The 59,820-nt window shown below is 41.4% G+C and overlaps 5 protein-coding genes and 1 pseudogene across 6 annotated transcripts in view; 4 read left to right on the top strand and 2 right to left on the bottom strand.

Annotated features, from left to right (window-relative positions):
* Window positions 1-1,230: 1,230 nt before the first annotated feature.
* LOC127753903 (probable mediator of RNA polymerase II transcription subunit 26c) lies at window positions 1,231-4,251 on the top strand. The gene is made up of 9 exons (XM_052279351.1): window positions 1,231-1,916; window positions 2,018-2,086; window positions 2,210-2,292; window positions 2,411-2,484; window positions 2,608-2,660; window positions 3,024-3,063; window positions 3,176-3,318; window positions 3,661-3,757; window positions 3,928-4,251. The coding sequence occupies exons 1-9, from the start codon at window positions 1,572-1,574 to the stop codon at window positions 4,041-4,043; spliced, it is 1,020 nt and encodes a 339-aa protein (XP_052135311.1). The 5' UTR covers window positions 1,231-1,571; the 3' UTR covers window positions 4,044-4,251.
* A 12,309-nt stretch (window positions 4,252-16,560) lies between these two features.
* Window positions 16,561-18,740, top strand: LOC127754634 (60 kDa jasmonate-induced protein-like). The gene is made up of 2 exons (XM_052280208.1): window positions 16,561-17,559; window positions 18,105-18,740. Exons 1-2 carry the CDS (start codon window positions 16,561-16,563, stop codon window positions 18,738-18,740), a joined length of 1,635 nt encoding a protein of 544 aa, XP_052136168.1.
* A 17,317-nt stretch (window positions 18,741-36,057) lies between these two features.
* LOC127754633 (60 kDa jasmonate-induced protein-like) lies at window positions 36,058-38,438 on the top strand. The gene is made up of 2 exons (XM_052280207.1): window positions 36,058-37,212; window positions 37,809-38,438. Exons 1-2 carry the CDS (start codon window positions 36,058-36,060, stop codon window positions 38,436-38,438), a joined length of 1,785 nt encoding a protein of 594 aa, XP_052136167.1.
* A 13,954-nt stretch (window positions 38,439-52,392) lies between these two features.
* Window positions 52,393-55,389, bottom strand: LOC127755308 (uncharacterized). Of its 2 annotated transcripts, none has more exons than XM_052280962.1 (2): window positions 54,963-55,389; window positions 52,393-52,574 (listed from the first exon to the last, which is right to left on the bottom strand). In XM_052280962.1, the coding sequence occupies exons 1-2, from the start codon at window positions 55,240-55,242 to the stop codon at window positions 52,408-52,410; spliced, it is 447 nt and encodes a 148-aa protein (XP_052136922.1). In that variant the 5' UTR covers window positions 55,243-55,389; the 3' UTR covers window positions 52,393-52,407. The 2 variants fall into 2 exon arrangements, with proteins under 2 accessions (XP_052136922.1, XP_052136923.1); XM_052280963.1 differs by having other exon boundaries at window positions 54,991-55,389.
* A 2,596-nt stretch (window positions 55,390-57,985) lies between these two features.
* On the top strand, window positions 57,986-58,627 carry LOC127754261 (enoyl-[acyl-carrier-protein] reductase, mitochondrial-like; annotated as a pseudogene).
* Window positions 58,628-58,741: 114 nt separating this feature from the next.
* LOC127754631 (uncharacterized) overlaps window positions 58,742-59,820 on the bottom strand; it is a gene marked incomplete at its 3' end in the record, with an annotated part of 1,904 nt that continues 825 nt past the window's right edge. Inside the window, exons 2-3 of the mRNA XM_052280204.1 lie at window positions 58,940-59,115; window positions 58,742-58,852 (exon numbers count right to left, since the gene is read on the bottom strand). Coding sequence (XP_052136164.1) covers window positions 58,742-58,852; window positions 58,940-59,115 — 287 coding nt within the window. The remainder of the gene's footprint in view (window positions 58,853-58,939; window positions 59,116-59,820) is intronic.

Genomic DNA, 59,820 nt, shown 5'->3' with positions numbered 1-59,820 from the left:
GAGGGTTTAAACTTTAAACCGATGCTTGATCTCATAGGATATTATTTCTCTAATTCCCTTTGCCGTAACATGAGAATATCATTCCATAGCACTCTGAGGACAGGATAATGTGATGACAGTATGACACTTCCTTTTATTGGCACCTGAATCAGAATGACGCACTGGCTGTTGCAGCGGCCGTCCATGCAAAAGAGACAGGAACTTGCAGTTCTCGATCTTAAACCAACATTCCTTGTAGATGCTATGGAGAAAGAACAATTCTTATTCTTATGCTAGAGAAAGAAAATAGTAAATGTTGTACCTTCGATTTTTGAAATAAAGCAATCTCTTTTACTTATAATCTTTTGTTTTACTTTTGATACGAAGGTAAGCATAATGTTCGTGTAGCCGTGGGGACAATAGTTTTACTAAAGTTTCACATTTTTTTTCTAAAAAAAGAGGAAACTATCTTAACCGCCTTGCTTGGGGTGTGAATGGAATAGTAAAAACTCAAGTGCCAGTGGGGATAGTTCGTGAGTTTTCCGATGAAAAAAATAGAAACCACCTCGTTGCACTTAAGCGTAACCTCGCGCGCTCTACTCGAACGGTTAGAGGGATTTCTGGCGAAAAAGGCAGAAACCATATCGTCCTTGTGAAGGTAATTGTAACTATGCTCGTACATTTCTATGGATGGTTTGAGAGTTTTCTAACAAAAAGTAATAAAAACCGTGTCACTTTACCCATAGCGTGAAAGTAAGCATAACACTTGTGTGATTGCTTGCGACATTTGGAGAGGTTTTAGGGAAAAAGTAAAACTGTCTTGTCTTATTTAGAGTGTTCAATTATGGCTTGCAACATATCTCACATCTCGATGGTTAGGAGTAGCTAACAATTATAACTTGCAAGAATATCTCGCATCTTGATAACTATATGTTAGTACATGATTAAAAGCCAGTATAAGAGAGGTGATATATTGTTTGAACCAAATTAAATAAATCAAGGAAAAATTGGAACCATGCCATTATAATTTTGCAAAATTTAAGATATGCCATCCTGACCCACATGTTACCGATGACATATCTCAAACTTTACAAAATTATAATGACATGGTTCTTAAATTACCCTTAAATCAAATGGCAAAGCCATAAGGTTAACATTTTTTTCCCAAACAATGCACATATCCATCGGCTACAACTTGCAAACACCATCAACCACCAAAAAGCATAAATCCCCCCACGCACGTTTTCCGAGGCTATTTTGGTCTCTTCCCAAAACGGAGCAACAAATCCATGGGAGGGAGGAGAAGAAGCCCAAAGATCGGCTTCAAACCGGAGCAACTTTTTCTCTCTCTCCTCCCCATTATCGGATCCTTCCCGTTAACGGTCTCCTCGTCTTCGCTCGCTTACCGGGTCTGGCTGGCCTACCCACCGGAATCTTGCGTCATCTGGCGGCCGCCGCCGTCCGACGACGACGGTGCGGAGGAGGTTGGGTTCTTGATCGGTGTCGGATTTTTGGTTGGTTGACGGGGTTTGTGAGGTGTGGCGGTGACTTGGAAAGATCCGATATATACTCCGGCGCCGCCGCGAGGGGAGATGGATCGGGACGACGAGCGGCTCGGCCGCGCGCTGGCGGCGTTTGGAGGCGGCGGCGGCGGCGGCGGCGGCGTGTGGGAGCTCGTGGACGCCGCGCTGGCCTGTGCCGCACGCGACCGCCCCGACGAGCTGCGCGCGCGGCGCGACGGTATCGTGGAGCGGCTCTACGCCGCCGCCGGCGGCGGCGGCGGCAACTGCGGCGCGGCGGCGGCGACTACGCCGTCGCCGCGTGGGGCGGCGGTGGCGGAGGGTGAGGACGACGACGACGAGGCGGCGGCGGCGGCGGCGGACGGCCTCGAGATCAAGATCCTGGCAATCAAGGACTTCTTGGAGGACGAAGACCAGGTCCTCAAACAATCCATTTTCTTCTCTTTTTTTTTTAATTCGCTCAAAGAAACCGCAGAAATCTGACACGAGCTGCACGTTTTTGGTTTGCTTCCTCGCAGTCGGAGGACGAGCTGCTGAGCTTGCTGCAGAGCCTGGCAGACATGGACATCACGTACAAGGCGCTCCAGGTGAAAACAAAAGCTTTTTTACCCCCATCTTCTTCTTTCACCTTCACTGCTGTTCTCTTCTGTTCCCCTTGCAACAAAAGGAGATGAGATGAAGTTAGAAGTTCATGCTTTGTGCTTGTCCAGGAGACTGACATCGGACGGCATGTGAATGGTCTGCGCAAACATCCCTCCGGTGAAGTCCGGCTACTTGTCAAGCAGCTCATCAGGTGAGTAAGAAGAAGATGATGAACATGGATAAACACTATAGCCAAGTAGTGTTGTTGGAATATGCGGTTTAATTGTCCCTTTTTTTGGGTGAATTTTGGTGTTGGTTGCAACTTGAAGGAAGTGGAAGGAGATAGTGGACGATTGGGTGCGGTTACACAATTCCAGCGGTGACGCCAGCAACTCGATCATCAGTATGTCGCTGTGCAAAATATTTGCATTTGTCTTCGGCTCATGTTTCTTTCTTTTTTTCTTCTTTTACAATTCATGTTTTTGATAATCCTGATGGGTTAAATCGGTTGCTTTGATGATGGCAGCCGATGGCAACTCCCCGGAGAAAATCCAAGGCAAGAACCAGCAAAGCTCTCAGGTAAACTGTTCTTGCTAACAAGTGGCTCTGAGCAACTGCACACCACAATCTTCTTTTAGTGATTCCCTTTCCCCATAGAAAGTTTCCTTTTAGTAACATGTCATTGTGCCCAGAATATTCCCTTCTCAATTATCCCCTGTTGGTTTACCAAACAAATACTACTACATTTCAGAGAAAAAGAAAGGGGATTGCACATGCTTTTCTCATGCTGATTAAACTAAGAGATAATGCAAAACCAGTAATTATTAGTTGTAGTGACAGCACAGTTTGTACTTTAATACATCCTATATATACTTTTAACTTCTATTTTTTGGTTCCTAATTGTGTGACAATGACACCTCCTCTGCTGATGCAACCTTTCAGGTTTCAGAGTTCAAGTATTCCCCCAGCCCAAGTAGGCATAGTGAGTGTGACAAATACGCTACCTTCCATGGATTTCTTCAGATTTCACTGTTTTGAGTACCCATAATTACTGATTTCTTGTGACATGTTCCTTTTCTTTCTCTGGATTACAGACAACTCAAGCTCAGAGAGGGTTAGCAATGGGATCGCGTCGATAGCAGCGACAAAACATAGAGCAAGCCCTGCGCCAGCGCATCATAATGCAAGGCAGATCAACAACACCCACCATTCTACTACTTCATCTTCTGCTCCAGCTGTAAGGATGCAACCAGACCTTTCTTTCCATTTCCCCCTAAGTCCCTATTGTTGTCGGGCAGAGGTTGTGCACTGCATTTCGTTTAAAGTAGAAGTAGCACTATCAGCATGGACCCCGGATGTAGGATCTTTTGACTGATTCGTCACTACTCATTGTACAATGGTGTCTAATCATGCAACATGACAATAAAGGCTCCATGTTCCACTTTCAGTGAACAAAAGAGTGACTGTTACCACAAAGTTGGAAGCTTTTTTGAAATGTTTTATTCGTGTGCAGTGGGTGAGTGTTGTTGTCATAGATAGATGTGAATGTCAGAATGATTTTGGTGGTTTTTTCATGCAGAGGATGGTGAAGGAACAGAAGGACAGTCATCTTGACCTTGAAAGGCTGGACTCTGCGAGGAAGAGACTCCAGGAGAATTACCAGGAAGCACAAAATGGTAAATTTACTAAAACTTTTTGTACACCTGCATTATAAGCACACTGCATAACAAGAATGTCAAATGGTTATATTTGAAAGCAATTTGTCAGGAATGGTCCTACAGGAACAGATTGAAAACAAATGTAAGTAGGTTAACATATTTTTATTTGCGGTTTCCATTTTTGGCAGCAAAAAAACAGAGGACGATTCAGGTGATGGACATCAATGAAATTCCGAAGCCGAAAAATAGAAATGCCTTCATCCGCAAGGGCAATGGGGGTGGGTTCCCAGCAAGGCACCGGTGACATTGCATTTTCTGGGAACCCAGATTTCAAATTTGTCTTTTACAAGTTGCACTAAGAAGAAAAGGAGAAAAAAAAGAGAGGTTTCTTTTCTTCATGTGCTATGTATTGGCTAGCCTCAACTTCAGTCTGATATGTTCCATGTACATGAGAGGGATGCTTATGGTTTTTGCAGGAGAAATAGAAGTTTAAAATGTTGCCATTGCTTGTACAGTTTATTTAAAATGTAGCCAAAGTTTAAATCTTGCAACTTAATTTTAGAGTTGATTTTAAGGATTTTTTTTCATCGTAGTTTATTTCTAAATATTGGTTTTTAAATCATTAAGAACAATAAAAGTTTTATGTATGAATATTTTTGCTTGCTTCGTTTATTATTTCACACCTTATCAGTTGTAGAGTAAATGACAAAGCCTTGTTTCTTAGGGCCTCTTTGGTTGGGCCTAGGTTTATTGTGTTAGGCTTTTAAGTTAACTTTTTGCTTTATATTTTTATAAGCCGATGGCTTTAAAGCATTAAGTATAATGGTAGAGTCATATCTTCACTTCAAATAAGCAAAAAAAAAAAAAAAAAAAAAAAACTTCTACAACATAGGTTTTAGCTTAATAGTGTAAGAGTGGCTTTTGGCTTTTAAAAAAGCCAAATTGAAAAACCGCTCGTTTGTTTAGATTTAGAATTTTTGGCTTATAAACCTAAACAAGGAGGGTCTTAATCATTTTTTTAGCTTTGGTTCTTTTGTCAATATTTTCCTTTCTTTCTCTTTTGCCCCGTGCCTCAAAATTTTCATCTATATATGCCTTGTAAAATCTTTTCGGGCCTGGGCCCTTGGGCCGGGCTTCATTCGAACAGGCCAATAAATTATTACCGGATCCATCGATACCAGATCATCATTATCCATCGGTGCTTCGCCATGGAATGCATGCACGGCGGCGTCCGATCACCACGTCGGCGGCGGCGGCTTCTCTGTGACGACGTCCTCCGCTTCCTTCCAACAACGGGCGGCGGTGGCGCCGCCTGTGGCCGCGCGTCCCCTTCCCTCCGCTTCGAGTCCTTGTGAGAGAGAGCCGCGGCCGGTTCGTCGCCTTCGTCAACCACGCCCTCGCCACCATCGACGCCGCGCATGCAGGTGGACGTGTGGATCCGGCATGGTATGCAGGCAGCAGCAGCCGGTGGCGAGATCTTTCACCTTGAAACTTCGTCGGAGGAATTTTAGCCTCAACGACGGCGGCGGCGCCGTTGCTATCCATGAACTCCCGAGCTCCACGAGATTGGAAGCCGCCATGACATTGTCACTGGACAAGGCCACCCTCCGGCTCCCCGGCGACAGCCACCTCCTCGATCGGCCGCCTCCTGTCGTCGCGGCGCTGCCCGCGCCTGCAGAAGCTGGCTGACAAAGCTGCAGCTCGAAGCCGGCCGGCGAGCTATCGGAGCTGACGCTGCAAGGGCCAGTACTTCATCCGTTTCACAATAAAAGACTTTCTAGCATTGACCACATTCATTTAGATGTTAATAAATCTAGACATATTTTTGTGTTTAGATTCATTAATATATATATATATATATGGGCAATGGTAGAAAGTTTTACATTGTAAAACAGAGATAGTACTTAATAATGCATTAATTAACCTACGAGGTAGGTAACTAGATGTTGGGATGGACGGTGGCTGAGCCAAGCTTGGGCTGCTGCGTCTTCTTCTCTGCAGGCTTCACTACTCGCGGCTGTTTTTGTAGTTGGGCAGCTTCTGAGGCTGCTTCGCCGCTGGCGAGATCCTAATTAAGCTAGCTACTACCTTATTATGCTAGTAGCTTCTGAGGCTACTTCGCCGCCGGCGAGATCCTAATTAAGCTAGCTGCTACCTTATGCAAATAAAGTCTCCATTGGACGGACTCAAAGTACTGTGTGTGTATGCGTCATGCCCAATTAGAGCAGCTAGCGACGGAGTTAGGTTTGGAGCATAGCACGGGCTCAACCTTCTTCTCTCCCTCTTTCCACCATAAATCCTCCCTCACATCTCCATGGAGTCAGGACCAGCGGCTGGGTAGGGGGCTCAAGCCCCCCCCCCAAAAAAAAACGCAACCTGGTTCGGACATATATATTTGAATTGTTGGATTAGATAGTAAAAATTAATATTCCGCACGCACCAAATATGCGGGACATACGAATAATGCTAAACTGATCATGCATGTATTTGTACGCATACGTGTTGAACGCAACAATGAATAGAATAGCTGTACAAGATAGAACATGACATGAGCCTCTGTTTCGCTAAAAATGTCTCACTCTTAATTTTTGTTGCTACCAATATGCATGTATATATATATATATCTCCAAAATATATATGCATGTATATCATTTACCGTTCCATCTGTGTGAACAACTCGCTCGTACGTGCAAATTAATCGATCTGTTCTGGCTTCCATTAACGTACGCACGTACGTATTATTAGTTGGGCGCGTATACTTAATTTGTTGCCTCTTGGAAATAGAAATCATACAGGCAAGATGTAACTGCCTCAAAGGAAGAGATGAAGATAAAATAATTGAATACCCCTTCTGCTACTACACAAATTATGTTGCTTGCAAATGCGGGAGACGAGATGAAGAGCGAAGTTTGATGAACACCACTTATTGATCTTGTTGAGCAAGGAAATTAACCTAGCTGTGATTGGCATCAGCCCTACTAGCTAGCTGCTGGTTCCCTCACGCAATCGGCAGAACAAAAATAGAGCCGACATCTCGCCTCCCTTGCGTGCGAGATCGGTTTGGGAGATATGGTACAGTTAAAAAGGCTGTTTTAAAATAGATAGGATCAATTATTATGACACTTTTGGAGGAAACGGTTTTTTTATTCAATATCTTTTGGTATGTCCCCAATATAGGATTTTTGGGAGTCTAATTTTCGACACCTCTTGGGAGATGATCTAAAATAGACCAGGATATCACATGCTAAACTGGCTACTTTGCAATATGAAACCGACGTGGATGTGTTAAAAGGTTTATAAACTCTATGTAGAACTGTATATTGTGAGGCTTTATGTGCTAATTATCAACATCATAAGTAAATCTTGTGTATGTATTTGGTTATTTTGGCCTACTTAAATAAAACATTATTAGGCAGTTTATACCACAAACATATGCCCCTGGCCTGTTACCCCCTCTTCCTCCTCTCGGTACGACGGAGCAAGCATAAGGTCCCCTTGTTCCATCCTCCTACGCGGTTATGACGGGCATATGCCGAGGTGGCAAACGATGGACCGGTTAGCATGATGTTGCCCTGTTTTGGGAGAAAAAAAATAATCCAATTGAAACTAATATAGACATTATTTGAAAGCAAGAATTTTATAAGATTTTCATAAAAATATATCGAATCCCACAAAAATAATTTTAAGAGTGAAAATTTCAGAGTGGACTCCTTATTGAAGTTCCATGTTACACCCCCTTCAGCCCATATTTTTTTTGCTTTTTTAATACATTTTTCACTTTGGACTCCTTTTTCCCTCATCCTTAAGATTACTTATTTTTTTCACGAACGCTCATCCTCAAGATTACTCTCCGTGTACCACCGTAAACTGCACCCTGGTCAAGCTCATCTCGATTATGCCGTTGCATTGATGTCCTTTGTATACCCAAAGCGGCAGGGTATTCAGGATAATGGGACTAAAGTGAATCAAGAAGATGTTTAAAAAGGGTGTCCAAAGTGAAAATATGTTAAACCAAAACGAAACTTGGGTTAAAAACTAAAAGTAATCTATTGCTTTCTTGATTAATATGCATGCATGAATGCTAGTTGCAAATACGATTTCATAAATTTTGAGTTTTTCATTTGCACTATAATAAGAAAACAAACAATGTATATGCAGAACCAATAATGAGTGGTCTGAAACATATCATGGAGCTACACAAATCCTGAATTGCTCATTCGCCTTCACTAGTCATCCGATTTGTGGATTAATTGTCTTGGGTTTAGACTCTGTTTTACTCCATTTATGTACAGTTTTGGCTATTATAGATATATATTTCAGAATTGAAAGTATACAACAAATTAAGGTTGTGTTTAGTTCGTGTGACAAATTTTTTTAAGTATACGGACACACATTTGAAGTATTAAACGTAGACTAATAACAAAATAAATTACAGACCTGTAAACTGCGAGACGAATTTGTTAAGCCTAATTAATCCTTCATTAGCAAATATTTACTGTAGCACCACATTATCAAATCATGGCGTAATTAGGCTCAAAAGATTTATCTCACAATTTACATGTAAACTGTGCAATCGGTTTTTTTTCATCCACACTTAATGCTTCATGCATGTGTTCAAATATTTAATGTGATGGAAAAGTTAGAATTTTGACGAAAAAAATTGAGTCTAAACACGGCCCTAAGTGTGATGGTTTATGCATGAAAGCTGGTTTCTGAATCAGATTACCTAGCTGGTTTCTGGGTGTGGCAGGTCGGTGGTAGGTGGAGTCGTCAGTACGGCTGCGGCTGTAGATGACGTCGTTGCAGAAGCTGATGGTGCCGCAGGGCGGCGGCGTCCGGCAGGCGCACGGCGAAGATCTCCGCCATGTGGCGAGTGGAGCAGTTGGTCGTACGCGGCCAGATCGTCGCCGGTCGGGGCGTCGCCGTACCCCGTCGCCGCCGCCATCAATGAATCCAGACGCAAACGGAAGGAATCCAAAAATCAAAACCAGCAAGCAAAGAGGAGGAAGCTTGATGGAATCTTGTGGCGTACGGACCACCTTCCTATTCCGAAGAAGGGGAACTAGAGTGACTACTCGACCGTGGATGTCTGGATGTCGGGCGAGTTCACAAGGGGTGTGGCCAGCCCATCTCAACCCAATTAAGGCCCAGCCTTCTTACACAAAGTACGGTGGTGTGAATCGAAAAGGAATAAGTTCACTTTGACTCCCTTAAATTAGGGGCCGAATGTAATTTGTATCCCTGCATCACAATACCAGATATCTTGATCCCCATAACTATTAAAACATGTGTAATTTTACTTCCTTGATGGTTTTGGAAGGCGGTCTCGTTGGCGTTGCGCCTACGTGACAGTGTTGACCTGATCATCTCACGTGGCATTTGACATGGCGCTTGAGCTAATATGGCATACTCTCTCCTTCCCTTCTTCCTTCTCCCTCCCCCCCTCTCTCCCTTATCTCTCTTTCTCTTTCTCTCCCCTTTCTATTCACCTTCATCCTTCCCAGGGGAGCGGGCGTTGGAGCGGCGGTGGCGGTGATGGGCGGGAGGACGTTGGAGTGGCAACAGTGGATCGCCTCCAGCTCAAATGTCACGTCAGATGCCACATGTGACGAGGACCAGGTCAACACCGCCATGTAGGCGCCACACCAGCGAAAACCGCCCTCCAAAACCACCGAGAGAGTAAAATTGCATTGGTTTTAATAGTTTGAGGGTCAAGTTATCTGGTATTGTGCGTCAGGGATATGAATCAAATTCGGCTACTAATTAAGGGAGTCAAAGTAAAATTATTCCAATAGAAAATACGTCCACTGTCCTTTTCTTTTGTTTGATTAGAAGAAGTGCCCATGCGTTATACACCGGATAAACCAAAATTACAACAAACATTAGGTAGTTAGAGTTTAATATTCGTCATGTTCATCCGTCAGGCAACTTCTTTAGAATAGGCTATTTCTTATCTGCTAGTTACAACTTCAGCTGAGGTTTTGCAAAAAGGAAAAAAAATCCCGCGTACTAAAATAGGTCCAGTGACATATATAATATTCATTTCCTACACATTTTCATTCACTTCCCGTTCCAATATCATAGAATTGTACACCATAATCTTGGCATGTGGAATGCAATCAGGAAGGAAAGAGGAGATGAAAAAGTCTTGAAGAGAGAGCATGTTCTTTTTTTTTTGAAAACTCATAAATTTATTTATTTTTAAGAGTATTACCGACAGAGCTGAAGGGAAATATCATCTCCAATACATCACCAAAAAAGATAAAATATACACAACGAAACCATCCATTCAGAAGATAAAGCCAATTGAACTAAGAAAAACTTCCTCCAAAATAATCCAAACAGCAGTAATAAACGAGATCGATAAGGACTGCGGCATTGCCACGACGACTACAGTCCTTGTCACGACGACTACGTGAGCATGTTCATCAAAAGGTTAAGCAAGATGCGCGGTAGTGTGAAAAAAGAGAGAGCGATTGTTCAATGATAGAGGGAGACGATGAGACATGCTAAAATCCTAGGTAAGTTGAGAGGAGAGGACGAGGGAAACAAAATCAGAATCAAACCCCAACACATACATACTACGAATGTTATTCCATTATCCAAAAATAAAGTACCCCATGTAACTGTATAGCTACCAAAGCAAGATTAAGCCTGGTATAGATCACACCATGGACTTACGTACGTACGTAGTACATAGAATTGATTAGGACCTACAGAAATTAGTACGATCAAACACGGACCAAACAGACGGCACGGAAACAAGGATACGTGATGAGAATATAAGTCGCTCATGACCCAGAAGCCCAAAGTTTACAAACTCATCGTCGTCTTTTACCCCTTTTCTTATCGGTTTATCTTATTTCTGCTGTAAGCCTAAGTTAGTATCTAAATTGACGGTCTGATAATCTACAACACAATACTAATCTGGTATGTCCATCTTATTTGCTTGGGCCTCACAAACATATTCTTTGTTACGCTAGTCCCTTTGTTTTTTTCTGTGCAATGTCTAAGAATAAGACCATATAATTAACGCTTGTATATTGATCTTACAACGAACAGGAGTTTTTCCATTGTAAATGAGTACGGAGCAATCAACGAATTCCGGCGAAATAGAAGATCTACGTGACCAAATTTTCCTGCTCATCAGACTTTCTCTGTTCTTCTTTGCAAAATATGTTATCATAAACTTTACTTTGCAATTTTTTTAATATATATATGCATATGGGCCGAGCAATACAAGGTAAATCCATCCATATATGTGGGACCAAACTTACAGCTGTTACTAAACACTGGAGAAGTGTTTCATCGTACAACTATCGTATAAAACATATCGTACGTATAGCAGCCCTCGTTTATCATCATGGACCATAAGAACAAGTTTAATAGTTACCCATATGTTAGCTATTGACGCATCATCTATAACAAATCTAATAGTTTAACACATTCAATAGTTTCATTTAACATCATTAGTACTTGGTTCATATATCACGCACAATTTTTTGGAGCTAGTGCTGCAACATCTAGATTCGTGGGTCCTATCTAGAATCGTAGTACTAGTTTACGGTTAGCTACCAAGAAATCTGAATATCCCTGACTCTCTAGACTTGGCGGTCGGCCAACGGAATAATTTACCTTGACGGCTATCAGGCTATACTTCGACCACCAAGGACATGCTGTTTTGTTTTCTTGCAGTGAATTTAAGGTTTTGGAGGAGGAAAGGTTTACTATTACACATGTTAATAGTAATGATGCATGTGTTTGAACCGAGAAAATGTGCGAGGGTCGACATGTGAAGTTTCTCTTTGGAATATGGTAAGAAATGATAAAGCAATGGTGTGGTTGTACACTGTTACAAAGAAATACTGTCCTGAAATAAGAATCTAAAGTACGTATCCACTATCAAAGCGACGATTTTATACCGTCCTCAAATAAAAGCTAATTTTAACGTGTCTTGTACAGTTGTACGTAGCAAATTCTCTCAAGGGTTGTTTTAGTTGATGGACATATTTTGTCACAGTTGTGATTGTAAATTGTATGGTTTGAAAATATATCATTACTATTTACTTATTTATAACCATATCATCCCACTATATCTAAAATTGATCCCCACTACTATGACCCACCACCTATAAGTTACTCCCTCCGTATTTTAATGTATGACGCAGTTGACTTTTTAATAAACGTTTGACCTTTCGTCTTATTCAAAAAATTTATGTAATTATCATTTATTTTATTGTGACTTGATTTATCATCAAATATTCTTTAAGCATGACATAAGTATTTTTGTATTTGCATAAAAAATTTGAATAAGACGAATGGTCAAACGTTGGTTAAAAAGTCAATGGTGTCATACATTAAAATACGGAGGGAGTACATCTTATTCCTCCACCCTTCCTTCTTTGTTCTGGATCCTCAAATGGTGAATAGTGGTGGCGTGGCCCACCCTTTCGTAGCTAAATTATAGTCAAAATTATCAAATATGAGTGACCATAAATTAGTGGATTCAATCTTTAAGTTTGAAAATGTAATAACTAAAATATGTAATTATTAATACAATTAAATTGTCTTATTCTCTTAAGCATATGAAAACAAAATTTACATGAATATGTGCAAAATAATACAAATATCCGTGTGAATGCACGTTGTCACCGAATAGTTAAAAAAAATTCGGTCCAGGACAAAATTTGTCAAATCATTGGACGCTGGATGAATGAGTTCTGATGGCATAGATGGGAAACAGGACACGAAGCCGCAGTGAAAACCCACCGTTTTCAACTGCTGGTATATATGTAGGAGTATTCACAAGTAGCTAATGCCTAACAGTAAAGTCCTTGTCATCGTCGGAACTGGCCGGCCGCCCGGGATCAATAACTTTATATGTCAAAACCAATTAAGTCAACTTTAATTTATATGTACGTATACTGCAGGAACCAGGAGCTTAGGTTTTCCTACTAGGTTATAATTATATAGTAATTAACAGATCATAAACAAGTGGCCAAGCTCCTAGTCCTTTCTGCAAGTTTGGATGTACGCATATCAGAATCAATACTAAGTTGTAGCTTTCCATATGTAAATGAATCAATAATTAATCAATGCAAGCTGTAAATTTTTGAATACCCACATTCGAAATCCTGCGTCCGCCACTGATCTTATATATACCTCGTCGCTCGCTTCACACATTATAGTCTTCTAGATCTTACAGTTAATTAATGTCGATCAATAAAATTAGTAGCGCTGTTTCAGAAAAAGAAATTAATTAACCGCCTCACGTCCGCAAAAAAGGACGTGCATGCAGTATAAGATCGCAGGATGGAAAATTAACCATACCCTACTGGTCAAGTGCTTCGTTGCAGCTATAAATTAAGAACCGCGCGGCGTGCAACTACACATCGATCATTTCTGTATTCGGTTCGGTTTGCCTAATAAGCTAATTAAGCTACCCCAGCTCGTACACGTCTGGGCTCTGGAGTCCTACCCCGCAAGCTTAATTAAGCTTGCTCGACCGATCGCACTGTAAGCCTAAGCATCTTTTCTTTGTTCAGAGGCTAGCTATATTAGCTATTAATATCATACTCCCTCCGTTTCAAAATATTTGACAGCGTTGACTTTTTAGCACATATTTAACCGTTCGTCTTATTTAAAAAAAATATAAAATATGTAAAACTTTATATGTACGTGAAAGTATATTTAACAATGAATCAAATGATATGAAAAGAATAAATAATTACTTAAATATTTTGAATAAGATGAATGGTCAAACACGTACTAAAAAGTTAATGGTGTCAAATATTTCGAAACGGAGGGAGTACTCCGTAGCAGTAATAACAAATTAATATATTTATAGAGAGAGAGAGATAGACAGAGCGCAAAACGAATTTTCACTATAGCAGTATAAAATTATTTCCTATGACAGTTTTACGCGGAGCAAAGATCTTAAAAGTAGAACATATACAACTTTTTCTAGCTTTTGTTTATATAAAAAATAATATTGTATTTGATATAAAACTATCGCTTTTGTTTTCTCAATTAAATATAATTATATTGTGTATACGAACAATAAATCTACACACTATAATCTAGACTAACTATATACGAACTAACTATGCAAACTTTTTTCTCCAATTATGTGAGGATTTCTGGGTCTATATAGTAATAAAACTATTTGCTACTTTTTTACCTGTCTTTTAACAATATAACAATTATGCTGAAGTTCAATTAGCTAGATTTGATGTAGTACAACTCCCATTTTACGTTGATAATACTAGTACAACTTTTCATGCTGTTTTGGTAAGTAGAATTCTATTTCGTATACAAGTATATATGTCGATCAATTTACAAAGACCCTAATAGAGGATTCCCTCGTATACGTCGGTTCATCTATCAGACTTTTTCCATCCTCCCAATTCATCAGGCAGGCCTAAAATTAAAAGCCAGTACTAGTGATGATTTTCAGAGGACACCCTCATATATATCAGTTTATTAAAAAAACCAACCCTAATATCTGTGTTTTTTTTAATAAACCGATAGTACAAAGTGGGATACAAGTGCCTTTCTTTTAAAAAATAATAATACGCAACTTTAGGGATGGAGTCAATCCAACCACCAACAAGCCCATCTAGTTTTTTTATATCCTTTTCTAGCACGCGCACACACTCTCTCTCGATCTCGATCAGGTTGCTCCTCTCTCCCGCTCCCAAGTCCCAACCTCTCGCTCTCTCCCTAACCCTCCTCGCTACAGCCGCTACTACTGCCAACGTAGCGTCTCCTCCTCTCCTCCTCCGCTGCCGAAAATTCTTAATATATAGGGATGCTAAAAATTGATTTTTTTTTCATCGTTCCACATTGGTGTCGGTTGTAAATCTAGCACCAATAAGCTCCACTCAACTGTGTCGGGTGTTTTGAATCCGACATGTGTATAGGTTCTGGAAAAAACTTTTTTTAAAAGTAATGTTAATTACGTTGTTATAATATTCGAACCTAGTATGAACTAATGGTGCAAATCTTCTTTTTCTTGGATTTATACGGAAATTTTGTGGCCTCCAGATCTAGTGAATATGTTTGCTCGTTTTTACCTCTGTTGATGATACAATAACTAGTAGATTATCGCGCGAGTTTGTTGTGGGTGAATTTTAGAAAACACATATTTTTTTGTTTAATTATGTGATATACAACTCTTACTTAATTATGTTTTTATAAATACAATTGTATTTCGTAAACAAGTTTGTTGACCAATCTACACCGTTATAATTTAGACCTATCATAATCTAACTATTCAAATCTTTCTCTTTTCTCTTATTAATTAACGTAGGAATTTATAGGCCTTTACATCAAATGTGACGGCTTGTTTCAGGCTACCAAAATAGTATATATATAATTGATTGATATTAAAAATAAACTCTGCATAAACTTACCATTTTCTTATATGAATCCTTTTAACCACACAATCCATATATCTGCGTGGTAGTACAATGTTGTCATGGCCGGTTAAAAACACGTATGGCAAGGATTTAGCCATGCTACACGTGTTGGTGTGACAAATTATTATTGCCAATTCATAAAATAGTGGCTCTGTTCAGGTATATGCATAACCTGGATCCTTCGTGGATGAAGATATTAAGTTATTGTGTTACACGTATAGCTGAATCCCTTTTATTTATGGATGGAGGTATTAAGTTTTGGCATATATACCTAGATAATACGTACTGAATGCCTGAATCCCATCTATTTATGGATGGAGGTAGTACCATGCAACCTCGAGTAGTGTAAACCAAAAGGGTTCTATTTAAAAGTAAATTTAAATGGAAAACGATTCAAAGAAACTTTCCGTTTCTGTATGGGAGGTTTTTTGTATTCAAAATTTCAGTTTAGTTGTGGGCAACTTGGAAGTATTAGACTGCGGGGAATGCAACATCGTATAGCTCATGCGCATGAAAGAAAGGTTGATACGATTTCATCGGGAGGGAAACAGTTGATATATATTCGTATTTCAAACGGAATCTTAATATATATCACCAGTTATGTGTGTTTTACTTACTAGACATATCATATCACAATCCTATATTCCAAACTACCATTCAGCTGGTTGATCATACCAAAAACTTAAATTTTCCTCTGATTACTAAGAATCAAAACAACATATTTTTCTACAACCAAACACACCTTAGCTAGAGAGCTAAACAAATTTGATTGTCATCTAGAACATAGATAAAAACATCAAAAGAATACAAAGGCTCATTTCTTGTTTTATTGTTGAGAAAAAAAATCATACGGCTCTTTTCTTTTTTTGAGAAAAGAAAATCCAAGGCTCATTTTTAATGTGGTGTACCTGTACCTTAAAACGTTAACATCCAGCTTGACATATACACCCTCTCCGTCCTAGAAAATCTAGCTCAGGAATTGGTTTTTTTTTTTTCTGAAACAAGAGAACATATATACTAGTATATAAGCATACTCATAGATCGATATTACTGGCTATAGCTCGTACAAAGAAACTCGATCCCTCTGGTTTAATAATTCTTGATGTTTTAAATAATGATACAATTTTCAAAATATATCTTTGACCTTGTTTTTTATTATAATATATATATAATAAATAAATGTATATTTACTTTTATTGATGTACTTTCAAAGATAAATCTATATATGTTGTTCTAGTTTCTTTAAACAAAATAATTTTAAAGTTATTGATAGTCAAATGAAGTTACAAAAGTTTAACCTCAACCCTGTCTAAACTGTTAAGTACTATAAAACAGGAGGGAGTACAATTTACGGTTTTTGATAACTGCAAATTAATCATTGTGTAGATCAGGAATCAGAGGATGGCGGTGAGAGTTGAGGACGTAGAGTTCAACGTGAGGACAGGCAACTACCCTGAATTCATGAACAACCTTCGCGACAGGCTCGCGGAGCATCCTGACCTCGACGACGTCTACGCCGGCTGTCCCGTACTCGCGATGCAACGATGCCCAAAACAGCCGGCGAGGTGGATGTACATCAACCTGGTGGGCAACGGCGACGACAGAGCAACCTTAGCCGTCCGGGATGACAATGTCAACCTCATCGGCTTCAGGAACCTGAAAGGACAATGGTTCCACATGGGCTTCTCGGGGATGAGCAAGCCGATTCTCCCTGAGCCATCCACATTTCTGGGATGCGACGGCAGCTACCCAAGCTTACTTGGTGGTCGCGATGAAGACGACGTTAAGAATATGTTGGTTAATGATATTGACCTGCGACAGGTCGTCCTGCTGGATGCCGTCCATAAGCTGTCGGGCTACGAACAACCACCTGATCCATATGGCGCTGCAGACGATGACACCAAACTGGATCTGGTGCACCTGACCGTCGTCTTCTGCGAGGCCGCGAGGATGGCTCTGGACTACGACGCCGTGAACGCCTTCGACCGACAGATCAGCCTCAACGAGCGGCAAGTAGATTACTTGCGTAACTGGTGGCTTATGTCGCGGGCGCTACTCCAGGACGAGACAACACCATGGCCCCGCAGGCTTAGTAGCGAGACCGGTATCAACGACGATGAGCAGGCTCGCCGTGTAGTGCTACTGGTGCTCAACACTAGCACTACCGTGCACGTTCACGGCGCGGCGGAGCGCCGCCGCAGCGACTGGCTGTATTTCAGGACCGGCCCGGAGGCGGCGGCGGCGGCAGGGGCTGGTCAGACAGGCCGTGGCGGACGCTTCGTGGAGGTGTTGGCCGCGACGGCCGGCTTTGGCAGCTGTACCATCGCTGTCTTCGACGGGAAACGCGGCCAGATCCTCTACAGGCCGCACCTCCAACGACACTACACTAACTATCAGGTAGTGCCTACTACTCCCTCCCTTTCCTATTATAAATCATTTCTATTTTTTTAAAACTTTTGAATTTAACTAAATTTAACAATATTTTCGATACAATATGAAAACATTTTCAAAATATATTTAGTGTTTCATTTAACGAAACTAATTTAATGTTGTAAATGTTAGATATATTTATATAACATATTTACTGTTGGAAAAGTCAAAATGACTTGAAACGGAAAAGGTAGTACTGTAACATATATGTTTGTGTAATAGTCGATATAAATCGATTAACTAATATTCCCCCGTTCCTAAATATTTGACACTATTAATTTTTTAAAACATGTTTGACCATTTGTTTTATTCAAAATTTTTTTTGAATATTATTAAAAACTTGAGTATTAGTATAGTATATTTAACAATGAATTAAACGATAGGAAAAGAATTAATAATTACTTAAATTTTTTAAATAAGAAGAACGGTGAAACATATTTTAAAAAGTGCATAGGGACGGAGGGAGTACTACCGTACGTAATACACACATTAATTCATCTTCACATGCATGCAAGCAGGGAAATTTGATGCTGACTGGACCATATAGGGCCATCTCAGCCGACGGGAGCTTCCTCATTGAAGTTGATACCAACAATGGCGACGGCGATACTGCCGATGGTACGCTGTTCTGGGACTGCTACGACGGCCAGAATGAGTACAACAAGACATTGACCCACACCATCGGCACCACCCGCGGCCCCGTCGACGTGACCTACGCGGTGCTGTCCGACGCGGTGGAGGCCACCGTGCAGCTCAAGCTGCTGCTTCCCGTCGCCGGTGACGACAACACCGACCACCACCACCACCTCGCCGTCTACGGCGATATCACCGCGCGCAGCCACTGCCTCGCCGTCGGCAGCGCGCTCTTCCGCCGGGGCTCGCGGGAGGACGCGGTGGCGCTCGCCGTCGCCGGCGGCGGCGGCTCGGCGGTCGTCGACGTTCCGCTGCAGCGGTGTGTTGTCGCGGTGCCACTCGACTGGCCGCTCGAGATAGACGTGCAGCTCTATGTCGTTGGAGAAGAAGGTATAAGATACACTTGTTTCCAGCGTTTGCTCCTGTCATCCCCCGGTGGTGAGCAGCAGCCACAGCGAGTATTCCATTCCGGCAACACCAGCCTTGAAGTTAACATCACCTGGTCGCGGGACTTCTGAAAGGTGATGAATTGAAACCTACTGCCTGCTAGTCCCTTCATATGTTGCATGCTTAATACTTCATATCGGTTCTAAAATATAGCTACTTTTCTAATTCGTAAGAAATACTTTGTCAGTTTTTAATCTAAATATACTATAGTGCCATGCCTTTGCGTTACAACCGGATTGAAATTATATATTGGGGGGGGGGGGGGGGTGTTCGGGTTGATTTTTAGGTAACAAAACTGGTTTTTCGGTGGGGTGATTTTTTAAGGCAGTATTTTGAGGGGATATACAATAATGGGGAAGGAGGACAATGACTCCGCTTTTAAAGTATAAGGCAATGTTTTGAATCCTTTTTTGGCTACTGTATTTCGGTCCATACAAAAATGCACTGGCCCAAAAAAAATTCAAAACGGTATTAAGGGTACAGAATGTCATGAATCTAATTTTGAAGATTAAGTGAATTATAATGGTATATTTTAAGAATAAGAATTTTGTAATAATATGGATTCAATTAACCCTTAAAGTATTGGAGAGATGTTGTTGACTTTAGAATATTGATGTTTGACCATTCATCTCATTTTTAAAAATATATGTATATAAATACTACTTATTTTATCTGATTTTTTTATCGCTAAAAGTACTTTAAACATTGCTTATATTTTGTATATTTGCATTAAAGTTTGAGTAAGACTAATGATTAACCGTCGTGAATAAAAGTTAATTAGACCATGTATTTATAAGTAGGGCAAGTATATTTTTTTATTACACGCATAAGATTGAGTCTTGAATACCCATCTCTCACTTTTGCAGGGAACCGCTAAAGGGCACGTAGACGTCGACGGAGATTCTCTGCAGTCACAACCACAACTGTGACTGCAAGGAGAGTCAACTGCGCATCGTTCTCTAGCTATCTCTTAAATTACTCTATATGGTCAGTAATAAGGCTTCAGATAAATGGATTTGTTTCCAATACGACGGTTTCGCTGAAGAAGCATATTAAATTGTGTGCTATACTATGATCTGTACTATATATCTACAATTTGTGCTCCTAAATTGTGTGATTTGTTGGCAACCTATCCTGTAGATGATATGTTGTGTATGATTGTGAACTCAGAAACAAATTATTATTATTATATATGTTAATTGTGTTTAATTATATGTATATGGCTTGCTTGTCCCAGTTTATTTATAATGCGACTACATATATATGATTATGGTGAAACAATCCAATATGTCAGTTTGAACTATGGATCGAACCCCGGGAACGTCAACTCATATTGTAAACTTTGGCAAAGAGAAGCGGCTTTAATTTAGATCCAGAGTTGCAATTATGACCTCCAAATGCCTTCTTGTCAGCAACAAAATGTTCAAACACACAGATGTGCAAAGGAAAAGGATCCAGCTAGGTAGTAATTCATGTTGCTGCAATAATCATGAGAACTGGATATACAAATTATCCTGTTCGTCAAATAGAAGTGGTACTGAAAATTTTCATATGAGTAAAGCATTGGAGAGAACATCGAGCTACTTGAACAGAGCCAAACCAGAGAGTAGAACAAAGCAAAGAACAAATCAAAGCCACAAGTTCTGTATATGTACACACGTTTCTGAACTCAGCGGCATGCATATATACGTGTATGAAGGTCAATGCACGTGCAAATGGTTAGCTTTAAACGAAATTGTATAAAGCCTTAATTAATTTCGTACTTACAAGGAACTAGACGGCGGGCCAGAAAGCGACATAAAAACAAATCTACTTTCTCTTCGAGCTCTACTAGTGCTAACTGCTAGTAACTACTCCCTCCGTCCTCTAATATAAGGGGTTTTGATATTTTGCTTATATTGTTTGACCACTCGTCTTATTCAAAAAATTTTAAAATTATTATTTATTTTATTTGTGACTTACTTTATTTTTTAGGATCTTATTCAAAAAATTTTGGAATTATTATTTATTTTATTTGAGAATCTTATTTGCATATTTGCCTCTTATCGGTAGATTCGGAGAATTCGGAGTACGTGGAGCAAGACTATGAGATTGAGTGTGTTTCCACACAGCAACAAGGTAAGCGTCTATGCATATTGAACATATGATTTCACAGAACTTATTTGATTGCAAAAACTATATATATGTGCATGAGTCGAATTGCCTTAAAATTAATTTGAGAAAAGAAACAAGAAAACAAGGAAAGTAGAAAAGTATCTGTAGATATCGTCGCCAGCCCAACTACTCCGTGCGGTCCGCACTGCAATTCACCTGCAGCCTCCAGCGCCAGGCTGCTCGGTGCTCCTTATCCTAGCCATGCCACTCGTTGCCCCGTCCACCGCAACACAGGTCACTGCCTCTCTCCTCAAATCGACACTCACCCTACCAGATCCGGTCATCTGGCGCTTCGGCAAGCCGGATTAGGAAGGATGGACACGAGGAAGATGGCGAGGAGAGGAGAAAGATGAGGCTGGTGATGACAACGACACTGCTCGAGTGTCCAAATCCGGCATCCTCTCTGAATCCTTATGATGTCTCCAGCATGACCAGCTACTGGATCTAGCGGCAGAGTTTGGGGCTGACATGGTGACGACGAGTGGTGGTGAGAGGCTCCACTAGGCGAGGAGCTCCCTGAGGCAGCAATTAAGATGACCCCACCCCCCTCCCCCCTTCCTTTACCTCATGCATCAGCGCATCCCTGCCTGCACGCGCCCTGGCGATTGGCGAGCGAAGCTCAAATCGAGCATCTCCCTCGGCGGAATCGCTAATTCGCGTGCGCGCGCCACCTCCCACGCCTTTTTTGCCCATTTTTTTTCCTTTTTTTCTCACTTTTTTCTAATTAGTTTTTTAATCTTTTAGCATGTTTTGAGTTTGAAAGTTTTTAAATTTTGAGTTGAAAATTTCAAATCTGAACTTGAAAGTTTTCAAATCTCGAGTTGAAAGTTTTCAAATCTTGATTTGAAAGTTTTCAAAATTTTCAAATCTGGACTTGAAAGTTTTCGAATCTCGATTCTCGAGTTGAAAGTTTTCGAATCTGAGTTGAAAGTTTTCAAATCTCGAGTTGAAAGTTTTCAAATTTTGACTTTAAAATTTAAAACTTCAATCGAAAGTTTTCAAATCTAACTTAAGAAAATTTCAATTTGTTAGTAAAAAAATCTCCAGATTTTTTCCTAATTACTATCATTAGTGTTAAGTATATTACTAATAGAGGTAGTTGAGGCTTAAGAGGGAGGGGGGGGGGGGGGGGAAATGCTCGCTAGTGGCGTGCACGCGCTAGCTAGGAGCCCCCCTCCCTCGCGCCTGGCTGGGGAGATTTGCACGAGTGAAACCAGAAACCAAGCCCAGGAGGCCATGCGGAAAACCAAACATGCGCTCCACCAGATGGTGCGAGGAGCCAACCCATGTGCCGGCAACGAAACCCGCCCGAAGTAGCTGCCCCATCCATAGGATACATCTCTGCTTTTAAGGCAAGCAGTCAGGGGGAAGCTAGCTGGCGTGTAACTAATTCCGTTAGTTAACGCTAATTAGAAAAAAGTGTGAAGATTTTTTTTGGGAGATTTTTTTTTACTAATAGATAGAAAATGTTTCAGTTAGATTTGAAAACTTTTGACTTAAGATTTAAATTTTAAAGTCAAATTTTGAAAACTTTCAACTCAAATTCGAAAACTTTCAACTCGAGATTCGAAAACTTTCAAGTTCAGATTTGAAAATTTTGAAAACTTTCATCTTGAAATTTGAAAAGTTTTAACTCGAGATTTGAAAACTTTCAACTCGAGATTCGAAAACTTTCAAGTCCAGATTTGAAAATTTTGAAAACTTTCAACTTGAGATTTGAAAATTTTTAACTCAAGATTTAAAAACTTTCAACTCAAGATTCGAAAACTTTCAAGTCCATATTTGAAAACTTTCAACTGGAGATTTGAAAATTTTTAACTCGAGATTTGAAAACTTTCAACTCGAGATTTGAAAACTTTCAAGTCTAAATTTTAAAAAAATTTTAAGTTTAGATTAAAAAATTATTAGTAAACTAATCACTAGTAAAAATAGGAAACTAATCACTAGTAAAACTAATTACAATATTTTCTCCTACCCATACGGCATCAAACTGCGAAAAATGCAAAAAAGAGAAAAAAAGAAAACGGCGGTAGGTTAGCGAAAAAAAAATCGCGCACTCGCCGCATGGGCCGTGTGGGCCATGTGGGCCAGGAGTGCGTGCCGCCGGCGCGTGCGCGAATTAGGATTCTTGAGCAGTCAGCCTCCAAAAGTTAGAAAAGGATACTTTTTCTACGGCAACGACTAAGTTTCATGAGGCAAGCTGTGATGGCCTCGAAGTGTCTTTTGAGGCTGATTTCTTTCAAATTCTAGTACACTAAAGCATGAAAAAAATGATTTTGTATTTTCTGAACGGAATTGCAAAATATCTGTCACAAGAAAACTTGCAAATTTTGAACCCTCAGAATCGGATAGCCTTTAAGATTCGTATGCAAGCACACGCTGCTGGGGTGAAAAAATTACGGACGGTGAAGAAAATCGTATCACCTATATTGGTCAAACAACAAGCATGCAACCGTTGAGCTTTTTAGTTATAACTAGCTGGGTGGCCTGCGCAATTGCGCGGCTAGCACCCATACAAAATTATATATTTTCAATATGATTTTACTTCAAATTTATTAAATAGCTATCTCGTTGTCTTAAGATTTTCTAATTTTATAGTTCTAAAAGTCACACCAGTTGTTACCACTTACTTATGGCATCTTTTTTTTATTTGCTTGCTCGATCTACCACGGTTTCTATTCATTTTCCTTGGAATCTATAAAAGTTGGATTCTATAGTTTTTAGAGTTTATTATCTTGTTGAGGTTCGTTTTTATAATTTATAGAAGTCTCGTCAAACGCTGCTATTATACTTCTCTACCGCCCGTCGACTTCCTCTTCTCTTTATTGTTATTGAGATTTTAAAAAATGGAACATAATTATTGTTTGTGTTCATTTTTTACTTTCTAGAAGTCCTACCAAACCAACAACAGCTTTGCCACTGCACTCCTCTACGGCTCGCCCGTTGCATCTCTTCTTCATTGTCATTGAGATTTTAAAATTGAACATGATTATCATTGGGGTTTACTTTTTTTTTTTACTTTTTAGAAGTCCCAAAACTTTAAAAAAAATGGACCTTGTAGTTTTTAGATTTTATTGTCTCATTGGGTTTGATTTTTCTATAATTTTTACAAGTCTGATCAAACGTTGTCACTATACTCCTCTACTGCTCGTCCGCCACCTACTCTTTATTATCATTGGGATTGTAAAATTCGAACATAACTATCGTTGGCTTTCTAAAAGTCCCGTCAACCGTCGACGGCTCTGCCACTGTACTCATGTACAACTCGTCTGCTACCTCTCTTTTTTATTGTTATTGAGATTTTAAAAATAAAATATGATTATCATTGGAGTTTATTTTTTTTACTTTCTAGAAGTCCCGCCAACCGCCTTGACTGGTTGCTTCACAACCTGCCGTCGTCAATCCTTTTAATCGTCATTAGGATTCTATTTGGTGTTTTATTAATAGTTTTAGATGTCCCATCAAATGCCACCACTCTACTCCTTTATAGACCTGTTACTTAATTAATCTCGTTATAGTCTTTATTTTTTACACCAATTTTAGTTATTTATAAGTGGTCTTATTTTTCTTTTTCTAATTTCAGAATTTATTTTATTTGTATATCAAATTTTAATTAGTATTGTGTTGTGTTCTTTTAATATTTTTATTTTTATTTTCAAATTAAGTTGTTTAAAAATTGTATTCCTACTTGAACCTTCTTTTTAATTTGTCTAATTTCGTATTTTATTTTATTTTTTATTCTGAATTTTAATTAATCTCGTATTGGATTCTTATATGGACTCTTCTTTCAATATTTCATATTTTTAATTTTGAATTTGAGTTAATTTTAAATTATATTCCTACCTGAACTCTTCTTTTCTTTTCTTTTTCTAATTTCCAATTTTAATTTATTTTTTTCCTAATTTTAATTAATCTCGTATTAGGTTTTATATAGACTCTTCTTTTAATATTGCTTAATTTTAATTACGAATTTCAGTTATTTTTAAATTGTATTTATACCTGAATTTTTCTTCTCTTTTCTTTTTTTGCTAATTTTAGATTTTATTTTACTTTTTATTTCGAATATTAATTAATCTATCAAATTCTTATATGGACTCTTCTTTCAATAGTGCTTACTTTTAATTACGAATTTCAGTTATTTTTAAATTGTATTTATACTTATACTCTTATTTTCTTTTTCTTCGATTAATGTGGAAATTTCTAGCCCCAGAGCGAACATGGTGTCTCCTTTCAAAGAGATGGTAAAATATGAATAGTATTTTATGTGTGACTTATTTTTTTAATATTTTTTGAAAAAACAAATAAGACGGATGATCAAAGTTGGACATAAAAACTCATGGTTGCGCTTATGACGGAGGGAGTAAGGACTAAATATTTTGAAGAATAATTGTATTGGTAGTCTGGATGTGGTGTTTTTTTTCCATCTGCGGCCGGTTTTATGATATGCTAGCTTCTGAATTTTATTTGGCTGCAAGTTTGAATGCATCAATTAAATTGGGTTAGCTGTGGGCAGATCTAGTGATGGTTCAATTTCTTTTTCACTTCAAATCCAAATCCACGTATGTATCGAAGCTATCGGTTTGATTTATTCTTTTTTCTATTTGGAATCCATGTGGTATTCAATTTTTTACTTCCCCCAATCAGAAAATATCCTAGACCAAATACAATCAGGACTCAGACATGCATGCATGCATATTCGTGATGTACATCAAAGATCAGAGTTACTTTTCTATTTGTATCGAATAGAGTTTGTTTCGTACTGAGAGAATTTTTTCTGATAAATCTGCCCCCTTTAATTTAACCATTATAATCTAATGGTATAGTTTTTTTTTTCTTTTTTTCCGATTAATGTGGGAATTTCTAGTCCCTACAGCGAACGTGATGTCTCTTTTTAAAAAGATGTTTTAATAATATAATACATAGATAGATAGATAATGTAAGTGTTCAAGTTCTATGAGAGTTACACTCGGGATCTAAATTATAATATAGTTATGTTATAAATATCAACTGCAGCGTAACTATCAAGTTGTGTCAACGCGTTTGTGAAGCTAGGTGATTGCCTAGTTACAACTAGCTATAGCATTTTATTTTTCTATAGAGAAAACGATTGATGTGTATGTACTTGGTTGAAAGTAATTATTAACGGAGTTGAATATTGCGTGATTACGTATTACGGGGTATATGTTCGTTTGGAAGGAATATTGCGTGATTAGGTATTACGCACGAGATATTGAACCGTGGTTAAAAATCCGAGCAAAGATTTGTCCCGGTTCGAATATTAAACCAAACCAATCCTATCTGATAGTTTCAGTATATAAGTTTGTTCTAAGTGTTTAGATTAGAGACAATATTTACTCCTTCCGTTTCTAAATATTTGGCACCGTTAACTTTTTAGTACATGACCATTTGTTTTATTAAAATTTTTATGAAATATGTAAAACTATATGTATACATATAAGTATATTTAACATGAATCAAATGATAGTAATAGAATTAATAATTACTTAAATTTTTTTAATAAGACGAACGGTCAAATATATTTCATATTTTAAAAAGTCAACGGCGTCAAATATTTAGAAACAGAGGGAGCACCAACTTGATGTAGATGATAACACTAGCCTATCAATAATTTGGTAGGTGATAAAGGTTTGGCATTACCAATTTTAATTCGACTATTAACATTATGTTGCTCTCTACTACCAATAGTTTTCTATATTTCTATTACAAATAGAAGTGATCTTACCTATTGATTTATGAGCTCTACTATCGATAGAAAAAAAATCTACTTCTGATAGTTAATTCTACTTAGCAGTATAGATTATTGTAAAACATTTCTTGATGAGTACTTTTTTTTTTCAAAAATGTAGGATAGAACAAGAAGGTCGAGAGATTGAGAAATAGAGAAATGTTATAAAAAAAGTGACATATGGTGGGTAGCTCGGCTATTAGGCTGTCTTCTTTCCCCTTCTTTCTCAACTCACCTCTCTTTTTTCATACGCACGCTTTTCAAACTACTAAATATAGTTTTTTTAAAAAAATTTCTATATAAGTTACTTTAAAAATTCAAATCATATTAATCTATTTTTTAAAAAAGCTAATACTTAATAAATCACTCCGTTTTGTATGTGCACGAGATTAGTTCCAACACCACGTACCGAACACGGCCTTAATTGTGTCAGCACAACTTGTTTAGGCTAAAACCGCTTTGCATCAAATCTAAGGATGAGAAGTGTCCGACTTTCATAGCTAAGGGTTTAGGCTAAAACCGCTTTGTAAACCAACGCCAGACTGCCTTCTAGACCCCCAGCTATATGGACATAATTTGTCCATTGGGACAGTTAGCAATTTGCACATCATTAATTACTTTTCATTACGCCGGGTAACATTACTAGTTCAGACGTTTCACATCTGTTAAGAAACTATAAATCGAACACCCGATTCCCGAAAAAAAAAGTCAAATGTTCAAATGTTTCAGTTATCGTCAAGTAAAACACTAAGTTGCACATAGTAAAAAAAAAATCAACAATTAAAATATTTTTTAAAAAATTGAAATACAATGAAAACACACATTAAAACATGTTGCTATCTGTATGAAACAATGAGTTTTAACAATTTAAAACACATGTAGTTTTTCATCAAAATATAGTCATGTGATATCTTATTGTAAAAATATAATTTTAACGAATATAATAGTGTAATCACATCGGATAAGTAGTTTAGAAAAAAAAAATATTTTTGAAGATCACTACATCCATACATGTATGAACGGAATGGACATAGAGCAAGTAATACGTCCGAAGAGTAGTTGCCTAAATTTTATGAAACACGTGAAAACACCCGCTGAAATTTATCGCTACAGCGTATGAAACATTAAGTTTTAACGGTTTAAAACATATGCTTTTTTATTAGAATATAATCATGTGATGTATTTTTAAGATTTAATTATAATAAATATAATGATATAATCAAATTGTAGATTGGATAAGTAGGAGTAGTTTAGAAGAAAATTTATTTTGAAAAGTGATACATGTATGCATAGATAGAGTTGAGACAAAGCTAGAACAGGTGATTGGTTGTAGGAGCCTCCGATAATTTTCTTTCATCGATCGGGCTACCGTTCTAGAGTGATATCCTATGTTTGTTACTACCTCCGTCACATAATTTCCCTCGCATTATGGGACGGAGGGAACGGAGGGAGTAACAAAGATCGTGGGCCATGTCAATCTGTCATCAAACTACTATATTACTCACTGAAAAATGAGTTTGAGCAGCACGGTTATATTACTTCCAAAAAGATGACAGGCCGGCGATCGTGACGTCACATCTCGCCGCCTCGAGCGGGGCTGACCGAGGCGTCCGTTAGAGCATTACCAACAGATTATCTATAATTTTCTCCTAAAAAATTATTTTTAGGTTTCCTAAACTGAAAATAGGAAGTGAAAAAACTCCTCCCTCCAACAGATAGTCTAAGTTCAATCTCTAAAACTAAAACTTAAAAGTGGACCCTTTTGTTAAACTACCAAGAGAAAATTTCGTTTTTTTTTCACGCGCAGAAAGATCGCTATCTCCCATTCGCGGGAACGAAGGAGAGAGGCGGGATTGTGTGATTGGGAGCGACTTTCGCGCCCGCATATAAACGGAGCAAGGAACCGGGGGAAGGGAACTCCAAAACTAGGGGTAGGAGAGTAGGGGATCTGTTGGAGCTGATTTTTGTTCTAAAATCCCTCAAAATTAGTTTTGGAATCATATAGGTAGACTGTTGGTGATGCTCTTAGTCGTCTTGTCTCATAACAAACGCAGATCTGACTGGCAAGCTGCATCTTGATCTCATCGTTGACTGTCTCCGCATCCTGCCTGGTCTCCCGACCCCGAAAACAAGCGGGTTGGCTGGCTCGGGCGGGATCGGTGTCAGCACTGCTCCTTCTCATTGCTGCGGCCGCTATGGTCGATGGGCCTGTTTAGTTGGTGAAATAAAATTTTTTGGTTGTCACATCGAACATTTGACTGGATTTCTGAAGGGGTTTTTAAACACGAATAAAAATATTAATTTTATAACTCGCTTGTAAACCGCGAGACGAATCTTTTGAGCCTAATTAAGCCGTCATTAGCACATATGGGTTACTGTAACACTTATGGCTAATCATGGACTAATTAGGTTTAAAAGATTCGTCTTGCGATTTACATGTAAATTGTGTAATTAGTTTTTCTTTTTATCTATATTTAGTACTCTATATATGTATCAAAGATTCGATGTTATGTTTTTGTGAAAATTTTTTGGGGACTAAACAGGGCAGAAGTGAGGAGTGAGGACCGTCCATGGTGGCCTCCTCGTCCATGTCTGATGCTTGTCATTCCTAAAGATTCTCCTGCTTGGCTGAAGTTTTTGGAGTAGTGCCGACAGCGATGGGAATGAAGGGCTGAAGGCGGTGTGCGGCGTCCTTTGAGGCGTTTTCCATGTCAGATCAGCCACGATGGTTGTGACGATGATAGGATCTGGATGACTGGTTGATTTATTCTCTGTCAATAATCTTTGATGTTATATTTCGTTTCGGTTCGACGTCAATCACACACGGTACGGTGGCGTGTGCGTAATTCAATCGGCAAAATGACAGTCCGCTGATTTTTAGAGATTGTGTTTCCTGTTTCCGCTGATTTTAGAGCTTAAACAACGGTTATGTAGGGTTTTTTTGGCAATTAAATCTGCCGGTTTAGCAATAGATGTTATCTCTACCTTGTTCAAAGTAGTTTTACTTTAATCGAACTGTCGTCTTGTAATTTAAGGCTATTTGACCTGTAATCCTCTCTGTTCTAAAATATAATAATTTTTAGCCTTCAGGGTTTATCCCAAAATATAATAACTTCACCAACATTCTCTTTCCAATCAATTGCAATCCTCTATTATTCACTTTTATCTACTTTCTTAATAACCGTGTTCAACCCTAAAACTTTTTATATTATAAGATGGAGGGAGTAATTAATAATTGACTGAATCTTCCTTCGAGCAAAGACCGAATGGCATTCCGTTATCTTTATAAAAAGGCTAATTACTAGCTCTAGCTCTATCCACAAATATAAGTTTAAGGAATACTATTGTTGTTTAGCGGAGAGATTAAAATTGAAGAGAAAAGACAATGGTGCAAGAGAGGATGGTTGATTGTAAGATCAATAAAAAAATAAATAGGAGATGATTAACGACCTATACGGATAGATCGATGGGCTAGTACACTAAGAAACTAAGAATGTGTTTGGTTACCTGTATGGCTGTATGGAGGGTGGCTCGTATATTATAGGGATGCGAGCAGCAAGAGTAGTATATTTTGGGCCTGTTTAGTTCACACCAAACTTCCTTCAAACTTCTAACTTTTTATTACATCACATTACATTCAAAATTTTTCTACTCACATAAACTCTTAATTTTTTTTCCAAACTATCACCTTTTTCTAAACTTCTCTTCAATTTTAAAAACTAAACACAGCCCTTTATAGACAGAGAGAGATAGGAGCGCACGCTATTTTGGCATAACTGAGCTGCAACATTGGCATTTTGTGTCCGGCAAAGTCAAATTGCAATAAAGAAACACCCTTAAAGTAGTACTACCACGTATACTAATACTAGCTTTGACCTTTGGGATAGTACTAATACTAGTACAACCCAGCTACTGGATGCGCACCACTATTCGATCCACGGGAAACTGTTTTAACAGCTCGAGTGGACGTCCACTCATTTATTATATGTCATCTAAATAGTTATGAAAAAAATTGAAAAAATATAAATAAAAGTTAAAACGTATAAGTTAAAAACATACAAGTTAAAATTCAACTTCTACAAATTATAACAAAAATAATAAACAAAACTCAAATTACTATATGTATATTTACAATTAAATTTGTTATTTTTTTTACAATTTATAGAAGTTGAATTTAAACTTGCATGTTTATGGAGTGATATATTATATATTGATCTATCTTGTTAATTTTTTTAAATTTTTTCGTATCTATTTAGTTGATATGCAATAAACGAATAAACTTCTACTTAGTTAGAATCCATCTCCTTCGATCGACGACCTCGTCTCTTCACGCCCACCGGCAGTTGGCAATTGAGTTATTATTATTTTTTGAAACGAAACTCGGCAATTGATGGTACTGGAGTATTTCAATTCATCCGTTGGGCCTATAAGTTAAAGAAACCGTGCGTGGAAGAACAATCATTCTATACGTCTCAGTTTGCCCAGTTAGCGCGTCTGTTGTCCTCTCACGCAAGTGCTTGTCCGGCCGATCGGACTTCGCAATGATCTTGTGCCCCGACGTACGGCAACATATTTAGGCTTCAATCCGCCACTACAATTGGATGGCTTAATTTGAGTGCCGGCAGCCAAGCTGTAAGCATATGCATCTCTTCTCTGTTCAGCCTCGTTTTTTTTGCTTTGGCCCTGATTAGATTTTAACTTTTTCTTCAAACTTCTAACTTTTTCATCACATTAAACTTTTCTATACACGTAAACTTTCAACTTTTCCGTTACATCGTTCCAATTTCTTCAAACTTCTTTCAATTCTATACACACCCTTTGTTTTGATGTTTAGGCCTGCGCGTGTGTCATCTCTGTTTCAGCTTCTAAGCTGCTGTAAGGCAAACTACTTTCTTGTTTTGTGCTGCTTTTGAACTGCGTAACCCCCAGCGTTATAAGACCCCCGTTTGGCTTTCAATATAAGGTGGGCATCGGCCTTCTGTCCCAAAAAAATATTTGTCATGATCATATATGTATATATAGAGAGAGAGCTAAATCCGATTTACCTCCATCAACTATTACAAAAGCACGGATTATCCCCATCAACACCAATATACCCTCAATTTTTGCAATAGGTTAGGGAGGTTAGTCCTGACTTAACCTTTGTATATATTACAAAGGATAGCATATATGTGAGAATTCTACAGTCTGTTAGAAGGTGCTATAAAGAATACTGTAGGTATTACGAGATATTAAATTTTACAGTATAAAGTATAAAATATGTAGCTCCCACCTATACCACTCAAGGATAGTATACTGCTTTAAAATATAATTTTAAGATAGATGAAATTCAGAATTAAAAAATATTGGAAGAGGATATTAGAGTCCATACAAGTATATAATTTAGAATTAACTGAAATTCAGAATTAAAAAAATAATTAAAAGTGGTCGTTAGAGTCCATTTAAAAATACAATTTAGTCCAAAAGGAAAAAAAATAGAGTTCATATAGGAATACAATTTTAAAATAGCTGAAATTAATAAATAAATAAATATTGGAAGAGGATATTAGAGTCCATACAAGTATATAATTTAGAACTAACTGAAATTCAAAATTAAAAAAATAATTAAAAGTAGTCGTTAGAGTCCATATAAAAACACAGTTTAGTCCAAAAGGAAAAAAATAGAGTTCATATTGGAATACAATTTTAAAATAGCTAAAATTAAGAATTAATTAAATAAATAAATATTGAAAGAGGAGATTAGAGTACATATAAAATCACAGTTTAGTCCAAACAAATAGAGTTCATATCGGAATACAATTTAAAAATTGCTAAAATTTGGAATTAAAAATAAATAATATTAGAAAAGGATACTAGATTCCATGCACGTATATAAGTTAGAACTAATTGAAAAGGAATTAAAAATAAAAAAACAATAACAAAAGTAGAGGTTACAATCCATATACAATTTAGAAATAACTAAAATTTGAAATTAAAAATAATGAATATTGGAATAAGAATATAAAAGTCCATATAGAATATATGTATAAATAATTGAAATTTGGAATAAAAAAAAGGAATATTGAAAGTAGAGTTTAGAGTCCATATAGATCCAACTTAGAAATAACAAACATTCAAAATTAGGAATATTAGAAGAAGATGTTAGAGTTTATATAGGAATACAATTTAGAGATAACTAAAATTCGAAATAAGAAAAAGGAATATCGAGAGATGAGTTTAGTGTCCATATAGCGATACAATTAGAAATAACAGAATTTTAGAATTAAAAAAAATAAGGAATATTAAAAGAAGAGTCTAGAGTTCATATAAGAATTTAGAACTAATTAAAAGTTGGAATTAAAAGTAAACTTTAGAGTCCATGCAGAAATACAATTTAAAAATAATAAAATTTGGGGATTAAAAAAATAAAAAATATTGGGAAAATAGTCTAAAGCCCATATAGGAATTTAAAACTAATTGAAAGTTGAAGTTAGTTTAGAGTATATATAGAAAAAATTTAGAAATTACAAAAAAATCAAAGTTTAAAAAAATAAGAAAGACTGGGAAAAGATTATAGAGTTCATATAGGAATGTAATTTAGAAATAACTATAATTCGAAATTTAAAAAATAATAAATATTTAAAGAAGAGTTTACTGTTCATATAGAAATACAAATTACAAATAACGAAAATTCGAAATTAAAAAAAAGAATATTAGAAGAGGTGTTTAGAGTACACATCTTTATCTATATACCTAATAAAAAATACATAAGGTTCTCGTAATTTTTTTTATCCATTTCGTCCGTCCTCAATCATATCACTGCACCTGCAATTTGGCGTCATCGCGCACAAGGCACGTAACTTCCAGTTTCCTTAGGGCGCTAGTTCCAACATGAGGAAAAAATGTGTCCAATTCAGAAAAAAAATCAGGTGACCAGAAATGTCACCACTTGACATATGCATATGTAATTTCCAAATTAATTGGACTGGACAGATCCAAGCAATAACTCTTAGCTACGAGATAGATGAGGCACTTCGAAATTTCACATCTTGAACTCCAAAAGTATTCTGATTGGAAGCGGTAAAACTAGGGGATAAAATAAATAAAATTGAAGGGAAAAGGTTGACATCCCGGTCTAGGGCTTAATAGAATTAATAGAATACTTATGTCAATAAGTTGCAACTTCTTTTTCGAAAGCCGATCTCTAAAGAACTCCGAGGGTAAGCGTGCTTGGCCTGGAGCAATTTAGGGATGGGTAATCGAGGTCGTCGCCTCTCCCGCTTCTGGATCAGGTCGAGGTTACCTTGGTGACGGGCCGACAGGTAAGGGAGATCGATGCACTACGTATAGCGGCCATGCTGATGCCAACAACGGAGCGGAGGTCGAACTATAGGCGATGTACGTAGCGGCACCACCCAGATCTGCTACTGGTGCCATGGGATGATGGGATGAAGCCGGCAATCGAGGTGGTCAGTAGTGCCACCTCATATGTAGATAGCAACGGGCAGGGGCGGAGCTAGTATATATTAGGAGGTGCCCAGGAACCCGGTTAAGAAAATTTTTTAGCTATATCTCATCTATTTTCACCATGTATGCAACCCCTTCAATGTAAACATAGGCACCCGCATGAGCTTAAACTCGATCTAAAGTAGAGTAAATTAAGCAAGTGGCACCACCCTTCGTTTCGCTCTAGCTCCGCCCCTGCAACGGGGGCAACACTATGTGCCGTGAAGAGCCGTGGCGGAGAGGCGTGGAGCTCTGGCTAGACCATGGCAATGGCACCAGCAGAGCTCGATCAGCGGAAGCCGGCAGATGAGGGGAATGCACCAGCACAGAGTAGCGGTGACGCCAACGCCACAGCAGAGCGAAGGTCGAAGTGTGGGCAATGCGGTGCGCCGCCTAGATTTGCTCCTAGAGTTGGGCAACGGGATGACGACCTCCCACGGTCCCACCACTGGGTCGGGGAGGCCAACAATGACAAAGCTGATCTGTCGGCGTGAAAGCTGGCGACGCCAGCACCAATCTACATGATGAAAAACTTATGACCAGTCATGTTTTTCAAAAATATTGTTTTCTTTACAAGATAGTTGGATTGCCAAGTGGACAAGCCATTAGGCCTCTCACAGTGCGGGGACGTGGACCGATGCTTCACCTCGCCAGGTCGGATTCACGCTTGCGTGGCACAAGGTCGCGCACCCCAACTGAGCACCTCGCCCCCAAGCAGAGCCGCGCGAAACCTCGCTCTAGTGAGTCCACGGGCGGAGGAGAAAACGATAGGAACACGCGCTGTGGGCAGCGTTGCTTCGCCGACCCGTGACCTTGCGCCCAATACTCCCAGCGAAATACCCGATTCACCCTCCTAAATCCTCTCCCTCCACCGATTCTTCCACTCCCGCGCAAGCAAAATCCTCAAAATCGGCAAGCAAAAATGTGGCAAAGGATCTTGGGGATTGGAAGAACTCAAGAAGATGGATTCAAGAAACACTATTTTTGCCACCATAAGATGAAAAAGAAAAATGAAGCAAAATAATAGATCGCCGGCGGTGATGTTGCTGAGCGTCACGCGCTTCTTGGCCACGGCGGCAGCGGGGCGGCGCCCGCTGCTGCCTTCCTTCCTCCTCCCTCCCCCACTGCAGTGGTGTCCCCCATGACGGCGACGTGCACTCGAGCACAGGAGGTGAGGCGGCGCCGCCACAAGGACGACGAGCCGGCGCGCGTCAGTCGCCACGGCGTCGGCGTCACCGCCGACTCCGCCTCCCCGGCTGCGTGCCCGCCGGATCTACTCCCCCCCTCCGCCTAGCTCGACCTCTGCTGCATCCGACCGGAGAGTCGCTACCGCCGCCGGTATCCTGTTCACAGCACGGGAGGGAGTTGAGGAGGAGGAGCAGCGGCAGCAGCAGGGGGAGGCGGCGACGGGGGCAGTAGCAGCGGCAGCAGGAAAGGCCGCCGGACTGGGAGGAGGCGAAGGGGAGGAGGAGCGGCGGATTGGGAGGAGGCGAATGGGAGGAGGAGTTGCGGTGGACAAGCCGAGGCGAAGGGGAGGAGTCGCGTCGTGGGAAAGGCGAAGTAGGTGCGGAATTTACGCCTTCTTCGCTCCCTGTGTGGGGTAACGCGCGTTGTGGGAGTAGTTTCCTTGTACAGTAACTTCATCCCATTAAACCACACAACTAGAGGTGCTTATACTGTGAGATGGGTGGCTTTGAGCCAATTTTTTAGGCTAGGGATACGGGCCCCATAGCTTGCACTGTGAGTGCCCTTATATTGCCACACATCTGTAGGACCAATACCGCCTAATCGGTTAGGTAAGTAGTTCGTCCTGTTTGGTTAGTTTAGGGGTGTAAAATAGTGTATCAGTAGAATTTATGGTGTAAATCAGACCATTGCGATAAAGCGAAATTTCATTTATAGGTGTATATCTCTGACTTTTTTCATTTTTCTTAAATGCGCGTATGACTAGCTAGTTTCCTTTGATATGTGTACTTACGCTAACTCCTTGAACTAATAGAGACATGGCGCCAAAATTTGGCAAGCGAGGAAATACGTATGTTGGAAGGCCACCCATAATTGAGGTAGTGACCTACAACGTCTCGACGACACAACAGTACAGTGGATTCATATATGACCTTCGCCACAGGCTCGCGAAGCATCAACACATTGGCCGTCCCGTTCTCGCAATGGGAAGTCATCCTAAACAGCCGGCGAGGTGGATGTACATTAACCTTGTGGGCAACGACAACGACAGGGCAACCCTGGCTGTCCGGGATGACAATCTCTACATTATTGGCTTTAAGAACCAGAAAGGACAATGGTTCGAAATTGGCGTGCCGACGAAGAACATGCCATTGCTGAACTCTTCCACGTTTTTAGGATGCGACGTCCGGTACAGAAGCTTACTTAATGTGCCGGAGGGCCCTTCAACTCCAAGCGAAGTGGTCCTGAGGGAATTGATGAGTGTAGACCTGCGAAGGACTCGCGTGCTCGACGCTGTCCATGAGCTATCGGACTACGCACATCCCCAAAATGGAGTAGTTGACGTTGCCACAAAACGGCATCTGGCGCGCCTGGCTGTTGTGATCTGCGAGTCCGCGAGGATGACTCCACATTACGACACGGTGAACAATGGCTACGAAAGCAACGCGCCTGTCACCCTCACCGAGCTGCAAGTAAACTACTTGTGGAACTGGACTTGTATGTCACGGATACTGGGCGGGTGGCCGCCGCCAACATTGCCCTGGGAACTAACTGCGGAGACCAAAATCAAATGCTTTTGTGACGCGCTCACCATAGTCCAACTGCTACGTAACACCCCGAAATGGCATGTGCAACATAGGATTACTCATCAACGCAAGGAGCCACCGTGTCTGCGGCGGCCACCACCATCGGATTATGGTCCACGCCCGCATGCACAACTGCCACCGCCACTGGCTAAACGAGCGCCACAGGCTCTCTCCGAAGAAGAAAAGAGGCCTTCATCACCTGATGACCGCGAAGAATCTTCCATGGACGGCTGTATCGGGCGCTTGTTAGTGGAGGTGCTGACCGTGAACCCCATGTACGCGAGTGACAATTTTCACAGGTGTACCATCGCAATATATGATGGGGAACGCGGCCAGATCCTCTTCAAGCACCAAGAAGGAGATCCTTCTGTCATCCGCGACTTTCAGGTAAATTAAAAAACAAATGTTAATATACATCTGTTCAGATTAATGTCATTTTAAACTATATCATTATTTAGTAAAATTGATAATCATGTAGCTATATTTAGTTTTTTTTATCAAATATTGGTAATGTCTATGGAATTTTGGCAACATTATATATTTATATTGAGTATATCCTATCAAAACTTGGCAAAGTTGTCAATCTACCAAAATTTTAGCATTATTAAATTTTGGAAAGGTTTATTTTGGCATCAATCTGAACAGATCCCTAATTTCCCTCTGTTTCACAATATTGTTTTTGTCTTTAATTGTGAAACATTTTATATAAAAAAAACAAAACAATACTCTATGTGAAACGAAGGGAGTAAAAATAATAAGATACTCTGACACAGCTCCAGCTCCTCCTCTCTTGAAACTAGAGCTCAGCCAAACAATTTCAGCCCCACCTAAGTAGCAGCAAAGTTAGGTGGAGCTCTCTCACAGAATAAACTAGAGAGGTGGAGCTGGGTTAAGCAAATGGGCCCTCTACTCATTGATGTGTGTAGTGTATCTAGATTCATTCCATAAGTATATATTGATTGGCAGACAATACATGCATGCAGGGCAATTTGTTCCTTACAGGTCCACATAGTGCCATCTCAGCCGAGGGGAGCTTCCTCATTGAAGTTAATCCCCACACTCCGACAGGTGGTCAATCATATATATCTAAATCTCAAGCCGTTGGTGGTACGCTGTTTTGGGACTGCTATGACGACGACAACGAGTACGACAAGATATTGACCGACAACTTCAGCACAGGCCTCGGGCCCCTTAGGGTGACCTACGCGGTGCTGAGCAACGCAGTGGAGGCCACCGTGCAGGTCAAGCTGCTGCCTCTCGCCGGAGGCAGAGCCACCTCCGGCTCCGTCTTCGGTGTCATCACCGTGCGAAGCCAAAAATTCGGGGTCGGAAGCGTGCTCTTCAGCCGTAGCCCGCAGGCCAAGGTGCAACTGGCTTCTGACTCGACGGTTCCACTCGCACGTTCTGTTGTAGCTGTACCACTTGACTTCCCTGTCTTGATAGAGGCCCAGCTGCATGCTGGCAACGAATATTTCCAAGGTAAGCTGGAGTTCGCCGCCGGTGTATGTGGTAAGCAGCAGACAAAACAAATATTGCATGCTTTAACACCCCGCGCCGCCGGCGCCGGCAACACTGTGCTTGAAATCACCTGGTCACCGGACTTCCCAAGGTAAATTGAACTCGCAGCTAGCGCCCTACTTCAAATGTTGCATGCATTTAGTTATATTACTTCGTCTTCTGTACTACCTCCACATTTTAATATATAACGCCGTTGATTTCTTTTCCTATGTTTGACCATTCGTCTTATCCAAAAAAATTTAATATAATTATCATTTATTTTATTGTGACTTAATTCGTCATCAAATGTTCTTTAAGCATGACATAAATATTTTTATATTTGCAAAAAAAATTTGAAAAAAAGAATAGTCAAACGTTGATCGAAAAATCAACGGCGTCATACATTAAAACATGAAGGGAGTATATAGCTAGTAATATTGTTTTTTTTAGATAATGGAATATAATATCCCGGCCTTTACTCAAAAGAGCTACAGCCAATTATTACATAGTAGTTTTTATGAACATAGTGTAAATCTAAATGAATAGAACCCACCGAAGAGAAAAACAAAGAAACCAGCCTAACATAAGGAGATCACAATTATTGAAGTCTATTTGTAAATCTCCAACCATAATTGGCAAAAAGTTGCATAACCGTGGTCTCCAACTTTCAGCATGCAACATTCAGAAACTCTTCATCTTCATCACATCTTTGTAGTTGTGCCCAAAACCGGAGCCAATGAGTTGCCCTGAAAATGACCTGCATATAGGAAAATGATGGTGATTTGTCAAAAACCATATCGTTCCTACTCAGCCATATTGCCCAACAAATGGCAAAAGCTCCAACAAGTATCAGTTTACTCATTTTCTTATCAACTCCCAAAAGCCACCCATTAAAAATATGAGATATGCTAACTGGAAGATTAAAACCAAAAGAGAACTGAACTACTCTCCATAGAAACTTCGCAAAATGACAATCCATAAAGAGATGTTGAATAGACTCATTCTTCAAACAAAAAGAACACCTCAAACTGCCATTCCAGTTACGCCTTGCCAAATTATCCTTAGTTAACACAACCCCTTTAAGTAGGTACCACATGAAAATTTTAATCTTAAGTGGCAACTTAAGCTTCCAAATACACTTGATTCTCTCGATATAGCCACTATTAATTAAAGCTAGGTACATAGACCTCACCGAGAACAAGCCATTCTGATGGAAATTCCATCTAAAACTATCAGACGAATCATTCAACTGAATATGTACTATAGAGGCACACAACTCATGCCAACAAACAAGATTCTGACCAACTAAAGCTTTTCTGAAAGAAACATTAAGCGGAACAGATCCCATAACAGTGGCAATAGAAGATGTTTTCCTCCGAACAATTATGTACAAAGATGGATATTTATCCTTAAAAGCCAAGTTAACAATCCATCTATCTTCCCAAAATCTAATTTGTTCCCCATGATTGACAATTTAAGAACCCATATTTAAGAAAGTACTTTTAACATTCATAAGACCAGACCAAAAATGGGAATCACCTTGTTTCTTGTCAACTTGGGTTATAGATTTATTATAGAGATATTTCTTTTTCAATAAATCATGCCAAACCCCTTCCTCATTAATTAACTTAAACAACCATTTACTTAAAAAATATTTATTTTGTATCTCCAAATTATGAATCCCAAGACCCCCCCCCCCCCGGTCCTTGGGTTGACAAACAACATCCCACCTAGTGAGCCTGTATTTTTTCTTATGGTCATCCCCTTGCCAAAAAAACCGCGATCTATAATAATCAATTTTACGAAGAACCCCTTTCGGCACCCCAAAAAAAGATATCATAAACATGGCTAAACTTGAAAGAACAGAATTAATCAACACCAGCCTACCACCAACAGATAAATGCTTGCCTTTCCAACTACTAAGTTTTTTCTCAATTCTCTCTTCAATAAGTTTCCAATCTTTATTAGAAAGCTTCCTAAAATGCATCGGAATTCCAAGATATTTAAAAGGAAAGGTACCTAACTTACAACCAAAAATATCATAATATTGTTCATAACATTCCTTTGCCTGACCAAAGCAAAATAATTCACTCTTGTGAAAATTTATTTTTAGGCCAGATAACTTTTCAAATACCGATAAAATCAGTTTCAAATTCTTTGCCTGTTGCAAGTCATGCTCCAAAAAGATGATAGTATCATCTGCGCAAGATAGACAAACCATCATCAACAAGATGAGGAATAACCCCATTCAAGAGTCCCGCCTCTTTAGCCCTCTTAATCAATAGAGTAAGCATGTCAGCTACTATATTAAAAAGAATAGGAGATAAAGGATCCCCTTGCCTAAGACCTTTGTAAGTTTGAAAACCATTACCAATTTGATCGTTAACTTTTATATCAACATGACCACTTTGAGCAAAAAAAGCTATCCACTCACACCATCTAGGAGAAAAGCCTTTCATTCTCAAAGTTTGTTGTACAAAAGGCCATTTAACTTTATCATAAGCTTTCTCAAAATCAATCTTAAAAATTACACCACTTTTATCGTTGCGATGTAATTCATGTAAAATCTCATGTAAAATAATCACCCCTTCCGTAGTATTTCTCCCAGGAATAAACACGGTTTGAGTAGGCCTAATTAACTTTTGAGCGATAGCTAGTAATGTTGTATGCGTTACTTACGTCGTTTTTGGACATATGGCTATAGCATTCGTCTTTCACTTTTACAGGGAGCGCTGAATTGTATAGAGACGATCGAGGATTCTCTGTAGCGACAACCACAATTGTGGCTTCAAGGAGATCCAATTGCATCAATCCAGAACATCTCTACACGTCGATACCCAGCTAAGCGTTAATTAGTTTACTCAATTATTTCCATACAACGATCTCGGTGAAAAAGGATATTTGTGTGCTACTATGATCTGTACTATCTACCATATGTGCTCCTACGTTGTATGATTCTTTTTTTTTTCGAGGGAGATCTAACCTATAGATGGTTGTACGTGTGGTTGTACACTCAAACATAATTATTCAATCCCTCGAATAGTTGCCTGTTTTAATTATATATGTGAGTTGCATGTCAAAGTTGTTATTTTTAATGAAAAACTATAATTGATTACGGCACGGGACTCGGATGGCATATTTGTAAAACCACAAAGTAAAAAGCTCACTGCAAAAAAAAGCTGAGGAGAGCTTGCGCAGGAAGATAGCTTCCGCCCCTTCACCACTTGAAGATAGGAGCCAACGGTCTACTAGGTTCCAGGGTGAAGTGTCATGACCATAACTTGTACTCAACCCCAAAATAAATACTACTACTTCGTACTTCCTGTGTTTCACAGCCCGGTCTCTTTTTTCAACTCACCTCCCTTATTTTCCACGTGCATATGCTCTCCAAACTACTAAGGGTTACTTTTTTTTTTATAAAAGTTTATGTAGAAAAGTTGCTTTAAAAATTATATTAATCCATTTTCAAGTTTATTTTAGTTAATACTTAATTAATCTTATGCTAATACGAACTTTGTTTTGTGTGTTGGCCAATCCCTCCTCTCGAAAACAGCCTTGGTGTATTCCCATGGTCTTGGAACCAGCTACGACCATCCCCCTTTTTTGTTAGGGTTAATTAGATCCATGCCATTGCAACTTTTACAGTTTTGAAATATACCATTACTATTCATCTACTTAGAGTAATGCCATTTCAATTTTACTGTTATTTGAAATATACTACTAGTTACCCCTTCAATGTATTTTCTAAAACTTTTAGACCAATTTACCCTTGTCTTCTTCCTCCGTCTCTTCTTCTTCTTCTCCAACATATGCATCCCCTTTCTTCACCCAGTGATGCCGACCAGCCGGTGCACTGATGCTGCTCTCTGCGCGAGCCCCTTCCTGCGGGGCATTTTCACACGTTGGGCCATCGACGCGATGGGTGACAGACTAGAGCTGTGGGAGATATCCTCGTCAGCGAGGAGGCGGAGGTCGGGTACGAGGTGCTGCAGCTGGTGCTCGAATCCCTCCCGTTGTCGTGCCCGTCGCAAAGCCAAGCCGTCCGAGGACCAACCAACGACCGGCTGGTAACTTAGGCCACCAATTTGATTCCGCTGCATCTTAATTCTTCTATGGGAAATCAAGTGCTTTGGTGGATATTGATACATGCAACACTGTAGCAACACGACAGCTAATTCATATTGGGTTCTTGTCCTGGTGATTGGAGTAGTTGTTGGTTTGACCCATCGTTGCTGCGTATGCCTAGATAATTGGGTCCACAGTAGCTGCTCCGCTTCCACATAGTAGGCATGCTACCTGCTGCTTTGATGTTCAGCTTAGTAGCTGAGGCATCTAGTTGGTAGAGAAGATGAACAGGAGAGAGGGGAGAAAGGAGGAAGAAGGGTAATTTGGTCCAAAAATTCTAGAAATTACATTGAAAGGGTAAGTAGTGGCATATTTCAAATAACTATAGAATTATAATGGCATGCCTCTAAATTGATAAATAGTAATGGCATATTTCAAAATCGTCAAAGTTACAGTGGCATGGATCTAATTAACCCTTTTTGTTACTTCCGACAACATCACGACCACCTCACCTGCTACATGTGCTCCAACTGCCCTAGTGCCCTCTCCTACCCACAACTACAGAAACATGCATCTATGACGGATCAATGTGATCCATGTCACATGACCTCATCTTTGATGGGTTGGACATGTTTGAGATACGACGAGGACGACGTGCTACAGATTTAAGGTCATATCTGAATGACCTATTAAAGATAAAATATCATCTCTGACAAGCCAATTTCTCATACCATCACATGCACCTAACATGGCCTTCAGGTCTCTCTTCTTTCTCTCTAGATCAACCTCATCTTCCCATCTCGAACTCTCTGTTTTCCTCTCTCGTCTATCTGCCTTTCTCCCGAAAGTTGCATGCATCCAAGCGCTACCACCCCGTCCTCCAATTCGGAGCACTAGCCATCGTCCCCTCCGCTCTAAGTGTGGGTCACCATCTCCTCTGCTGCGAGCGCCTACCCTAGCTATCTCCTCCACACTAGAGAACCCTCTATGCCGAGCTGCTCTGATCTCTATATCAAGTCCCCAACCGTCTATGGTGTCAGTTATCTTTGACGGGTGAAAAAGCACCCGTCACAAATATGCTTCTTCCTTGCGACCTAAGGTTTTATCACATGTGTTGGAGGAACGGGGACTAGGGTCCTCAGCCCTCCGGGGTCTTTGGGGCAATAGAGGTTTTGAACTTTTTGAAGAGATGTACAAGATCTACACCTTCTAGAGACCCACAAGATTTAGATCTCCAAGGTGCCAGGAAGAGAATTGAGACCTACAAGCTCTATCTCAAGGTGCTGAGGAGACAGCTGGTGACTTGGTGCACCCTCCACAGGCGGTGTACATTGAGAACTTGTTCATCAATGACATCTTTGAGAAGCTTATCCGAAGTAACGAGAAAAGCTATAAATCCAACTACCCTGGGCCAACTTGGTGCCCCGGACAAACATTGTGCCATAGGCATGTGGCTGCCCCAGGGTATAGCATAGGGGTCTCGGGGCCCTAGCATGCATCCTGCTCCGGGCTCGCCCTGGGTTCCTCCGCCTATCCAAGTGGGCCCAGACTTTTGAATCCAACCAATATCATGATTTATGTTGCAAGATGAAACAGTTGGAGAACAACTCATCTGCATATACCATAAGGACGTGGCGCTGCATGTAGCCTCCTACATGCCCACGTCAACCGAAATAATAGGAAGGGTGCGGCATGTCGTGCCCACATCAACTCCCATACAATATCACCTTGCTACCTCACAGGGACTGATTGGTGTAACCCACGGTGACCGGCATGCCCGCTGCCTCCCTCTCCCGCTTCGTCCCATATGGTTCAATCGAACCTAGAAGATGAGTGACGGTTATTCAGTAAAGTCTCCTTTTCAAATGGTAAGAAATGATAAGAGCACCACTAATAGTGATTAACAAATTGCTCTACTTTGGAGTGCTCTCAGATGAGTAGCTATACTAGTAAATGGTCATGAGGGCACTACCAAGGGAAGTCCAACCATGAGATTGTCACTTGGATCTCATGACCACCCATTCCAATAACACGTTCCACATGTTGATCACTAGTCGTAGGGTCAAACTCGACTGCAGCTCCGACAATCTCATCACCGGAAGAAGAACACAAGTCCAACTCGATCGTCAACGACATCATAGCTGGCACTGCAAGCGCACGCCTCGCCAATGGGATCAACCCGTCTGATCCTATGTGTGGGATGCTGCCAAAGTCGCTGTAGAACAGGACACAACCAACACTGAGGAGCTTGCTGCGCGTGATGATCCTCCCAAGAACACCGGTGATTGCAGTGGGGTCGTTGTGTTCATCTCGACGGACCAGCTTGACTGTGACCTGTCCTTCAACGACGTTGGTCAGCACAGCGTAGCTCACCTCAGCGGGACCATACCCAGTGTTGACTGTCTCGATTATGGTATTGTTGTAGTTGTTGAAGAGACCGTTGCAGGTATTGCATATTATCTCCACCTCATTCTCATTGTTATCCTCTTCTTGGCTACCATCATGGAGACAAAGGGTAAAGATGACGGGGGCATATGCTGAGGTGGCAAACGATGGACCAGTTAGCATGATGTTGCCCTGTTTTGGGAGAAAAAAAATCCAATTGAAACTAGTATAGACATTATTTGGAAGCATGAATTTTGCAAGATTTTCATAAAAATATTTTTATTTTTGCCTTTATTATACATTTATTGTTTCAGTTTGGACTCCTTTTTTTTCCACATCCTCAAGATTACTCTCCGTGTACCACCGTAAACTGTGTAAAATCAAAGGTGTTTTTTATTATTATTCTGTGATGAACAATTGGCATTGGAGATTATTGGTTTTGATATTTGGAATTTATTCACGAAGTGGTTTTGGAGATGATTGGATTTATAGGTGAATCGCAGGTTCTGTTATTTCATGTGACCGGTCAGATCGGGCTCTGGTAGCCGGTCAAACCGGCGTGTATCGCGCGGTCAGACCGGCGTGTATCGCGCGGTCAGACCGGCCCAGCCCGCGGTCTGACCGGCCGACGCTGTGTTGGTTTCGGTTTCGGGTTGTTTGTTTGGATATCCGTGATTATTTCATGATTATGGCTTCTAGATGGATACTATACAATTGTTTGCTACTAATGAGTCAAGTTGTGATAGCTTGGTCTCGGAATATGGTTTCTTTGTTTATTTCATGTGTAGGTGACTCGATGCCTCGGGAGAGTATTTGCGGTGACGGACCGGGAGTTGGCTTGGGGATAAGATGACGTCCGTGGTGGTCAGAGATCATGCGGGATACTTAGGCTAGAGTTGATGCACGTGGTTGATGGAGATTCCATATGGCATACGATGGAGATATTGTGTGCATATGGGATGCGGAGTCGAATTTGGAAGGAGTCCAAATTTGGTATGAGTGGTTATGTAAAGTTTGTTTCTTGTACTAGAGGGTTTCCTAAGGTGTTTAGGACTCCTAGTATGAGTTTGGTTCGTGGCTTTAGGCTGCCTACCTCGGATATAAATAGAGGGGGAGCGTGATGCTTCCCGGTATCGCTTTTGAGAGCAATTGAGTTGAGTTTTGAGTTAGGGTTTCGAGTTTAGTCGAAATTTTTGTAGGGAGTGCTGTTGGTGCACTTTGTAAACACAGAGAATCAATAAAGTCGTCAACTACTTTAAGAGTTCTTCGATTTATGTTTCACCGGGTTTCGGCGGTCTAACCGGCGATATACCGGCGGTTAGATCGGCGGCAAGCAGCAGTCAGACCGGCGGTGGCGAGGCGGTCAGACCGGTGGCGGCGACAGCTGATCTCGGTGGTCAGACTGGAGATCTAATCTCGGTCAGACCGACGGCACCACTCGGTCAAACCGACAGATCAATCTCGGTCAGACCGACTTCCGTCGATTTCGAGGGTAACTTTTATTTCCGCTAAAAGTTTTCGGTTTTTAGGTATACCAACCATTCACTCCCCTCTCTGGTTGGCTTAGTTATTGTGATTCGATCATACAAGTGGTATCAGAGCCTTGTTTCTTCTTTGGATTTTTATCGATCTAGAGTTTTTGCCATAGTTACTCCTGTTAGGTTTTCAACTAATCCTAATGTTTTCAATGGAACGGATTTTTCTCATTGGTATAGTAGGATGCAATCTTACATTATGGCTGAAGTTTATGATATTTGGAGAAAAGTTTCTCATCCTTATGTGATTCCTGAAGCTAATAATACTGCTGCTGAAAAATTTGCTTTTGAACAAAATTGCAAAGCTCGCAACATTCTTTTGAGTGGTATTTCTCGTTCGGATTATGATCGTGTTGCGCATTTTCAAACTGCTCATGAAATTTGGAATGCTTTGAGTAACTTTCATCAAGGAACAAATAACATTAAAGAACTTCGTCGTGATATTTTCAAAAAGGAGTACATTAAATTTGAGATGAAACCTGGAGAAGCTTTGGATGACTATCTTTCTAGGTTTAATAAAATTTTGAGTGATCTTAGATCTGTTGATTCTTCTTATGATGCTAATTATCCACAATCTGAGATTTCTCGTCACTTTTTGAATGGTCTTGATATGTCTATTTGGGAGATGAAAGTTACATCTATTCAGGAATCTGTTAACATGTCTACTTTGACTTTGGATTTGCTTTACACAAAATTGAAAACACATAAGATGATTGTTCTTTCTCGGAAAGTTGATTCTAAGTTGAGTGCTTTGGTTTCTTCTTCTTCTTCTTCTTTGGATGTTGATGCTTCTTCATCTAAGCCTTCTTTTCTTGCTGTTTTTAATGCCACATCCGATGATCAACTCGAACAGATCGAGGAGGAGGATTTGGCTTTGGTTGCTAACAGAATTGCTCGAGCTATGAATAATGCCAGGAACAGGAAAAGAGGTGGTCCAAATCGTTGCTTTGAATGTGGTTCAATTGATCATCTTCGTTCGCATTGTCCTAAGCTTGGGAGAGGCAAAAGAGAAGACAGATGGTGAGAAGACCAACAACATCAAGCCGAAGGGTTCATCCCAAGGGAGGAAGCTGGAGAATCTCAGGAAGGCTTTTCAACAAGTTTGCGCCGCCTTCGAGCCACTAAGTGATGTAGATGGTGAGAGTGGAGATGATGACAAGGGAAAGAACATCTCCGGTGTTTGTTTTATGGCGCGTGGTGAATCGGATACAGAGTATGAAGATAATGAGGTAAGTGCTTTTGAGGAAGCTATTAATATTTTGAGTGCAAAAAATAAGAAGTGTGAGAAGATGTATAGAAAACAGGAATTTATCACTGAATCTCTTAAATCTGAAATTGATAGGTTAAAATGTCTTATTCCTAATGATGATGTTTGCTCAAATTGTGTGGTTTTAATGAATGAGATTTCAAAAATTAGAGATGTTAATGCTGCACATGATTTGAAAAATAGATCTTCTCTTGCTTGTAGTTTTGCCTTGCATACACGCACTTTGGATGAGTTGTTTTTAACTAAAAAGTTGTTGCAAAAATATCAAATTGCTTTTCATGCTAGTTTGATGTTTAACATGATTTCTGCTAAGAAGTTAAAACAACCTCATGATGTTTTGGATTGCTCAACATGTAATTTGAATAAGTTGAAATTGAAAGATGCTTTAGGTCGTGTTGAGTTCAAGGAAGATGTTGTGAAAAACAATGAAGTGCTTTCTTGCCCTAAATGTCGTAAAAGCAAAGGTGTTATGGTAGATTGTGAAAATTGTGCTAATTTGGAAAAAGAGTTTTCTTGTTTGAAAAATTTTTTGCTAAGATTTTCTGATGGTAAAAAGAACCTCAACATGATTTTGGATGAATCAAAGATTAGCACACATAACCGTGGTTTAGGTTTTAATCCTTATGCTCATAATTCTAGACATCCTCCTGTTATGTTAGGTGTTGGTGCTAGAAGTGGTGAGATTTTGGTTAAACCTGATACTAACAAAACTGTGTTTAAATCTGCTGGTATCATGTCTACCTTGAATGCATCTTCTTCAAAATCCAATATTGTGCATGCAAAATCTCCTGTTGTTGCTGGTATTGCTAAATCTTCTAATGCTACCAATGTGTCTAATCATCGTGAAAAATATACTTTGTCCTTTTTGTGGAAAAGATGGACATATTGTTGGTTTTTGTTTCAGATTAGCTCACAAACAGAAAAAGGAGAGAGAGATTGCTTTTGCAAAATCAAAGTGGCAAAAATCGGGTTTTCCCTCGAGGGAACAGGTCAGACCGCAGTGGGTCCCGCGATCAGACCGGCGACCAGTCAGACCGGTACTGAGCGTCGGTCAGACCGGGCACCGGTCAGACCGGTGGTACAGAAGCGGTCAGACCGGCCCCCGGTCAGACCGGCCACTATATCTCGGTCAAACCGGCCTCGGAGGAATTTTTCTGAAAATTCTCAAATTGATTTTGCACATGGATATATGCCTATTGGATCTACTAGTCGTGTGTCTCAGTACTGGATTCCTAAATTTTTATTATCTTCTAACCCCAATACTGAGGCTTCGACTTCTGCTTGTGTGTAGGCTTTGGTGGCAAGGAAGGAAAACGTGTGGATCGTGGATTCCGGTTGTTCGCGGCACATGACTGGTGATAAAAATTGGTTCTCCTCACTTCAGAAGGCATCCAAGACTGAATTGATTATCTTTGGTGATGCTTCTACAAGTGCCGTTCTCGCTACAGGTTTGGTTAAGGTAAATGAAAAATTTGAATTGAAGAATGTAGTTTTGGTTGAGGACTTAAAGTACAATTTGCTTTCGGTTTCACAAATTGTTGATGAAAATTTTGAGGTTCACTTTAAGAAAACTGGAAGTAAAGTCTTCGATTCTTGTGGTGATTCTGTGTTGAATATTTCTCGCTATGGAAGAGTATTTAAAGCTGATTTTGAAAATCCTGTTTCACCTGTGATAACATGTTTGGTTGCTAAGTTTGATAAAGATGTGATGTTTTGGCATCGTAGACTTGGACATGTTTGTTTTGATTATCTCACTAGGTTAAGTGGTTTGGATCTTGTTCGTGGTTTGCCTAAACTTAAGAAAGATTTTGATTTGGTTTGTACACCGTGTCGTCATGCTAAGATGGTTGCTTCTTCACATGCTCCTACTGTTTCTGTGATAACGGATGCACCAGGACAGCTATTACATATGGACACTGTTGGTCCAGCTAGAGTGCAATCTGTTGGAGGAAAGTGGTATGTGTTGGTTATTGTTGACGATTTTTCTAGATATTCTTGGGTTTTCTTTATGGCAACTAAGGACGAAGCTTTTCAACACTTTCGTGGATTGTTTCTTCGATTGAATCTTGAATTTCCTGGTTCTTTGAAAAGAATTCGAAGTGATAATGGTGGTGAGTTTAAAAATGTTTCTTTTGAACAATTTCGCAACGAAAAAGGTCTTGAACATGAATTTTCTTCTCCACGTGTTCCTCAACAAAACGGTGTTGTTGAAAGGAAAAACCATGTTTTGGTTGAGATGACTAGAACGATGTTGGATGAATATAAAACTCCTAAAAAATTTTGGGCTGAGGCTATTAACGTTGCTTGTTATATTTCAAATCGGGTTTTCTTGAGATCTAAACTTGGAAAAACTTCTTATGAACTTCGATTTGGACATCAACCCAAAGTTTCACATTTGCGTGTTTTTGGTTGCAAGTGCTTTTTCTTGAAATCTGGAAATTTGGATAAGTTTGAGCCACGTTCTACCGATGGATTGTTTCTTGGTTACCCCGCACATATTCGTGGCTATCATGTACTTATTTTGGAGACTAACAAAATCATTGAGACTTGCGAAGTTTCTTTTGATGAGGCTAATCCAGGAACTAGACCCGATATTGCAGGTACACAGTCACAGGTTCAGGGGGAGGATGGTCGTATTTTTGAAGACGAGAGCGACGACAACGACGACGACGAGGTCGGCTCGGCCGGTCAGACCGGGCGCTAGGCCAGTCAGACCGCCGGCACACCTCTGGTTAGACCGCCTCAGGAGGAGCGGTCAGACCGGCCAGGGACGTCGGGTTCGGGTACTGTTGATGCTGATCGAGATGGTCCTCCAGAGATTACTACTTCGACCAGTACTGATACAGAACGTGGATCAACTTCAGAAGTCGCTGCTCCTTTGCACATTCAACGACAACATCCGCCGGAACAAATTATTGGTAATATAGGTGAGCGGACTACAAGGTCTAAGGTAACGACTCATGATGTTTGTGCAAATTCTGCATTTGTTGCTTTTTTTGAACCCAAAGATGTGTCACATGTATTAACTGATGAATCGTGGATTAACGCCATGCATAAAGAACGTGAAAATTTTGAGAGAAACAAAGTTTGGACTTTAGTTGAACCACCTTCTGGACATAATATTATTGGAACCAAGTGTGTTTTCAAAGATAAACAAAATGAGGATGGTTTAATTGTGAGAAATAAATCTAGATTTGTTGCTCAAGGTTTTACTCAGGTGGAGGGTTTGGATTTTGATGAAACTTTTGTTCCTGTTGTTAGAATTGAGGCAATTAGACTTTTGTTGCCTTTTGCTGCTTCAAAAGGTTTTAAATTGTATCAAATGGATGTGAAAAGTGCTTTTCTAAATGGTTTTATACAGGAGGAAGTTTATGTCAAACAACCACCAGGTTTGGAAAATCCTGATTTTCCCAACCATGTTTTCAAATTGTCTAAAGCTTTGTATGGCTTGAAACAAGCTCCTAGAGCATGGTATGATAGGCTTAAGAACTTTTTGCTTGCGAAAGGTTTTACAATGGGAAAGGTTGACAAAACGCTTTTTATTCTTAAGCATGGTGATAATCAACTTTTTGTTCAGATTTATGTGGATGATATCATCTTTGGTTGTTCAACTCACGCTTTGGTTGTAGAGTTTGCTGAGACTATGCACAGGGAATTTGAGATGAGCATGATGGGTGAGTTATCGTACTTTTTGGGATTGCAAATTAAGCAAACATCTCAAGGTACATTTGTGCATCAAACGAAGTATACGGAGGATCTTTTGAGGCGGTTCAAGATGGAGAATTGCAAGCCAATTTCAACACCAATTGGTTCTACAGCTGTATTGGATCCTGATGAAGATGGTGAAGCTGTTGATGAAAAGGAATATAGAAATATGATTGGATCTTTGTTGTATCTAACTGCTTCTAGGCCAGACATACAATTTGCTGTGTGTTTGTGTGCACGCTTTCAAGCTTCTCCTCGTGCTTCACATCGTCAAGCGGTCAAGCGAATAATGAGGTATTTGAATCATACACTTCAATTTTGAATTTGGTATTTTACTTCATCTTCTATATGCTTAAGTGGATATTCTGATGCTGATTTTGGGGGTTGTAGAATTGATAGGAAAAATACTAGTGGAACATATCATTTCTTGGTACATCATTGATTGCATGGTCTTCTAGGAAACAATCTAGTGTTGCTCAATCAACTGCTGAATCTGAATATGTTGCTGCTGCTAGTTGTTGTTCACAGATTTTTTGGCTTTTATCTACTTTGAAAGATTATGGTCTTACTTTTGAGAAAGTACCTCTCTTTTGTGATAATACAAGTGCTATTAACTTTGCTAAGAATCCTATTCAACATTCACGCACAAAGCATGTTGATATTCGTTTTCACTTTTTGAGGGATCATGTTGAGAAAGGAGATGTTGAATTGCAGTTTTTGGACACAAAGTTGTAACTTGCTGATATTTTCACTAAACTTTTGGATTCTAATCGTTTTGCTTTTCTTCGTGGTGAATTGGGAATAATTCATCCTTTTGGCATGGTTTGAGGGGGAGTTTGTACCTCATGGTTTTATCAAGCAATAATATGACAATGAGAAAAATTGAGAAAATAGAGCTTTGTTTATGCATATGGTATTTTCTTGTGCATGCTAACAATATTTTGAAGGTTTATTTGTCTCTAGCATAGCTTGTATGTATTCTAGTCTTTTCATGAGATTTAGATTTTGCTTTTAAGGGCGATGATGCATGACACTTAAATTCTATACTTGAATTAAGTAAATATGGAATGTTGATGCTAGTATATGGTTTGATTTATAAATGCTCTATATATATGCTTTATTGAATTGTTATTCCTCAAATAGCTTTAATTGCTCATTGTGAAAAAGAGAATAAAAAATATGAAAAAAATGAATACCGAATCCTTGGAAACAGTCTTGATGACAAGGACGTATTCGATGTGAGCAAAATAATGGGTGCCGAATCCCTAGAAACAGTCTTGATGACTGGGACGTACCTGGAATAAAAGAGAAAAATATAAGAAAAAGGCTCAAGAAAAAAAAAAGTTCAAAAATTCTCTTTGTTGTTTTGTGCTAAAGGTTATTTGAGAAAGAGTGATAAATGCAATAGGTATATGTGTTTAGTGTTTATTCTTCAACCTATGTGCTTGTTAAGATATTGCATTATAAATCGTATGAAATCATGAATTTTGATTGATGATTCAAGCTTAATTGTAAAATCTTTGTTTCATGGTTATACTTTAATGCATGCTTGTTATGTTATAAATGGGTTTATCTTCTTTTTATTGCAATACATGACTTGATATGCTATATATATGCTAAGCTCTTATACTTTAAAGAACATAATTCCTATACTTGATGAAATCATTGTCAAAAGAGGGAGAAGAGATGAGTTTTAAAGAAGCAAGGTGAATTTTTGGAGAAGCGAAGAGTTTTTTTTTTTAAGAAGAGCATGTTTTTGGTTCAATTGGGAATTTCTTTCTTTTAGAAAGGGGGAGAAGTTTTCTTTTGTATTTTTGAATTTTCGAGCACGATGTGTACGTTTGTACGAAGTGTGCTTTTTACCACTTTTATTTTTATTTTTTCTTCCAAACACCAAAACATTTTTGATGGGTTTGCCAATGTGTTCATCAAGGGGGAGATTGTAAAATCAAAGGTGTTTTTGATTATTATTCTGTGATGAACAATTGGCATTGGAGATTATTGGTTTTGATATTTAGAATTTATTCACGAAGTGGTTTTGGAGATGATTGGATTTATAGGTGAATCGCAGGTTCTGTTATTTCATGTGACTGGTCAGACCGGGCTCTGGTTGCCGGTCAGACCGGCGTGTATCGCGCGGTCAGACCGGCCCAGCCCGCGGTCTGACCGGCCGACGCTGTGTTGGTTTCGGTTTCGGGTTGTTTGTTTGGATATCCGTGATTATTTCATGATTATGGCTTCTAGATGGATACTATACGATTGTTTGCTGCTAATGAGTCAAGTTGTGATAGCTTGGTCTCGGAATATGGTTTCTTTGTTTATTTTATGTGTAGGTGACTCGATGCCTCGGGAGAGTATTTGCGGTGATGGACCGGGACTCAGCTTGGGGATAAGACGACGTCCGTGGTGGTTAGAGATCATGCGGGATACTTAGGCTAGAGTTGATGCACATGGTTGATGGAGATTCCATATAGCATACAATGGAGTTATTGTGTGCATATGAGATGCGGAGTCGAGTTCGGAAGGAGTCCAAATTTGGTATGAGTGGTTATGTAAAGTTTGTTTCTTGTACTAGAGGGTTTCCTAAGGTGTTTAGCACTCCTAGTATGAGTTTGGTTCGTGGCTTTAGACTGCCTACCTCGGGTATAAATAGAGGGGGAGCGTGATGCTTCCCGATATCGCTTTTGAGAGCAATTGAGTTGAGTTTTGAGTTAGGGTTTCGAGTTTAGTCAAAATTTTTGTAGGGAGTGCTGTTGGTGCACTTTGTAAACACAGAGAGAATCAATAAAGTCGTCATATACTTTAAGAGTTCTTCGATTTGTGTTTCACCGGGTTTCGGTGGTCTAACCGGCGATATACCGGCAGTCGGACCGGAGGCAAGCGGCGGTCAGACCGGCGGTGGCGAGGCGGTCAGACCGGCGGCGGCGACAGCGAGCGGCAGCTGATCTCGGTGGTCAGACTGGAGATCTAAACTCGGTCAGACCGACGGCACCACTCGGTCAGACCGACAGATCAATCTCGGTCAGACCGACTTCCGTCGATTTCGAGGGTAACTTTTATTTCCGCTAAAAGTTTTCGGTTTTTTGGTATACCAACCATTCACCCCTTCTGGTTGGCTTAGTTATTGTGATTCGATCCTACAAACTGCACCTTGGTCATGCTCATCTCGATAATGCCGTTGCATTGGTGTCCTTTATATACCCAAAGTGAAAGGGTATTCAGGAAAATGGGACTAAAGTGAATCAAGAAGATGTTTAAAAAGGGTGTTCAGAGTGAAAATATGCTAAACCAAAACAAAACTTGGGTTAAAAACTAAAATTAATCTCTATTTCTTTCTTGATTAATACGAATGCTAGTTGTAAATACGATTTCATAAATTTTGAGGTTTTCATTTGCACTAAATAAGAAAACAAACAATGTATATGCAGCACCAACAATTACAGGTCCGGAACATATTGAGGAGCTACACAAATCCTGAATTGCTCATTCGGAATCACTGGTCATTCGATCGGAATATTAGTCTTGTGGATTCATTTCCTAGGGTCATGTTACACATTATGCAGGATTAGACTCTGTTTTACAGTTTTGACTATTATAGATATATTATATTTCAGAATTTGAAAGCAAGAAACAAATTAAGTGTGATGGTTTATGCATGAAAGCCGGTTTCTGAATGAGATTACCTAGCTGCCTACAAGGTGGAAGTTTTACATGGGTGTCGCAGGGCGGTGGGTAGGTGGAGTCGTCCGTACGGCTGCGGCTGTAGATGACGTCGTTGCAGTGGTTGCCGCCGCAGAAGCTGATGGTGCCGCAGGGCGGCGGCCTGCGGAGTCCGGCGGCGTCCGGCAGGCGCACGGCGAAGACCTCCGCCATGTGGCGAGTGTGGCGGAGGCCGAGCAGTTGGTCGTACGCGGCCAGATTGTCGGCGGTCGGGGCGTCACCGTACCCCGTCGCCGCCGCCATCAATGAATCCAGACGCAAACGGAAGGAATCCAAAACTCAAAACCAGCAAGCAAAGTGCAAAGAGGAGGAAGCTTGATCGAACCTTGCGACCACCGTCCTATTCCGTGGAAGGGGATCGACCGGATGTCGGCGGAGTTCACAAGGGGAGCGTGTGGCCAGCTCATCTCAACCCAATTAAGGCCCAGCCTTACACCTAAGTACGGTGGTGTGAAGGAATAAGTAAATTTTGCCTCCCTCATCTCTTGCGCTTGTATGCCCTCAACCGGAAAACCGGGTATAATGCCTCCTCCTTCTCTGAAAACCAGAGCAAATCACCTCCCTCAGTGGTTTTGCTGGCGGTTTCATCCGACGTGGCGTGTTGACCTGGTTGACAAGCTGACTCAGCGTGGAGGGATCCACATGTCAGTGTGTAGCTCTCTCACCCCCTTATCACTCTACCCGGCCTTTCTCTCTCTCCCTCATCTGCGCGTGGGAATGGCAGTGGGGAGCGGCGCAGGCGGTCGGAAGCCGTGGCGGTGGCGCCGGGGACGGCGGTCGGAAGCGGCGGCGGTGGCGCTGGGGACGGCGGTCGGGAGCAGCGGCGGAGGCGGCGGCAGTGACGGTTGGGACGGCGGTCGGGAGCGGCGGCGGTGGCAGTGACGACGGCGGTCGGGAGCAGAGAAGGAGGTGGCGGCGGTTGGAACGGCAATGGCGGTGGGGACGGCCGAAGCAGCATACAGCGCCTGCGGTGGTCATGGAGTGGAGATGGTAGCGGCGGCGGTGTGGAAGCAGCAACAGCAACAGGCCGCCCTGACGAGCTCCCTCCACAGCGCTCGGCCACCTTGCGAGCTTTTTCCCCAACACGCGGCCGACCGGTGAGCTCCTCCCCCGCGCGCAGCCAGCCGACGAGCTCCTCTACCTGTGCGCGGCCGACCGGCGAGCTCCCTTCCCAGCGCGCGACCTCCCGGCGACATCCTCTCCCCGCGGGCGGCGGCGGTGGCGAGGGAGGCATCGGGCGGCGACGGTGGTGGCGGATCGGAGGGGGAAACGCGGCGGTGGCAGCAGGCCGGCGAGATCCTCTCCCCGTGAGCGGCGGCGGTGTGGGAGGAGCTCGCCAGGCGCCGGGAGGTCTTCGCTCTCGACCGCCATCCCAACCGCCACCGCCGCCGCCTCCTTCTCCGCTCCCGACCGCTGTCCCCACCGCCACCGCCGCCGCCTCCTTCTCCGCTCCCGACCGCCGTCCCAACCGTCACTGCCGCCGCTCCCGACCGCCGTCCCAACCGTCACTGCCGCCGCCTCCGCCGCCGCTTCCGACCGCCGTCCCCGGCGCCACCGCTTCCGACCGCCGTCCACGGTGCCACCACCACGGCTTCCGACCGCATGCGCCGCTCCCCACCGCTGTTCCCACGCGCAAGAGATGAGGAGAGAGAGAAAGGCCGGGGCAGAGAGATAAGGGGGAGAGAGAGCTACACACTGACATGTGGGTCCAACCATGCTGAGTCAGCTTGTCAACCGGGTCAACACGCCACGTCGGACGAAACCACCAGCAAAACCACCGAGGGAGGTGATTCTGGTTTTCAGAGGAGGAGGCATTATACCCGGTTTTCCGGTTGAGGGAGGTTATTCACGCAAGCGCAAGAGATGAGGGAGGCAAAATGGACTTATTCCTGGTGTGAATGGAAAAGGAATAAGTTCATTTTGCCTCCCTTAATTAGTGGCCGAATTTAAGGAAAAAATACACCGAAGGTCCCTCAACTTGTCATCGAGTTACAAAATCGTCCCACAACCGCAAAATCAGATATCTTACATCCCTCAACTTACAAAACCGTTCATTTTAGATCCTTAGGTGGTTTTGACCCCGTTTTTGTCCTACGTGGCGGCTGAGTCAGCATGGGCCCCACATGTCAGGGTGTCCATGTCACCCCCTGTCTTTCCCCTCTTCTCTCCCTTCCTCCTCTCATTTTTCCCATGGGCATCATGGATGGCGGTAGCTTCATCGACTATAGATGGCCAAAAGGCCCGCCCGGCACGGCCCACCAGCCATCGGGCCGGCACGGCCCGATCGGCACTTCGTGCCGGGCCGTGTCGGCCCATGGGCTGCGCGTCTCGCCCAGGCATGGCCCACTAGCCGTCGGGCCGTGCCAGGCCGGCCTGAAGGTGCGGTGGCCCATCATGCCTTTTTATAAATAAGTCTATTTTCCGTCCCTCCTCTTTGGGCTGTGACATATTTATAGCGAAAATAAGTCTATTTTCCGTCCCTCCTCTTTGGGCTGATATATATATATATAGCTAAATAAGTTTATTTTACATCCCTATTCTTTCTACCGTAGCATATAATATGTTTATTTTTACTTCCTATAGTTTATGTGTCGGGCCTGGCCTGCGGCCTATCGTGCCGTGCTGGTGGAGAGGTCCAGGCACGACCCGGTGGTCGGGCCAGGCCGGCATGGCCCGACCCCTAACGGGCCGTGCCGTGCTTGGGCTGGGCTAAAACGCCATGCCGTGAGCCGGGTCGTCGGGCCTTGGGCCTTTTGGCCATCTATATCGTCGACACAACTAGAGGAGGTCAGGAGGCGAGGCGGGAAAGGAGGGCGTCAGCGGCCGGCGACAGGCGACGCAGCGGCGGTGACGGCGGCGACGACGTCGTCTGCGGCCGACCGCGGTGACGCCGCCTCCACCTGCGCCGAGACGGGCAAAGGCAATGCCGCCGCCGTGGCGTCAACGACGAAGCGACTAACGACGACGGCGAGGGCGAGGCGCCTCGATGTCCCCGCCCGCCATAGCCGTCCTCTACGACCACCACGGCCCGCCCGACAAAGTCCTCAGGGTGGCTGAGTTGCCGCGGCGGAGATTGACAACCGCGATGTGTGCGTGCGGATGCTGGCCGCCCCCATCAACCCCTCCGACCTCAACCGCGTCGAGGGCGTCTACCCTGTTCGCCCTCCCCTCCCCGCCGTCGTTGCAGGCTACGAGGGGGTCGGCCAGGTCCACGCCCTCGACGCCGCCGTCGATTCCACGCTCCTCTCCCCCCGTGACTGGGTCATCCCTTCCCCGCTCCGATGTGCCTCCCCAATACGCCGCCACCATCACCGTCAATCCACTCACCGCGCCCAGGATGCTCCAAGACTCGACGCTGCCATGGCGTTCAATCCGCTCAGCTCGACGCCGCCATGGCTCTCGCGGACATGGCCGGCGCCACACCCGGACAACACGAGGCCTCGCCGCCTCCGCATGCTACGCAGGTGAGTAGTAGTAAATCCGCGCGACGACCTTGCCTACCGCCGTCTATCACATGCACATCGAACGCCTTGGGCTTGATTTTCGTTTGTGCTATGTCGGCAGGAGGCGGCGGCGAGGGCGAGCAGGAGGACAAGGCGGAGATGGCGACCACGAGGCTGAGCCTTGAGCTGGGGAAGGTCGGAATCCAGTCGTCGTCGCCATGCTCCAGCAGCTCAAGCGCCGACCACCCCGCGATGCCGCCCGCCGCCGCGGCCACGGCAAATAAAATTCCGACACGCCACATGCTCTTGTCGTGGAGACCGATGACGAGCGTGGTGGCGGTGAGCTGGTTTACCGTCGCCAACACCGTCTCCCCGACCTCCCCCTTCCTAACCACTATCTCCACCTTCGCCTGCATACTATTTCACAATTAACAAGATGATTGATTCTTTCTTTGTTTTGAGTTGAGCCAACTACCACCATTGATTAATTGGTTTACCTCCGCGATGCCGTTGCATAGCTCCCTGAAGGCGAGGGCGAGCTGGAAGCCGCCGAGGCGTAGGCTGCGCCGCCTCCGCCGCGACCTCGCCGACGGGCAGACGTGCAGCAGCGTGATGCAGTCGCCGGCGCGGATGAAGTTGCGGACGGCCCACTGCAGCGCGCCGACGGCAGCGACTGATGGCGGCAGCGTCGAATCGATCTCGGTGATGATGGCTGCAGCCGCGCGCCGCCATCGCCGCACAGGGGGACGGGGAGGCCGGCGAGCTCGCGCCGCCCTGAGCCCACGCGCCGCCACCCGGGAGCCGCCGTCGTCGGCAACGTGCGCCGCCGCCTATGCACGAGCAGAGAGCGAGAGGGAGGAAAGGAGGAGAAAAACAAGAAAAGAGAGGAAAGAGACGCAGGAGCTGACGGGGACACCCTGCCATGTGGTGCCCACGTGGGTCCCACGCTGACTCAGCCGCCACGTGGAACAATACCGGAGTCAAAACCACCGAGGGACTTAGTTTGTACTAGTTTTATAAGTTGGACGATGCGTTGTAACCAGTTTTGCGGTTGGAGGACGATTTTATAACTCGACGACAAGTTGAGGGACTTTAGGTGTACTTTTTCCCGAATTTAATTTGTATCTCTGCATCACAATACCTAGTATCTTGACCCTCTAACCATTAAACCGGTGTAATTTTGCTTCCTTGACGGTTTTGGAGGGTGGGCTCACTGTCGTTGTGCCTACATGGTGATGTTAACTTGGTCGTTGTGTCACGTGGCATTAGACGTGACTTTTGAGCTAGAGGATAATGAAATGCCCGAGGTGCTTTCGTAAAGTGCGTGCAGTAGACTAGTAGTGCTGCAATGCAGATGCTCAATTCTAAACTTGCTCTT

Source organism: Oryza glaberrima, chromosome 11 (assembly GCF_000147395.1).
Source record: "Oryza glaberrima chromosome 11, OglaRS2, whole genome shotgun sequence".
In the NCBI taxonomy this organism is placed as follows: domain Eukaryota; kingdom Viridiplantae; phylum Streptophyta; class Magnoliopsida; order Poales; family Poaceae; genus Oryza; species Oryza glaberrima.
This window is presented reverse-complemented; position numbering and strand designations above follow the sequence as displayed.

What these genes read in the sequence shown, in the direction of transcription:
- LOC127754633 (XM_052280207.1), top strand. Translation starts at nt 36,058, where the DNA reads ATGGCGCCAAAATTTGGCAAGCGAGGAAATACGTATGTTGGAAGGCCA. An exon ending in CTGTCATCCGCGACTTTCAG is followed by an intron (nt 37,213 to 37,808) that starts GTAAATTAAAAA and finishes ACATGCATGCAG; the next exon opens with GGCAATTTGTTCCTTACAGG.
- LOC127755308 (XM_052280962.1), bottom strand. Translation starts at nt 55,242, where the DNA reads ATGGCGGCGGCGACGGGGTACGGTGACGCCCCGACCGCCGACAATCTG. An exon ending in TCCACCTTGTAGGCAGCTAG is followed by an intron (nt 52,575 to 54,962) that starts GTAATCTCATTC and finishes CTTTTATTCCAG; the next exon opens with GTACGTCCCAGTCATCAAGA.
- LOC127753903 (XM_052279351.1), top strand. Translation starts at nt 1,572, where the DNA reads ATGGATCGGGACGACGAGCGGCTCGGCCGCGCGCTGGCGGCGTTTGGA. An exon ending in TCACGTACAAGGCGCTCCAG is followed by an intron (nt 2,087 to 2,209) that starts GTGAAAACAAAA and finishes GTGCTTGTCCAG; the next exon opens with GAGACTGACATCGGACGGCA. An exon ending in CTTCATCTTCTGCTCCAGCT is followed by an intron (nt 3,319 to 3,660) that starts GTAAGGATGCAA and finishes TTTTTCATGCAG; the next exon opens with AGGATGGTGAAGGAACAGAA.
- LOC127754634 (XM_052280208.1), top strand. Translation starts at nt 16,561, where the DNA reads ATGGCGGTGAGAGTTGAGGACGTAGAGTTCAACGTGAGGACAGGCAAC. An exon ending in ACTACACTAACTATCAGGTA is followed by an intron (nt 17,560 to 18,104) that starts GTGCCTACTACT and finishes CATGCATGCAAG; the next exon opens with CAGGGAAATTTGATGCTGAC.